The 60,720-nt window shown below is 43.0% G+C and overlaps 3 protein-coding genes across 8 annotated transcripts; 2 read left to right on the top strand and 1 right to left on the bottom strand.

Annotated features, from left to right (window-relative positions):
* The first annotated feature begins 13,537 nt into the window (after positions 1-13,537).
* Positions 13,538-22,663, top strand: si:ch73-248e21.7 (mucin-5AC). 4 transcript variants are annotated; one of them, XR_010461313.1, is made up of 3 exons: positions 13,538-13,704; positions 13,981-19,928; positions 20,553-22,663. XR_010461313.1 is itself a non-coding variant. In XM_029635297.2 (2 exons), exon 2 carries the CDS (start codon positions 21,121-21,123, stop codon positions 22,438-22,440), a length of 1,320 nt encoding a protein of 439 aa, XP_029491157.2. In that variant the 5' UTR covers positions 13,578-13,704; positions 20,553-21,120; the 3' UTR covers positions 22,441-22,663. The 4 variants fall into 4 exon arrangements, 2 of the variants coding, with proteins under 2 accessions (XP_029491157.2, XP_029491156.2); XR_010461312.1 differs by having other exon boundaries at positions 13,539-13,704; positions 14,038-19,928; XM_029635297.2 differs by lacking the exon at positions 13,981-19,928 and having other exon boundaries at positions 13,578-13,704.
* Positions 22,664-23,595: 932 nt separating this feature from the next.
* tspan4b (tetraspanin 4b) lies at positions 23,596-34,419 on the top strand. Its single transcript, XM_029635328.2, has 8 exons — positions 23,596-24,121; positions 25,114-25,183; positions 26,318-26,509; positions 26,662-26,736; positions 27,053-27,148; positions 30,111-30,224; positions 30,607-30,690; positions 33,654-34,419. Exons 2-8 carry the CDS (start codon positions 25,115-25,117, stop codon positions 33,720-33,722), a joined length of 699 nt encoding a protein of 232 aa, XP_029491188.1. The 5' UTR covers positions 23,596-24,121; position 25,114; the 3' UTR covers positions 33,723-34,419.
* Positions 34,420-34,775: 356 nt separating this feature from the next.
* bcl2l12 (BCL2 like 12) lies at positions 34,776-59,016 on the bottom strand. Of its 3 annotated transcripts, none has more exons than XM_029635308.2 (8): positions 58,476-59,016; positions 42,758-43,031; positions 42,300-42,558; positions 40,372-40,585; positions 36,485-36,619; positions 36,340-36,413; positions 35,848-36,114; positions 34,776-35,089 (listed from the first exon to the last, which is right to left on the bottom strand). In XM_029635308.2, exons 2-8 carry the CDS (start codon positions 43,027-43,029, stop codon positions 35,048-35,050), a joined length of 1,263 nt encoding a protein of 420 aa, XP_029491168.2. In that variant the 5' UTR covers positions 43,030-43,031; positions 58,476-59,016; the 3' UTR covers positions 34,776-35,047. The 3 variants fall into 3 exon arrangements, with proteins under 3 accessions (XP_029491168.2, XP_029491169.2, XP_029491170.2); XM_029635309.2 differs by having other exon boundaries at positions 42,758-42,986; positions 58,476-59,015; XM_029635310.2 differs by having other exon boundaries at positions 42,758-42,941; positions 58,476-59,015.
* Between the last annotated feature and the right edge of the window lie 1,704 nt (positions 59,017-60,720).

Raw genomic sequence — 60,720 nt, 5'->3', positions numbered from 1 at the left:
TAAATAGTTTCTGTGTATGCATTGATATGTAGGCTGTGTGTGCCTTTTTTTTAAAGTATGTAGTTCTGTCCTTGAGCTTTTCTTGTCTATTAATATTTTGTATTATGTCATTCTGTTTTATGTTTTATGTGAACCCCAGGAAGAGTAGCTGCTGCTTTTGCAACAGCTAATTGGGATCCTAATAAAATACCAAACCCAGATTTGTCTGTCGGACAGCCAGATGGTAAAGCGTGATTCATCACCCCAGAGAACGTGTTTCCATTGCTCCATAGTCCAATGGCAGTGAGTTTACACCACTTCATCGAAGCTTGGCATTGCGCATGGTGATATTAGGCTTGTGTGCGGAAAATCTTCCATGGAAACCCATTTCATGAAGCTCCAGATGAACAGTTGTTGTGCTGATGTTGCTTCCAGAGGCAGTTTGGAACTCTGTAGCGAGTGTTGCACCCGAGGACAGATGATATTTACGCACTACCCACTTCAGCACTCGGTGGTCCCATTCCCGGGAGCTTGTGTGGCCTATCACTTTGTGGCTGAGCTGTTGTTGCTCCTTGACATTTCCACTTCACAATAACAGCACTTACACTTGACAGGGGCAGCTCTAGCAGGGCAGAAATTTGGCAACAGCACACCAGACAACCAAATGAAAAATCGAAGTTAATTAGGCCAGTCTGCATGTGTGTTTGTATTTAATATCTTATTCTAGAACACAAATGGAACATTTTAATTGGAACAAGAATCAACCACCTTTATGCATAGAATTTGATTTCCATGTACTGTACCTTACTGAACTTTCGAGCAGGTGACTTGATGGTTTGGTGTACTATGTTTAGGGATAAAAAAAAAAGACCTCCTATGCCACTGACTCTAGAACACAGCAGTGTGTGTGTGTGTGTGTGTGTGTGTGCATTAGGGATGTGTCACGGTCGTCCTCCTCTTCATCTGAAGAGGACAGGCGAGAAGGATCGGTGGACCAAAATGCAGCGTGGTATGTGTTCATGATGAGTATTTAATAAAAGAAAGCACTGAACATTGAATACAAACTGTACAAAAACAATAAACAAATAACGACCGTGAAGCTATAAATGAGACCTGTGCTGACACAAGCAACTAACATAGACAATCACCCACAAACAAACAGTGAAACCCAGGCTACCTAAGTATGATTCTCAATCAGAGACAACTAATGACACCTGCCTCTGATTGAGAACCATACTAGGCTGAAACATACAAATCCCCAAATCATAGAAAAACAAACATAGACTGCCCACCCCAACTCACGCCCTGACCATACTAAATAAATACAAAAACAAAGGAAATAAAGGTCAGAACGTGACAGGATGCAACAGTACAGTGGGCCCACTGATCGGTATGCATCACGGTTTGTTGCCCATGGTAACAGTACGGTAGGTATCTTTATATTTAATAAAAAAATAAAAAACACATCACCCTTTAAACAATGAACTCTTTATTTTTCCTATAGACATACAACTTTCCATTCAGAAAATGGCAGCATGACTGGCTAGGGGAGTCAAGAGGAGAAAAACATTCAAATTAAAAGTGCTTCTTAGCTTTGAGAACCTGTAGGTGCTTTGCCTTCTCTATTTTAAATTAACAGGGTACATACTTGTATTGCCTATACAATCTTTGGCTATGAATACTCCCACTGCTTTTGTTATTTCTTTATGTTTTGTTGTTGGAAGGCAGCAGCGAGAGATTGTTCCAGATCAACTGTAATGTCAATACCATTGTAAAGCACAATTTCTCCCCTTTCCAACAGAATCAATTACATGACCTAAACGCTGCCCGTTTCTGCATAATTCAAGCAGGCAATGAGCCCCGTCGGGTCTTTTTAAAAATGGCGGGTGGGGAAGCTAAACTAATGCGTGATAGTGAGAAGGAGAGATGTTGTGTGGGGAAATGGCTTTTTTTTCACTCGATCTGTCCAACTTATCACCTTATCACCTCTAAAATGTAAATAAAACACTATAAAGAGTTTATATAATGTGTCATTACATACCTATTTGAAGGTTTGTGTCAAATTTGAATCGGGTTTTTAGGGCGGTGCTAAAGTGATCTTAGAAGTAAACAGCGGCTTTGAGAATGATGATCGCATGCAATGATGAAGAAAAAAATGACTAGGTATCCCCCCCTTACCCCCGTCACTGTCCATTTCTTGTTTTTAAACGATGAGAGAAGTGCTACATACACCTGGTGGAGAGAGATTGTAAGACAGAAATAGTTGCTTTATGCCTGCTGTACGCTACTCAAGTAGCCGACAGTGTCAAAGCAATGCTTGCAGACTGTACTTTGTTTGTTTACGGTCTTCTTACCCTCGTCATCGTATTGAACGCTGAATCCAAAATGTTCCCACACAGCGGATTTGAAAGACGGCGGTGCCTCTTCAAATTTGCTCCGCTCTGTCTCGCTAGCGCTCAACATTGTCACGTTGTAGTTGAGAGAATTTTGGTTTTAGTTTCCCATCTCTTCCTGGCGCCCATTTAGGGAGGTTTCCTACTGAGATGTCACTGCAAATTGTCCATTGGTTGTTTAAGGGGCAGGGGGTTGTGGTCACTACGGTTGCCACATTGAGAAATTGCTGTGGAGTAAAGTTTGTCAGCCCTCAGGAGCCCCATAACGGCCTGGTGCCCCAAGCAGTTGCCTGCCAAGCTACACGTCTGCAACGCAATAAGCAAATGATAGGAAAATGACAGGCATATCGTAATTCCGCGGTTCACGTGTGCATATTGAACCGTAGGGGGCGGACCGAACTGTTTGACAACATACTGTGTACCATTGCATCCCTAGTGTGCATGCGTGTGTGTGTGTGTGTGTGTGTGTGTGTGTGTGTGTGTGTACTCAGCCATGTCTGCCTCCAGGTCAGGTAGACTAGACGTATTCACAGGTGTTCCTGCTGTAGGGGTTGCAGTAGCCGATCTCAAAGTCAAAGGTCTTGAGGATCAGGTCTCTGAAGTCGTGCCTCTCTATCAGACGAAACAGTTCACTACCCTGCTGCCCACCGTAAACTCTAGTCTGAGAGACAGATGTTAATATACACAGAGCTTAGACACACAGTACAGTCGTTCACAGTCACATGCATGCATGTACATGCATACAATTTCAGCTACATCATCAGTACTTACATTAACACAATGTTCACTCCTACATTAACACAAAAACTCATAACAAAACACATACACATGCTCACATAGACGTATCCTCATCTCACATTGATTAACTGCTACTTGAATGAGTCATTATTCACTCATTTTACAGATATAAAGTCCATATCAAAGGGATAGACTTACGTTGCTCTTAGGGTCAGAAAATACGCGGTGAAACAATACTCCATCCTTTGATCAAATTCCATCAAGTCCTACATTTCCATCAGAGAGAGAAAAAGATAGGGAGAGAAAGAGATGTGGATAGGAAGAGATGGTTTAAACTTGAATGTAGCAAGAACCATTGAATAACCAAAAATACTGTACATTACATTATTTAAGTAATGAAAAACTATTTCAGTAATACTTCCAAGAATTGGAAATTGTTTTCATTGTTCAAATTCCCGACGTTCCCTTCACTACCATCCTATCTTCTCTATCGTTCCAATTCATTTTTTCGCACAGTGCGAGAAAAACAAGGAACACTTCACATATTAATTGGTGGTTGCACACTAGTCATAATTTTCCTGCATATGTAGCCGATGTGAAATTGCTAGCTAGTTAGCGGTGGTGCGCGCTAGTGGCGTTTCAATCGTTGACGTCAATTGCTCTGAGACCTTGAAGTAGTGGTTCCCCTTGCTCTGCGGCTTTTGTGGAGGGCGGCAGATTTAGGGTCATAAAATATTGTGTTGATAAAGGGTGGGTGGCGGGAGGATTTGAATAAAGAGAGAACAATACCTTAAATGTATCTACAGGCTACAGGTTTTTCTTTCATTATTTTAGGCTCTCTCGCATTAGTGCGGTAAGCCTAAGCTTTAGGGCCTGACATAGGTTTACAAGTGCCAAATAGCCTACCCAATCGCCAAAAGCTTTTTGGGAATGGTTAGAAAAAGTTAATCTAGAAGAAAAAGAAACGCACACCTATTATGGCGATGTGCTGGCTACCGGAGTAGAACACTTGAAAATAAAAGGTAGCAGCACACTCTAGGAGCTCGGATGCAAAAACATTATTACCAACGTTTCGACAGCCAAGCTGTTTCCATTTTTTAAAAACCTTAGTTTAACTAGGCAAGTCAGTTAAGAACAAATTCTTATTTTCAATGACGGCCTAGGAGCAGAACGACAGATTTGTATCTTGTCAGCTCGGGGATTTGAACTTGCAACCTTCCGGTTAACTAGTCCAGCGCTCTTACCACTAGGATACCCTGCCGCCCCCATCATCAGGGTATAATCACAAACACTGCGGTATGACTCGTTTTATATAGTGCCAAAAGACACAGGTGTCTGTAATCATGGCCAAGAGTGGCCTAATATCATTGGTTAATTATCAAATATTAAAATGGCATACAAAGAACAGCATACAAACAAGAAATGGATAGCATACGATCATAAATTCATTTTCGACTACACAAGCTTACAAACAATTACAATGGCAAAGTCACAATAATCACAAGAATGGCTTCAGATCCAAGTCTACGTATAGTCACAACGCATCTACATATAGATTGATTTGATTTGATCTACATATAGTCACACTTAGTGATTATGTGCGTCAAGTCATTATTCCACGGGGACTCAGGGGGCAAAAAGAACCATCATTGGGACAGAGTACAGATGATTTCTGTGAACGCTGGTGTGCCATCCTGAACAAATGCTCTACTGATTTAATGACATTAATTGTTGACCAGTTGAAGAGGGATTTTATTGAAATGGATAACACGATTAAAGACAAACGCACAGCTCTATAAATAGTTGTTAATGATGATGGCATATTCAATGAACTGATGAAAACTAACCGAGCGCTCCAGGACAATTTGTCTACAGAAATAAAGGAACTTAAAATCAAGAAATTCAACCAAGACAAAAAAGACAAGGCCGAGGATAAAGTATACTTCTGGAGAAACCCTGACAAGGGAGGTCCTGCTCCTCCTCTCCATGGCAGACGCAGGAGGGATGCCGCTTACTTCGATCCACCCCCGTCTGATCAACGCTCTACAAACCAGCGCCTCATCGGCTTCCAGTTGTAGTTTTTTATTCAACGAGAGACTGGAAGGGCGGAGGTGGCCGCAGGCACGCGCATCGACGAGATGCCGCAACGGACCGGGTAAGAAGAAACGATTATCAGAGGCAGAGGAGACCGTTCACACGGTCCCAGAACCCACGGGACTGAGTGTCTTTAATTTATCAAGCAAGATATTGATCCCTGCCCATGTCTCTTTGCTTAATAAAGGGTTATATGTTTTGTGCCTACAACCCAGTGCAAAGATTTTGATGTTAAGGTAGACATGTTTAAGTTTTTTAGAAACATCCGGTTAAGGGAATATTTTAGCTCCCCTAATTCTGACACTTCCATTGAACCAGTAGGTTGCTCTCCTGCACATACTCCGACTCCTTTTAGAAGCAAGAGTTATTTTATTCATCCAGCCAATCACTCTATCGAGACATATTGCAGACTTGTGGAAAAAGATGTTGGACATCTCCTTAAGAATAAACAGGGGCCCATAATTTACCTAAGGATGAAAAACAAGCTTTGCTTGATTTACAACCCGATATGTCAGTCCTTATTCGTCCTGCTGATAAGGGTGGGTCGGTTGTACAACCCGATATGTCAGTCCTTATTCGTCCTGCTGATAAGGGTGGGTCGGTTGTACAACCCGATATGTCCGTCCTTATTCGTCCTGCTGATAAGGGTGGGTCGGTTGTACTCATGGATAGGACAGTTTATGTAAATGAGTGTCATAGACAGCTGCTTGACAACACCTTTTACAAGAAACTCAGAAGTTACCCTACTTCCCAATTTCAGAATACCATCTTTACTGTCCTATATGGGTATTTAAGTTCTGATCAGATAACCAAAAAAGAACATGACTTTTTGGCTATACAACACCCTAAAATTGCCACTTTCTACACTTTGCCGAAATTACACAAGAATGTTACAAAACCTCCAGGGCGCCCTATTGTAGCGGGCATTGATGCAGTAACGGCCCCTCTATCTACTTTTGTTGACTTTTTTATTCGACCACTCGCAGAACAGCTCCCCTCCGTTGTAAAGGACACCAGCAGTATCATCTCTATCATTGAATCTCTTGATCCTCTCCCTGAGAATACCTTGTTAGTTACTTTTGATGTTGAGTCGTTATACACAAATATTCCACACGAGGGCGCTAATAAAGCTATGGAACATTTTCTTCTGCAACGTGACCCTAATGAACTACCTTCCAGTGCATGCATTATAACATTCATTGGCTGACATAGTACTCACACATGTTTCATGTTTCTAAATGATTTCGTTATTCAGACGAAGGGTACTGCTATGGGATCCCCCATGGCTCCTAACTATGCTAATTTGTATGTGGGTTACATGGAGAAACAGTATTTTCAATCCTCTGAAAAATGTTTTCAGCTTTCATCTTGAGAGAATGCGAATGTGCGAGAATGCGAATGTAGATACCATCTGTAGAGGTGTTATCTTTATCAGCATGATAAAAGCGGATAGTTTTTCAACCAAATAAAATATGTATCCAAGCAGCTTTCTATTTCCTTTACAACCGGTAATTTTGACATTTTGCACTGAAAAAATATTTCCCGTTTTTTTGTTGCTGTGTTATTGCATTTTCTCCCTGGTAAAATACACATCTTTGCTCTGCAAAAAGAAGCATAGAAACTTTACCGATTTCAACTAGATTGAAGCATTCATTCGATCCATTTATGACATTATTCTGGTGAGCAATGGATTATTTACTCTTCTGGCGCAACATATGACAGAAGAGAAGCTGCATGTATCTAATTATAGACAAGTTGACTAACAAATAGCCTACCAAAATCTCAGAAATTATAAGCAGAAACAAATCTAAAGCAGGCAAAATCAATCCTACACGCCCTGTCCAAAAATCCTTCCACCATCTTTGACGAGCCTACAGTGCATGTTCTATATTAATGGGGTAGGGGCTGTTGCGGAAGTCAGAATGTTACTTTATCACAAATAGGCTAGTCGTGTTGCGGATGGGTTATTAGCAATTGCGGGCGGGTGATGAAAACCCCCAGCTAACTCGCGCATCACTAATGTCGTGCCTCTACAGCCACCTACTGGTATTCACAGAACATTACAGTTGCTTCCCTCATTTTGGACATCAAGAAACACTGTTCCACAGGTTGGTGTGCAGTGTTTGTAAATTGCTGTAAATAATACACTCAGGGAGTTATTTTTCCAATTATTAAAAAGGGCTCCACTTTCTAAATCTCAGATTTTGTGATATTGTAGATGTTGTCTTCTGGAGAACACAGGCATTCTGACAAATGGTACAATTACATCAAAACAATGAAATCACACATCAACCAATGTGTCAAATTAAGCTGGTGAATGTGTGTGTGTGAAATCAAATTATATTTGTAAACAACAAGTGTAGACTAACAATGCTTACTTATACACACGTACTGTGCAGCACAGTACAGACTTACGAAAAGCACATGATTTCATAAGTGAAATTCCCATGTTTTGCACATGTAACATTTTATTTCCCATTAAAATGCACATGTGAAACCACGTGGTTTTGGAACAGCTGATAATATGCAGATTTTCACATGTATTCTCATTTTCACATGTATTCTCATTTTCACATGTATTCTCATTTTCACATGTATTCACATTTTCACATGTATTCACATTTTCACATGTATTCTCATTTTCACATGTATTCACATTTTCACATGTATTCTCATTTTCACATGTATTCACATTTTCACATGTATTCTCATTTTCACATGTATTCTCATTTTCACATGTATTCTCATTTTCACATGTATTCACATTTTTACATGAGGCACTGCCAACAAAAAGTTGTTAGGATGTCTCCAGAACATCAGAAAATAGCCGCAGTGTTCTCCACTCAAATATTTGACACAGTTTGGCATTGTGTATGTTTTTTTTATACAGTAAATACTATTCAACATGTTATTGCCTGAGATTTGAACTCACAACCTCTTGGTTCACGGCATGCCAATCTTCCTGATGCACCACCCTGTCTGTGTCAATTTTTTAATATCACCTGTATTCCTACACTAAACTTAAAAGTACATCTCAGCTTTTGTATAATACACTCAATATATATATACTTTTTTTATTTGTATTTATCATAGTGATTCAGGAGTAACATTTAAACAGAAAACCCTCAAATTGCTGAGAAAATACTGATTCATTTATAACTAAAATAGCAGATGTATTATAGGTAATGAATGTGTAGGGGATATTGTGGAAATTCTACACAGGGACACTAAGTCAATCTTAAATTAATAATTTCTAACACAGGGACACAGTAAATTTTAAATGATTTTTTTTTTATCAGCACGCTGGGGAGGTTCCAACCAATTCAATACACCAAGTACACATGTTGATCAGAAGCTCTACCCGGGGCAGTCCCGTTAGTTCTCTTCTATACAGACAAGTTATATTTGCATGATTTAGCTTATTCATCATTCATAATAAATGTTTGCTTCCTTCATGTGACAAACAAATGCCTCGAGAGGCTTCTTCTCTCTAAGCTGAGACCCTGTGATATCCCTTTCTCAAAGCAAGGTTCTTGACGTAACCGCCAAATTGCAGATACTGGTCTTCTGAGAAGGCTACAGACTTTGTGGCGCAGCATGAAGATCAGCGTAATGCAAAACGTGAGTTCAAATTCCCGGTTCGTTTGTACTGAAAAGTCAGTACTAAGTGATCAGGTGAAAGGTAATCATACTGACTAAAGATGAGTAAAACACGTTTTTACACATTTTAGGTGAACAGCACACCGCTTACCTTAAAAACCCCATACAATTTAATGAATTCACTTACAAAAAGCCATATGTGAAATAGCTATTTTCACATGTTGAGCTGAAATGTTCACTTTAAAACAAATGAGACACGTGAGGTCAGTTGTTCACGTTTTCACATACCTTCAGAAAGTATTCACACCCCTTGACTTTTTCCACATTTTGTTGTGTTACAGTGGGAAATATACATTTAATTGTCTTTTTTTTTGTTAATGATCTACACAAAATACTCTGTACTGTCAAATAATTTTTTTGTAAAAAATAAAACACTAATATATATTGATTAGATAAGTATTTAACCAACTGAGTCAGTCAATACATATTAGAATTACCTTTGGCAGCGATTACAGCTGTGAGTCTTTCTGGGTAAGTCTCTAAGAGCTTTTCACACATTGATTGTGCAACATTTACCCATTATTCTTTTCAAAATTCTTCACGCTCTTTCAAATTGGTTGTTGATCATTTCCAGGTCTTGCCATAGATTTGAAAATTTGAAAATCTAAGTCAAAACTGTAACAAGGCCACTCAGGAACATTCACTGTCTTCTTGGTAAGCAACTCCAGCCTTGTGTTTTAGGTTATTGTCCTAATGAAAGGTGAATCAATCTCCCAGTATCTGGTGCAGAGCAGACTGAACCAGGTTATCCTCTAGGATTTTGCATGTCCTTAAGGGAAGTGTACATTATTTATAATAAGTGTTACCTGGAAAAAATCAGATCTCTGAAATGAGAACGGTTGGCACTCCCTTCAAGCAAAATATATTTTAACTAAACCCTCCCTGAAAAACAAGTGACCCTCCCCTATACCCCAAATAATTAAAACATACAGCGCATTCAGGAAAGTATTCGGACCCCTTCACTTTTTGTTACGTTACAACCTTAGTCTAACATTTTTTATTTTATTTAAACAGGTAGGCCAGTGGAGAACAAGTTCTCATTTACAACTACAACATGGCCAAGATAAAGCAAAGCAGTGCGACAAAAACAACAACACAGAGTTAAACATAAACAAACATGCAGTCAATAACACAAAGGAAAAGGAAAAAAATAGAAAAATATATGTAGTGTGTAAATGTAGAAGACTAGGGAGGTAGGCAATAAATAGGGTAGTACAGTCGTGGCCAAAAGTTTTTGAGAATGACACAAATATTAATTTTCACAAAGTTTACTGCTTCAGTGTCTTTAGATATTTTTGTCAGATGTTACTATGGAATACTGAAGTATAATTATAAGCATTTCATAAGTGTCACAGGTTTTTATTGACAATTACATGAAGTTGATGCAAAGAGTCAATATTTGCAGTGTTGACCCTTCTTTTTCAAGACCTCTGCAATCCGCCCTGGCATGCTGTCAATTAAATTCTGGGCCACATCCTGACGGTGGCCTGTGCAACCCAACCCCCGCCACGAGAGGTGTCCACTGGACCCGAGTCGGACCCGGAGGAGGGAGACGACCACGCTCCGGCAAGCAAGCCACCGTGCGAGGAAGACCTCAGGCTCCCCTTTATGGAGGTGGAGGCCCTAGACGGACCTCCCGACACTGGAATCCTCACGGGTCAGTTCGGGACGGCCCAGTTAGAAGACCCCAATCTCCAGAACGCTAGGGGCCAGGTGATTGCAGTGGATGGCGTACTGTTACCTGGGGTAAGTGATTGCAGTGGATGGCGTACTGTTACCTGGGGTAAGTGATTGCAGTGGATGGCGTACTGTTACCTGGGGTAAGTGATTGCAGTGGATGGCGTACTGTTACCTGGGGTAAGTGATTGCAGTGGATGGCGTACTGTTACCAGGGGCCAGGTGATTGCAGTGGATGGCGTACTGTTACCTGGGGTAAGTGATTGCAGTGGATGGCGTACCGTTACCTGGGGTAAGTGATTGCAGTGGATGGCGTACCGTTACCTGGGGTAAGTGATTGCAGTGGATGGCGTACCGTTACCTGGGGTAAGTGATTGCAGTGGATGGCGTACCGTTACCTGGGGTAAGTGATTGCAGTGGATGGCGTACCGTTACCTGGGGTAAGTGATTGCAGTGGATGGCGTACCGTTACCTGGGGTAAGTGATTGCAGTGGATGGCGCACCGTTACCTGGGGTAAGTGATTGCAGTGGATGGCGTGGATACCGTTACCTGGGGTAAGTGATTGCAGTGGATGGCGTACCGTTACCTGGGGTAAGTGATTGCAGTGGATGGCGTACCGTTACCTGGGGTAAGTGATTGCAGTGGATGGCGTACCGTTACCTGGGGTAAGTGATTGCAGTGGATGGCAAACCGTTACCTGGGGTAAGTGATTGCAGTGGATGGCAAACCGTTACCTGGGGTAAGTGATTGCAGTGGATGGCGTACCGTTACCTGGGGTAAGTGATTGCAGTGGATGGCGTACCGTTACCTGGGGTAAGTGATTGCAGTGGATGGCGTACCGTTACCTGGGGTAAGTGATTGCAGTGGATGGCGTACCGTTACCTGGGGTAAGTGATTGCAGTGGATGGCGTACCGTTACCTGGGGTAAGTGATTGCAGTGGATGGCGTACCGTTACCTGGGGTAAGTGATTGCAGTGGATGGCGCACCGTTACCTGGGGTAAGTGATTGCAGTGGATGGCGTACCGTTACCTGGGGTAAGTGATTGCAGTGGATGGCGACCGTTACCTGGGGTAAGTGATTGCAGTGGATGGCGTACCGTTACCTGGGGTAAGTGATTGCAGTGGATGGCGTACCGTTACCTGGGGTAAGTGATTGCAGTGGATGGCGTACCGTTACCTGGGGTAAGTGATTGCAGTGGATGGCGTGCTGTTACCTGGGGTAAGTGATTGGCGCTACCCCCACTTCGCCATCAAGCATAATTTATTGTATCAGGTAGCAAAGCATAATGGGGAGGCAAAAGACTTGTTCCTCATACCCAGCCAGTATGTCAGGACTGTGTTGCAGCTTGGCCACACCCACCTGCTTGGGGCACACCTGGGGATGGAGAAAACCAGGGAGCAGATCGAGAACTGGTTCCACTGGCCCGGAGTCAAGCGCGCCGTGTAGGACTACTGCCGTAGTTGCCCGGAGTGCTAGATCACAGCTCCAGGGTTCTCCGAAGTGCCAGGGCACACGGATCTCGTGGAACATCATATCCACACCCGTCCAGGAGAAAAAGTGTGTAAACGGCCATACCGGATACCATAAGCCCGGAGGGTGGTGGTCCAGCGGGAAGTGGCGACAATGTTAGAAATGGGGGTACTGGAGGAGTCACACAGTGAGTGGTCTATCAACATAGTACTGGTTCCAAAACCGGACGGAACCGTCCGCTTCTGTAATGACTTCCGGGGCCTGAACGAGGTCAGTAAGTTCGATGCCTACCCCATGCCCCAGGTGGACGAACTGATCGACCGCTTGGGGATGGCGAGAGACGTCAGCACCTTGGACCTGATGAAGGGGTACTGGCAGGTGCCACTGGCAGCGGCCTCCTGGGAGAAGACTTCCTTCTCCACCCCAGGGAGGGGGGGGGCTATACCACTACCGGGTTCTGCCTTTCGGGCTCCACGGGGCTCCAGCGACCTTTCAGTGACTCATGGACCGCGTCCTGCGGCCGCACAGTGAGTACGCCGCTGCTTATCTGGATGACATAATTGTGCACAGTGACAGTTGGGAGTCACATGTTTGTAGGTTACAGGCCGCGATTCTCTTTCTCTGTCATCCACAGGTCGGGCGCCCCGCACGGTAATGCGGACACCCTATCCCGGAGGGGTGCAAACGTAGCCCTTAGCATGCCTCCCTCCCAGTCAGGGCTAAGGGGGGGGGGGGGGGGGGGTATCCCAGGAGGTCTACCCCGGGGGATGGTAATAGAGGAGAGGTACGTGAGACGACTTTGGCTCCCTCTGCTGGGAATATGGGAGCTGTGCAGCCCGACACGGACAGCTCTAAGTGGAGGTAATTAGAGGAAAGGGCCAACCAGCCGTGGAGGCCAAATAAAAGGAGCATGGTGGCACACCGCGAGAGAGACCGGGGAGAGACCGACACCAGGCCACAGTAGAGAAGAAAGACCGAGCCAAACCTAAGTGATTTTCTTTGTTATGTTTATTTTCTGTGTTAGTAAAGTTGTTTTTGTGGACTAAAGCCTCCCCGTCTGTGTCGATCTCTGCACACTAAACCCAACACCCCACGGTTTACCACAAATGTAATTTACACATCCTGTACACGCATGTTCATAAATTCATCATCTATGGAAAATCATTTTACAGATGACCATGATTGTGTTAAAAAAATTCCCTAATTTGCACTGGATACTTTTTTTGTCAAGCAGGCATGATGAATAATCAGTATGTTTAAATCACTTTGCATTATGAGTAAAGTGTTAGACATCACTGTTGACCTCAATGGCAAAAAATGATAATTACAGACTTGAATGCTGTCTGTCACTTTTCTCGCCAAACGTTCACTTGTCACTTTGAATCTGTAACATGTGAGATGAATTGAGTCAACAGGAAGCGGGGTGTAAACTCATGTTTTTATTCCAAACTGCCGTCTAAGGGGACCGAGCAATGGAGGATGGAGGAGGGGCCATGTCATACCACATCATCATACCACAACTTGCACCTTATAGCTCTGTTGCCACGGTAATCAAAACAGACCATTTCCTCGTGTCAACTTCGAGTGAGGGGCTTGTGGTTAGAGCAGGGTGCGATGATGAGTGGCGCCGCAGAAGAGGAAATCACAGAGAAAGGGGAAGAGGCAGTGAGATGAGAAAGCTGGACAATTAGGTATGTGTACTTTTCTGTTTATTGCATAGATATTTTATTATCCATGTTGAGCAGAGTTATTGTTCTCTAATTGTATGAAATCGCTAGACTTTTTCATCGAGAACTGACAACTTACTGGGTATGAGACTGAATGGCAATGGGAAGCAATGGGAGAGTGCTACAGTACTACAAGCAAAACAAAGTAATCTGATTAGCTGGATGCCTCTCTCTCGTTTTCACTCTCTCACGCTCTCTCTCTCTTTATTTCTCATTTTCTTTCTCTCTACCTCTCTCTAGTACTCTCTCTTTCCCACTATTTATATATTTCTCTGTCCCCCTCTTTCTCGCACACAGACATGATGAGAGGGGCTCTGATTTCCCTTGCCCTGTGCCTTCCTCACCTCTTCGCCACTCTTGTCCTCCATTCCACCATTGCGGCTTCACCGAGTGCCACAGAAACCACAACAACAGTTCTAGACCTTAGTATCAGCACTCCAACATCAGAACCCCTGATGCCTCCACTCTCCACAACTGAAAAGCACCCTGGTAGGACTAGTGGCACGTCTAAAACACCATTGAAGAAAAGCACTCGCTTAGCAGCTGTCAACAACTCAGGCAGAACGACTCAAGGAAGAGGCATTCTCGGAACAGGAACTGCCACTTACGCCACCACAGCCGTACAGAAGAGCAACAGGCACACAACTGCACTAGACTTGAGGAAGGAAACAGAGAGCCACAATCACCATGAGACTCTTCCCTTCAGCAGACACACAGCCTCACCCACAACTGACCACCCCAGCACCACCACTCTCCCCAGGGAGGAAGGGACTGAGTATCATGACAGCAGCAACATTGAAATAGCCAGAGAACTGAACACACCACATTCCATAGAGACTTGGGCTGCTGACACCAGTAATGACTCCAGGCTAGCGAAGCCACACTTAGACAGATCACAAGCAGCAGACCAGCACACTGTTACACAAGGACTAGAGACTGCTTCAGGAGATTACCACACAACACAGAGAGACTTCTTCACAATCACCCCAACTAGTAGAGCGACAGGTTTGAACAGAGGTAAACAAAGTAAGGCCAACAGCGTCGCAACAACAACGACGGTTTCACCTACGTACACAGTCACACGTCCTGGTTTGTATGAGCACATGACCGTGACTTACAGGGCTACCGGCTACAAAACACAACCTGACGACCCAAGCCAGTTTAAGGACCACACCACAGCCACAGTTTCAATCCCCCATGCTGACAATAGCACAGTTCCATATATCAATGCAAACACATTTACAGATAATAACACAGACAACTACACCGACACACTTTCATACAGTAATACCACAACCTCTAATAATCGTAACACAACAGTACATTTGAATAAGAAAACTCATACTCATTCCCTCGGACACAACCACACAATCTCAGGCTATGACAACAGGCTGAACAACACAACTGAAAACAATGTGCATCATCGTCCTGAGTGCGGAGATGAAAGGTCCCCACCGTTGCCTCCTGGCTCTACTAGACTGGTCTGTTTCATTGTTCTGTGGGCTCTGGGATTGACTGCTTCGGTCTTCCTTGGTCTCACCGTCTTCCTATCGGTGCGTTTGTCAGTCCAGAGGGAGAGGAGAGTGAGGAGAGGAGGAGAGAAGGTGTCAGGGGTGGATCTGGAGAACCTGTGGGTTGACCCGATATCATCGGTGGAGGAGAGGGTGGAATTCTGGTACGCCAACGGCTCCACCATGGGACCCGGCCATAAACGGAGGGAGAGAGGGAGGGAGAGGGGGAAAGAGAGGGGGAGGACGGAGCAGGGGAGGGAGGCAGAGTGTGACAACCTGTGGACTGGAGGACATAACTGATTTCTGGTATGCAAATGGAGGCGCGATACCAGAAGAAACTACAGACCAAACATTGTTGGAGACCTGCGTATGATTCCGTTTTTTTGTACTACAGTGCTACAATTTACCTGGAATTACTTTGGAGAGGAATGTTCATGCTTAGTTCACCAATTCCATGGTAGATTTGAAAACTATAATCCTGACAGAGTTTCCAATATGAATTGATCATCTGTACGTTTATTGGCTGTAACAAATGTATAAGATCTACATAGGTCTACTGAAAGACAGATTAAGCCTGGGTCTGATCAGAGAGAGAGGAATAGAGAGAGAGATTAGAACCACATGTCTAACTGGAAATAACACTTGATAAGAGAGTTCCCATTTTAAGACAATTCAGACACTGTTAGTGACACATCATCGTCATGTGTCAAACAGCAACGAGGAGAAAGGTGCCATTTCTACAAACACACCGAGACAAATACTGTTGACTCCTAATACTGTACATGCACTGTTATCAGGAGCTAGTCAAATAAAACGGATTGGTGAACTGCACTGGGCATAAACAATTTAGCTTAATTTATCTGACTGACACGTTTTCATGCGTACTGTATTCCAGATAATAGCTTAGTTAAGGTCTTATTATAGATAAGCTGTTTAAATACAATTTGATTTGAAAGGTGTATGTCACATTCACATATTTAGCAGATGTTATTGCAGATGTAGTGAAATGCTTGTGTTTCTAGTTCCAATAGTGCAGTAATATATAACAAGTAATATCCACAATCTAAAGTAAAGGAATGGAATTAAGAATATACAAATATTTGGATGAGCAATGTCAGAGCGGCATAGACTAAGATACAGTAGAATATGATAGAATATAGTATTTACATATGAGATGAGTAATACAAAATATGTAAACATTATTAAAGTGGCCAGTGCGGGGGGGGTGGGGGATGCTCCCGTGCTCCCTCTGCTGTTTCCTGAAGTCTGCGATCAGCTCATTGGTTCTGCTGACGTTACGTGAGAGGATATTTTCCTGGCACCACACTCCCAGGGCCTTCACTTCCTCCCTGAGAGGTTGTCTCGTAATTGTTGGTAATCAGACCTACTACTGTTAGGTGATCTGCAAACTTGATGATTGAGTTGGAGGAGTGCGTGGCCACGCAATCATGGGTGAACAGGGAGTACAGGAGGGGGCTGAGCACGCATCCTTGTGGAAACTCAGTGTTGAGGATCAGCGAAGTGGAGGTGTAGTTTCCTACTTTCACCACCTGGGGTCAGCCCGTCAGGAAGTCCAGGACCCATTTGCACAGGGCGGAGTTCAGACCCAGGGCCTCGAGCTTAATGATGAGCTTGGAGGGTACTATGGTGTTGAATGCTGAGCTATGTCAATGAACAGCATTCTTACATAGGTATTCCTCTTGTCCAGATGGGATAGGGCAGTGTGCAGTGCGATGGTGATTGTACAGTCGGTGGACCTATTGGGGCGGTAAGCAAATTGAAGTGGGTCTAGGGTGTCAGGTAAGGTAGAGGTGATATGATCCTTGACTAGTCTCTCAAATCACTTCATGATAACAGAAGTGGGGGGGGGCGATAGTCATGTAGTTCAGTTACCTTTGCTTTCTTGGGTAGACGAACAATAGTGGACATCTTGAAGTATGTGGGGACAACCGACTGGAATAGGGAGAGATTGACTATGTCCTTAAACCCTCCAGCCAGCTGGTCTGCGTATGCTCTGAGGTTAGGGATGCAGTCTGGGCCGGCAGCCTTGTGAGGGTTAACACGCTTAAATGTCTTACTCACATCGGCCACGGAGAAGGAGAGTCCACAGTCCTTGGTAGCGGGCCACGTCGGTGGCACTGTGTTCTCCTCACAGCGGGCGAAGAAGGTGTTTAGCTTGTCTGGAAGCAAGATGTCCGCGACATGGCTAGTTTCCCCTTTATAGTTCGTGATTGTCTGTAGACCCTGCCACATACGTCCCGTGTCTAAGACGTTGAATCTTGAAGCCGTTGACTCCACTTTGTCTCTATACTGATGTTTTGCCTGTATGATTGCCTTACGGAAGGAACTGAATGCCTTCAACTGGAATATGTGTATTCCACATTTAACACAACCCCTCTGAATCTGCCTTAAATCGACATCCACGTCTTCGGCACCCGGTGAAGGAATAACTACACTGTTTGTATTCAGCCATATTCCCAATCACCTTGCATGGTTATATGCGATGGTTCGCGCTTTCAGTTTTGGGGTAATGCGGTTTATGGTTATGGTAGGTTTTAATAGTTACAGTGTGTACAACATCTCCTATACACTTCCTGATAATCCCAGTCCCCGTATCAGTGTATTTATTTGTCTATGTTGTTCTCGGAGGCTACCTGGAACATATCCCAGATTCTGATTGGTCAGACCAGCGTTGAATAGTCCTTAGCACGGGTACTTCCTCTTTGAGTTTCTGCCTATAGGAAGGGAGGAGCAAAATGGAGTCATGATCAGATTTGCCAAAGGGAGAACAGGGGAGGGCCTTGTAGGCATCCCAGAAGTTGGAGTTGAGTGTTGAAGGTCGAGTACTACAGGCAATGTTTTGATAGAATTTCGGTAACGTTTTCCTCAAATTTGCTTTGCTAAAATCCCCAGCTACAATAAATGTTGCCTTAGCATATGTGGTTTCCAGTTTGCATAAAGTCCAGTGAAGTTATTTGAGGGCTGTCATGGTGTCGGCTTGAGGGGGAATATACAGGGCTGTGACTATAACCAAAGAGAATTCTGTTGGAAGGTAATTTGATTGTGAGGTATTCTAAGTTGGGTAAAAAAAAGGACTTGAGTTCCTGTATGTTATCACAATCACACCATGAGTAGTTAATCATGAAACATACAACCCTGCCCTTCTTCTTCCCGGAGAGATATTTATTATTGTCTGCGCAATGAACTGAGAACCCAACTAACTGAACAGACTCAGAGAGTATATTCCGAGAGAGCCATGAGTATGTTACAATCCCTGATGTCTCTCTGGAAGGAAATCCTTGCCCTGAGCTCGTCAACTTTATAATCCAGAGACTGAATATTAGCGAGTAATATACTCAGAATCGGTGGGTGCGCCTCCTGAGTCGAACTAAAAGTCAGCTCCGAGTATCTATTTTCCGCCCGGCAGAGTTTTGGAACAGCCTCTTGGATCAGAGGAGGATCCGATTCGGGAAAGTCTTATTCCTGGTCATAATACTGATATTGCTGGGGAGTTATCACCACTCTGATATCAAAAAGTTCATCCCAGCTGTATGTAAAAACACAAAACATTTCTTGGGCTAATAATTTAAGAAATAACACAAAAAATATATATATTATAGTTTCCTAAGAAATTGAAGCACGACAGCCCTATCCGTCTATCCACCGCTTACAATTATCCCTGCATAAACAGAATATTCCTAAATGTACCCATGATACTATGCGGAACTGAGCCTGTACAAATCATGTAAAACAACAGTGAACGGAATAAGATGTTTACATGCCACATTATCCAGTCTACGATCAGCTTATCCCAGGCATCTTAACTGGGATTCTCATAACTGGGATACAAGTTTATTCGGGTTGTTGTAAACAGGAATACTTGAGTATCCCAAATAATAACGGAATATTGGTGTGCATGTGAACATGGCGACTGGAATCGACTATAGGCCTACCTCAAAATTGATAATGGATCGGGCCATTTGATCAATAATGTATAGCTGTAAATACAGTAGAAAATCTACCCCTCTAGAATGTAATACCCGACCAGCTGAAGTTTGACATAGAATGTCCCAAGATGTGAAAATAACATGGACTGACATAATAAAATGGCATTTTCATCATACTCTCTCTACTTTGAATTCTCACGTTTTGACAACTTACGCACTTTGACTGCCAGCTCCCCATACACACACACGCACACACCCACGCACAAACACAAACCCACGCACACCGTCAAGCACACACACATCCAAGTAGGCCTGTGTGTAGGCGTGCAAACACACCCTGGCTCAAACATTTCAACACACACACACAGATTCTTCGTAGGACCAACTTCTCCTTTTTCCTCAAGAAAATAAGCACATGACACCGTAAACCAAATGAAGCTGCTCTTAAGTTACTTGGCACTTATCCACCTATCTCTCTTTAGTAGTTAACAAAACTGTTTTACGGAGAATTTGATACTCTTGACGGGAAGAGATCGAGAGAACCAACTAGAGAGAATAAGGGAGGGGTGAGAGAAAGTAGGGAGGGACGGAGGAAGAGAGTGTGAGAAAGGTGCTTCATACAAGTACTAGTGCAGGGGACGTCATCCACACAGTACACGAGTTAAAGCCTAATGCCTTTATGGTGGATTGATTATTTCAAACCCAACCGTTCTCTCCAAGCCACGTGTAGGTAAGTAAGAGTGAGGGTTTCGTGGCACACATTGATATATGTCTGATCTAAACAGACACGGACCTGGATAATAATCAACAGAATATGACTTTGTGACTTGTGTGAGGAGGCAAGAAAAAGGAGGGAAAGAGATGTTTCAAAAACGCAATCGGAGGAACTTTCATAAGCTTGTGTTACATTTACTGACATGCTGTTGTAGATAGAGAGTCCTCCTAATGTATCTCTTCAGAATTCCTTTTAAATACATTTTTCAATTACTTTAAATATGTTTTTTATTTTTTTTTATATAAATTGGTTTCTAATTCTTCATTTTATCATATTTTTTATTTATTTATCATTTTTAAGACAGGCCTACTTGCTTTTAGTCACTAATTTATAAACCAAATTAAAATGGATGGTGACATCACGGACAAGAATAAACAACAAGAAGTGGTGTTGGTAACTTCCTTAATTTTGTAGGCGTGTACTAAGCAAGCATTTGAAATCTACAGCGGTCCAGACAGTGGATGCGGTGAGGAGGTAAATGTATTTATACAGTACATGTGGGAATGTACACATAAAATAACCTCTCCATTCCTTCTTCCATTTCTTCCTTTACCCTTCAATCTATCCTTTTCTCTATAGGTCTCGTGACTTTTTTGGTTCACCGTTGCTGCAATCTCTCACGCTGCACCTGAAATAGACAGCTGACATACAGAAAAGTAAAGTGAAGTGCAGGGGGAGGAGAAAACGGAAGAGCGAGAGAGGAAGAGAAGGGTTGTGTCTTTCCGGCCTATTTGCACACAAGTACACCCTAGTTAAACCACAAGCCCAGCAACCAGGAGAGACAGCAAGAGAACAGAAGTTTGACTACGTAAATGCACTTCAAATGCTTAACACTCAGTCAAACCTTAGATTATTAACAAGAGCAAGGCCTGAAAGAAAGTGACAATTCGAGAGCAGTGAAGATCAAAGCCTGACACAACCCTAGTCAAACCAAGAGCCTCGGTAGCTGATGACGGATACTGCTTTTCTTTTCTAGAATGGGAATTTTTCTCCTCTAGACTTGTAAAAGAAACCTGCAATACCTTTCAAGCCACAAGGCTGTCACTGACGCACCTCAGAGAGAGGAAGACAAACGTAATCTGAGAGAGGTCAGCAAAACCCTTTAGTGACTGTTGACCTCCGTGAACCCTCTCAGTTCTTGCCCAGTATGGAGTGGGTACGACTGATGCTCGGGGCTATGCTCCTCTCCCTCTCTCTGCCCAGTCTCCCTGCCCAAAATAATGTCCCCATCACCGTACCTGAATATGGCATGGCAGCACCTACTGAGGACGGCACGATGGCAGCCTCTTCACCCGAGGCCACCACCAAGACAACGACTGCTCCTGTGGTCGTCACTACAGCAGAGCCTGTCACTGAAATCACCCTGGTAACTTCTGTTCCAGTACTTATCATAGATAACATCACTATAGTACTAACAGACCCTGAGATCACAACCGTTCAGGAGCCCACCTCTGATGCACCAACTACTACTTCAGAGGCTGAGACGATGACACCATCCCCTGTGACCACTGAAGGACCTGTAGATACGACCACTCCACCTGGCCCTAAATCCACCCTCTCCCAAGACGTCCTGACTACCACCTCTTATCTCCCAACCACATCCCAGGACCACCTGACTTCTGTTATCCCAGTCGGGCCCCTCCACACCACCCCTCATCTGACGAAGGACTCCTTTACTACACCTGAACCTATCCACACTGCCTCAGAGAGTACTGCCAGCCAAACAGAGGGACTTATCCAAGCACCCGCCTCCCCATCGGTCAACAGCACTCCCAGCCATTTCACAACCCCCACTACGACCTCCACCTCCACAGATCATGACTCTACGGTGGGCAGGGTCAAGCAAAGTCCGCTCAGCTTGTTCTGGATCATCATCGCCATTCTCCTGGTCTGTGTTATATTCCCGGGCATGGTCTATTGCATATATCTGGGCGTCAGACGAAAGAGGCAGTGCCGCACCGAGTACTTTGGGTCCGGCGTCCGGAACGGGAAGAGTTCCAAGTGGAAGAAAGGAGCAGAGGAAGATGCCTGGGCGGGGCCAGTGAAGCTAGGGGGCGGGGACAGGGAGGAGGGTGAGGGCGTGGAGGAGGGAGGGAGCCCAGAGGACAACAAGAGAGAGGGGGCTGGAACAGATGTTGTGCTGAGCACATTCATAGCCAACGAGACCGAGGGAGAGAGGGGTGGGCCTGATGGGGCAGTTGGAGTGGCTGGGAGCAAGGAGGCAGAGAAATGGGAGGAGAAGGAGCCTCTGTTGTACATTGATGAGGGAGTGGAGGAGGTGCTGGAGAAAATGGCTCCTCCTTCACTTTCAAAATCTGACTCTGAGAAAAAGACAGGAGGGGGCAACAGAGAGGGGGAAAGTGAAAAGGAGATGGAGAGGGGAGAAGGGAATGGAAAGAAAGAAAATGAGAGTGAAAGAGGTGAGCAGAACGGAGGAGCGGCATTCTGTCTAACCACTGCAGTTTAAAAACAGTTTTCCCATTAAAGGTTTTTCTAGATGATAATTGTAAAGGTTTCTAATATTTTTGTACTACTGAAAAGGCCTTTAACATTGTATTGATCTGTGATTGTGTGCTCTATCAACAAAATGAATGGTTGTGTGTATAGCCATACGTTTTACCAGTTGTATTTTGTATGGTGTTATTTCTTAACCGTTTTCAGTTTAATAAAGTTTTAGAATGTGGAGAGAATGTGCTAGAATGAAGTTGTTGAACTTGACAGAATATGAATACTTTTTGCTTAATCATTTGCTGTCCGCAAATGCACTTTATTTGTGGAACTGCTTGACTCAATAGCACTCAATTCATAGGGAGGAATCTTGACTTCCACTGAAGTTGAATATTCACTTAATCATGCATTGATGTCAATGGGAGACTAAGTGAATATTTGACTTCAGTAGAAGTTAGGATTTGTCTCATAGTTAGACTTTGATTTTATGTGTTGCCGATTATGGCCACTAGGTGGTGTCTTTCCCTATCTTTATGATCAGAGAAGAGTTAAATTATGTAACCCGCAGTAAAGAGCTGGTGTGGTGGTGACGCACAGGCCTTCCGTTCTATTGGTCTGTTTTTGCACAGTTGCATTTGTTGCAAACATCTAGCAGAAAAACAACAGGTACCTCAAGCAGAGATCAAACACAGTTTTTCAGGCAAACAACTAAATCAGGGAAAACCCTCTGCTGTGATCACACATGAAACCTAGATAAAACAACTACCACTTTTACTAAGATTGATCACTGTAAAGGCAATGTCCTTGGTAGGACATGTTACGTAAGCCAAAATGTTCTATTTTATCCTGGTCAAAACTCCACTACACCCCTCAACCTCCCTCAACCATTTGTTCAGGAAGGGGAGGAAGTGTGTGTGTTGGGGGGGGGGGGGGGGGGGGATGCATACAACAGAATCAGAGGAAAAGGAAGAGAAAAAAAATCTGCTACTATGGCAAATGAATGCCTTAAATGTCTCTCTGCTGAATAGGATAATCTGACAGAGAATGTTTGTTTGGAGAGGGAGAATGAGTGAGAGAGAGGAAGGGAGGGCGAGAGAGAGATATTGTGAGTAAGGGGATGGGGGTGAGGAGGAAGAGGCGATGGAGGAGGGTTGGCAAAAATAATGAAGGGAGGAGGGGGAGCGAGAGAGAGAAAGAGAGAGAAGAGAGGCAACAACACAGTCACATCTGGAAGTTATTGAGAAGAGAAAGAGAGAGAACTGCATTGTAGTAGAAAAGAGGGAGAAAGGATAAACAAACTCTAGATGTAGGGATAAGACTTATTAAATGTATCAACTGAGTTTTAAGATTTAAGGGAGGACAGTTTATCTAAAGGTTGACAAGAATTCTACAGTGGACAGAGAGAAAGGAATTGAGGAAAAGAAAGAGCGAGGGCAAGAAACTGGAATTCTATCATAAGAAAAATCCATAGCGAGAGGGGAGGACGACAAAGAGGGGAAACTCAAATGTCGCTTTTTAATCTGGAGGACCGTTTAAAACAGAACAAAGGGGACTGAATCCAAAAATATGTTAATTGAGTTGAAATAAAAAATCAACTCAACAAAGAAGAAGAGGCAAGAGAACAAAAGAGGATTTCTTAGCCTGGAATTTTTCTACTCATTTGTTTGTATATCAAGCCTGTGGAGCCAACCGTCAGACAGGTACAGTAGGCTTAATTAAAACACACACACACACACGTTAAAGGTCTCCGCCATGGCAGGTATGCCTTGACTGTGTATGCATGAATCCTAGTAATGGCATATATTGATTTATGACAATTTGGTTGTCTAAGGCTGTGAATGATTTATATTTCATATAATTTACAGCAGAACTTAAGCCAAAGTAGTTTTCTTCTGTAAGTCTGCCTCCATTTACGTCCATTCTAAGTGGTGAACAAGTAAAAACGCATAAACTACTTTGGCATTGGTTCACACTACCAACATCAATGTCATTTTTGCTTGACCAAGAAGTCTTCCCCATTTTCAAAACCGCCTCTTATTGTACATCTATAAACAAACGAAGCACTCCTCGATTGCATTCTGTTCTAAGTATTTGTTCAAGTCTATTCTACCACACTATTCTGCACTCTAGCATCAGCATGCCTTTAGAATGAGCTTCACTTCCAGTCGTGTTACGAGTCATGTTTATCCTGTCTGTGGCTGGTCATGGTAACCTTCCACGACCGACCGCCCTACATGAGTTCAATTAGCAAGCACGCACACAATTAGCAGTACAGCAGGAGAAGGGAGGTTCCTTCCTGTGCTCTGACAAGCTGACTTCCTGTGTGTGGAACAGGTCACTAGATTCCACCACAGTGACTGTGTGACTTATCAGACCCACAGGCTAGGGAGCAAGTCCACCATACATAGTGAACTGGTTGGCTAAGAACACTACAACACAGGCACAGACATCATCCCCCCACACACACACACACAACTAACCACAGACACACCATATAAATAGCGTAACAACAAAACTAACCACAATACACAAAACCATCTGCCGCCACAATCACACCTCGAATGTGCTGCATGCCCAAGGTATACTTGAGTAGAGTTAAGTAGATTTCTCAAGTCTCGTCTTGAACTTGTTATAGCCCAATTAGCTTGAACTTGATATTAGTATATAGAATACTTTGTTCTCTCTCTGTCAGGATGTCAGCCTCTCGGAGGTGCCTGTGCTGCGTGAAATACCTCATGTTCGTCTTCAACCTCATCTTCTGGGTCAGTACCTTCACATCTCTGTCCTTTGGTATGCCTCAGTTTTTAAAAGGCACAATCTGTTTGATTTTCTGCTGTCCAATAGTCATTTAAATAAATGACATACAGTACGCTATACCCATTGTTTGAAGAATATAGATTACCAAACAAAGCGGGAGGGTCCAGGCTGTTTGATATCACAGATGGAGCTTTTAAGCTCCGGTTCCAGTTCTGATCTGTTTCTGGTCTTTGTCTAGTCCTGTTTGTGTGGTTCTATTACGGTGTTCTTCTAGCTCTCTTCTTGTCCTGTTCTGGCTCAGTTCTGATCCGTTTCTGGTCTTTGTCTAGTCCTGTTTGTGTGGTTCTATTACGGTGTTCTTCTAGCTCTCTTCTTGTCCTGTTCTGGCTCAGTTCTGATCTGTTTCTGGTCTTTGTCTAGTCCTGTTTGTGTGGTTCTATTACGGTGTTCTTCTAGCTCTCTTCTTGTCCTGTTCTGGCTCAGTTCTAGTCTGTTCTGGCCTGTTCCAGTCTACATACTTACATACCATAAGAGATTGTCAATTCTGGTCTTAAACTAGTCTGATTCCAATCTGGCCTTGTTCAAGTTTTGTTGTGGTCCTGTTTCTATTAGGTAATGTACAGTATTGGCTAGCAACACTAGGAATGTGAATACAAACTCTGAACTAGATATCATAAAGTGCGGGCTAAGGAGTGTTTTTTTAAAGAGAAAAATGGTCATGATAAAGCCTCTGGTTGGCTGCACCAAGACATAAAACGACACTCTGGTGAAGTATGTTAGTTGGTAGGAACATATGGAAACACGCTCAACAGTAAGACTCCTGCCAGATCTCTACTTATGTAGGTCAAGCAGACAGCATTGATGATTTTGCTCTGTTTTAGCTATTAAAATGCACAATTTATAACACAGGGTAGCCTTGTCCCATCTGTAAGTGCTTTTACACATGTAAACACATACAGATCTGGGATCAGTCACAAAAGGCAGGGTGAGTCCCAATGCAAAAACGTGCTTCCTTTCCCATGTCCTATCTTCTAACTATGGAGGCAACTACTTCTGACAGTTCACCTAGGAATAAACCACCACTTTACGCTTTGAGATTCACCGTAAGTCACCTTTTGTGTCTCCTGTCTCCTCTGTAGCTGGGAGGGTGTGGCCTGTTTGGAGTGGGAGTGTGGCTATCATTCACCCAGTCCGAGTTCTCCTCCCTCCCGCTGTCTTTTCCCTCACTCTCCGCAGCAAACCTACTTCTGGTCGCTGGAGGCGTCACCATGGTGACAGGCTTCCTGGGTTGCCTTGGTGCCCTGAAGGAGCAGCGCTGCCTGCTGATGACGGTGTGTCCCCATGACATCACAAAACATGGGTCCACCTCAACCATGTTAAACACCTTTACAAGTCAACTTACCACAACACACAAAACCACACACACTCACAGGTCCAACGGATTAAATATCTAACCCATCTCTCTCTTCCTCCCTCCCCACAGTTCTTTGTAATCCTTTTGCTCCTGGTCTTGACAGAGGTGACTCTAACCCTGGTCCTCCATATCTTTCACAAAGAGGTGAGTCCAGTCTACCATCCATCTACAATCCTCCTGGCCACTCATAAAGATCCAGTTTCACCCACTAATGTTGAACAACCCCAAATGAGGGTCCTCAGTAAAGTTTTACCGCTATATTACCACTAAATGAACAACCAGTGTTTAAAAAAAAAATGATATACCGATACAGAAGACAAAGAGGTGGTACAGACTACATTATAGAAGCCTTCTGTACATCTACATCATCCCCTATATCTGTCTCATATTCTGCAAGTATATCAAAGCCCACACTTCATCTCTCTCTCTCTCTCTCTCTCTCTCTCTCTCTCTCACACAGCTGGACACGAAAGCGCAGAATGAGTTAAAGGAGGGGATGAAGGGTTACTTGACAGACGAAGGACTGAAGAAGTCATGGGACAATGTGCAGAAAATGGTAGAGGGGGATGATGGGGGTTGGGGGAAACCCACCAATCTCTAGTCTGTTACCTTATATGGTGCTCGTGTCTGTTCAGTGTGGATTTAGTGATAAATCACTTAAAACTGACTGACGATGATGGTAAGGACTTTCTGATCATACAAAACATGAATAACACCTGCTCGTTCCATGACATAGACTGACCAGGGGAATCAAAGGGGAGGAGACAGATTAAAGGAAGCTTTTTAAGCCTTTGTATGTGTAGCCATTCAGAGGACGAATGAGGCAAGAAAATATTTAAGTGCCTTTGAACGGGGTATGGTAGTAGTTGCCAGGCGCACCGTAGTTGCCAGGCGCACCGGTTTGTGTCAAGAACTGCAATGCTGCTGGGGTTTTCCACACTCAAAAGTTTCCCATACGTATCAAGATTGGTCTTCCAGCCAATTTGACACAACTGTGGGAAGTATTGGAGTCAACATGGGCCAGCATCCCGGTGAAATGCTTTCAAGACCTGGGGGGGGGGGGGCGCAACTCAAAATTAGGAAGGTGTTCAATTTATTTGGGGATGTAGGAGGTGGAGCTGCATTGACAGCTGTCAAATCCACAAGCAGCCTGTGCGGTAGGCTATTGCGTTATACTGCCATGGGATGAGTCGCTTTAGACTGATATAAATCCTTATTTCGTTAAATGATTTTCAATTTGTGTCAATATTTCTCGTTTTGAACTTCTAATATGAGTGGGACGGGTGTGACTTTGTGACGACAACACGAGCAGACGCTCACTGATTTGACAGCACTAATTCAGTTACACACCCGACATCGCCAAAACACCAGGGGTGCGTTCAGTTCACTTGAATGTTTGCTACCTTGTGGAACAGCTTGTACTGAATGTTTCCCCAAAATGTCCTTGAACAGACATTGAGGTACGTTTGCGTTGTTCGGTGGGTGTGCCGGTGTGTGGCTTGAAGCAATGGCTGACGTATTTAAATGGCAGAAGTGCATTTTGAAGTCAGAACCCAACCCCTCCCTGTTTTTCAACTGGTTGTTCAGTACAGCACAGTTTACGTTCAATTTAACATTCTATTATGTTTCATGTAGTGCATGCAGCCCAGCTATGCGGGTGTAGGCGATCCCGGCCTTAGTGATCATTAATGGGCCAATCCGCAGTTTTTGTTTTTCGGAAATCAGCTAACTTCCTGCATTTCAACACATTTTGGCATGGTGCAGAGAGAAACATTTGCAGTTTTATAATGCTATTCTACACATTTTGTCTTGAGGCGAAGATAAAATGTTGCCGTTTTAAAGCAAACTTCCTGCAATTCTACACGTTTGCTGATTTATAGCTCTCCACTGGGCATCTATTCCATGTTGGTTCAACGTCATTTCATTGAAATAACGTGGAAACAAGCTTGATTCAACCAGTGCGTGCCCAGTGGGCCATCTCACGCATTTGTTCATATTTTACCATGAGACAGAAACAATTGTGCAGTTTTACAGCTTAATTTCCTGCAAATCTACACATTTTGCCATCATATACTATCTGGGGCCCGGGGCATGTGCCCTGCATGCCTGTTCTGTAATCCGGCCCTGTCCCCTCTCCCATTTCAGGAAAAAGCTGAATGATGGGCTGGAGAAAGTATTCAGAGCCATGGATGCCGGAGGGGTATCCTACAAAGCAAGTTAGATCTACTCAGAGTTTTCTAAAGCTAAACAGCTTCAGTTAGCTTCACATTCCAGCTCAGGCTTCATCCACACTACAGCAGTGGATATTGCTTGGCCGGCTGTAGCTAACTCTAGCAAGCTTGTCGCACATGGCTAGCCGAACACCAGACTTTTCATTAAGACAATGCTGAAATGTCAATCCATGGGCGAGTCAGTGGCACATTTTCAATTGTGCCGAAACCAAAACGAAAGAAAAGTTATCTTGCAAATTCAGCCGTGTGAAACAGGCTTTTAGAAATGCAGTTATTGTATTACTTATCGTTAATGCAGTCGTTGGTGTGCTTATCAACTCCATTTCCCCCCACTCCTATCAATAATTAAGTCATACAAAAGTGTTACATTGCGTGAAGTTGCCTTCTGTCATTACTAAATGTGCAATTTGATATTTTAACCAAAACATTTTACACACAAAAAACTTAAACTTATAAAATATTTAACCAGTCGACTTCCTCAAATGAAGGGGACGATGCAATCTTTGCCATAGGGAGGGATCTGGTCCACAACTTGCGGCTCAGTCATTTCATTCAGGGTAAATGGAGTTAGCCGTGAGTTCTGAAGAACTCGTTGCCATAGACATTTGCCTGGCTAAAATATGAGCCACGTTCGTATGACCGGTAATACCTAGTTGAACTCAAAGTTGACCTAAGCTGCCCCCTAACTCCTTCAACCTGCTTCGTAGTATACCCCTCGGAACTGACCATCCATGGTTTTACTTTGTTTATAAACATTGGAGTAAAACAAGCTTATATTTTGGGTGGTTCAAAACAGATTGTGCTAAGCTCACGAAGGCATTTATAAGTCATATTCTTCAAGAATCAATGGCTACATATCATTCATATATATATATATATATATATATATATAGAAATATGGATGTAGCAATTGCCCTTACTTAACCAGAGTCAGCATGCAATTTGTAGCTGTTCCAGTAGACTTCGAGCCATTGCGCAAACATTAGTTAGCATTGGCTCGCGAAGATACCTTCCTTCATACTGGACAGAGACATAAAAATAGCATCCACGAGTTCATCTGACTCTGCGTAAGTATAAAAAGGGCCAACATCTGGCACTAACGCTTTAAATCTCCTTGATTGGCTAGAAATGTACATCCATGTACATACAGCATCAGTGAGTCTGAAGGGCTGTGCAGTTGCTGATCCAGGGACACATTTTTAGAGGCACATTTTCAGACAAACTAAGGATCTGACAGAGTCAGAGACCAACAGAGATAATAACAAATATTCAATATTTGTTTCTTAGTTCAAGTGCTGCGGCGTCACCAACAAAACAGATTGGTACTTCGTGGTCAATGGAACGCTCCCCTTTTCCTGCTGCTCCGGTGGGATGGACCAATGTGTTGAAGAATGGATCGAGGTCAGACCACTTCTTAAATGTAGGGGGGACGGGGGGAGAGTCAAGGTTCAACAGGCTGCGCACAAGACATTTCCCAGCTGCCTACATGTCTTGCTAACAGAGTCCAGATCTGCACGTGTGCTCACACTTACAAGACTGTAAAGAATGACATGACTGTGACAATACAATTTATTTTCTCAACTGCATTCTTTCAACACCCAATTCTCATCAACATATTGCTCTGCTTCTCTCCAACATCTGTCCTCCACTCTTCTCCCCCCCTTCCCAACCCCCATCTCCCTCTCTGTCCCCCACCCTCCCCTACTGCTCCTTTGCCCTTTTCTCTTTCCCATTTCCCTCTCCTCCTTTCCCTCTTCCTGCGTTTTCCTCTTCCCTCTCTCAGCCATGTTATCAGAAGGCCAGACAGTGGCTCCTGGACAACATCCCCTCTGTCCTGGTGTTTGGAGTCTGCATTGGTATTGTCCAGGTAATTACAACATATTAATAGATCAATCAATTAATCACAATCAATTAGCCAGGGTTGTAATTCCACCAAGCAGGATCATTGTTAGTCAACTAAATTTGATAAACAGCCAGATAAAACTTCACTTGCATGTTTATAAAGAAAGCTTGAATCTTGCAGTGGTGGAAACCATACTCAAGTGTCATACTTACATTTACATTACATTTAAGTCATTTAGCAGACGCTCTTATCCAGAGCGACTTACAAATTGGTGCATTCACCTTATGACATCCAGTGGAACAGCCACTTTACAATAGTGCATCTAAATCTTTTAAGGGGGGTGAGAAGGATTACTTTATCCTATCCTAGGTATTCCTTAAAGAGGTGGGGTTTCAGGTGTCTCCGGAAGGTGGTGATTGACTCCGCTGTCCTGGCGTCGTGAGGGAGTTTGTTCCACCATTGGGGGGCCAGAGCAGCGAACAGTTTTGACTGGGCTGAGCGGGAACTGTACTTCCTCAGTGGTAGGGAGGCGAGCAGGCCAGAGGTGGATGAACGCAGTGCCCTTGTTTGGGTGTAGGGCCTGATCAGAGCCTGGAGGTACTGAGGTGCCGTTCCCCTCACAGCTCCGTAGGCAAGCACCATGGTCTTGTAGCGGATGCGAGCTTCAACTGGAAGCCAGTGGAGAGAGCGGAGGAGCGGGGTGACGTGAGAGAACTTGGGAAGGTTGAACACCAGACGGGCTGCGGCGTTCTGGATGAGTTGTAGGGGTTTAATGGCACAGACAGGGAGCCCAGCCAACAGCGAGTTGCAGTAATCCAGACGGGAGATGACAAGTGCCTGGATTAGGACCTGCGCCGCTTCCTGTGTGAGGCAGGGTCGTACTCTGCGGATGTTGTAGAGCATGAACCTACAGGAACGGGCCACCGCCTTGATGTTAGTTGAGAACGACAGGGTGTTGTCCAGGATCACGCCAAGGTTCTTAGCGCTCTGGGAGGAGGACACAGTGGAGTTGTCAACCGTGATGGCGAGATCATGGAACGGGCAGTCCTTCCCCGGGAGGAAGAGCAGCTCCGTCTTGCCGAGGTTCAGCTTGAGGTGGTGATCCGTCATCCACACTGATATGTCTGCCAGACATGCAGAGATGCGATTCGCCACCTGGTCATCAGAAGGGGGAAAGGAGAAGATGAATTGTGTGTCGTCTGCATAGCAATGATAGGAGAGACCATGTGAGGTTATGACAGAGCCAAGTGACTTGGTGTATAGCGAGAATAGGAGAGGGCCTAGAACAGAGCCCTGGGGACACCAGTGGTGAGAGCACGTGGTGAGGAGACGGATTCTCGCCACGCCACCTGGTAGGAGCGACCTGTCAGGTAGGACGCAATCCAAGCGTGGGCGCGCCGGAGATGCCCAACTCGGAGAGGGTGGAGAGGAGGATCTGATGGTTCACAGTATCGAAGGCAGCCGATAGGTCTAGAAGGATGAGAGCAGAGGAGAGAGAGTTAGCTTTAGCAGTGCGGAGCGCCTCCGTGATACAGAGAAGAGCAGTCTCAGTTGAATGACTAGTCTTGAAACCTGACTGATTTGGATCAAGAAGGTCATTCTGAGAGAGATAGCGGGAGAGCTGGCCAAGGACGGCACGTTCAAGAGTTTTGGAGAGAAAAGAAAGAAGGGATACTGGTCTGTAGTTGTTGACATCGGAGGGATCGAGTGTAGGTTTTTTCAGAAGGGGTGCAACTCTCGCTCTCTTGAAGACGGGAGGGACGTAGCCAGCGGTCAGGGATGAGTTGATGAGCGAGGTGAGGTAAGGGAGAAGGTCACCGGAGATGGTCTGGAGAAGAGAGGAAGGGATAGGGTCAAGCGGGCAGGTTGTTGGGCGGCCGGCCGTCACAAGACGCGAGATGTCATCTGGAGAGAGAGGGGAGAAAGAGGTCAGAGCACAGGGTAGGGCAGTGTGAGCAGAACCAGCGGTGTCGTTTGACTTAGCAAACGAGGATCGGATGTCGTCGACCTTCTTTTCAAAATGGTTGACGAAGTCATCTGCAGAGAGGGAGGAGGATTCAGGAGGGAGGAGAAGGTGGCAAAGAGCTTCCTAGGGTTAGAGGCAGATGCTTGGAATTTAGAGTGGTAGAAAGTGGCTTTAGCAGCAGAGACAGAAGAGGAAAATGTAGAGAGGAGGGAGTGAAAGGATGCCAGGTCCGCAGGGAGGCGAGTTTTCCTCCATTTCCGCTCGGCTGCCCGGAGCCCTGTTCTGTGAGCTCGCAATGAGTCGTCGAGCCACGGAGCGGGAGGGGAGGACCGAGCTGGCCTGGAGGATAGGGGACATAGAGAACATACTTGAGTAAAAGTAAAGATACCTTAACAAAAAATAACTGGTTTTAATTGTACTTAAGTGCAGTGGGAGAAAAGGTACTAAATTGTCACACTTGAGTAAAAGTACAAAGTAAATGCTATACATTAAATTCCTTATTAAGCAAACTAGACAGCACTATTCTCGTATTATTTTTAATTACGGACAGAAAGAGGCACACTCCAACACTCAGACATAATTTACACAGTAGTTGTGTTTTGGGAGTCCGCCAGATCAGAGACAGTAGGGATGACAAAGCGTTATATTCATAGATGCCATAATTCTGTCCTGCATGAGCATTATAAATGTAACAAGTATTTTTATGCCAGGGAAAATGTATTTAGGAATGTGGTGGAGTGAAAGTAAAAGTTGTCAAAAATGTATAGTAAAGATATCCCAAAAAACAACAAACGTATTTTTTACTTAAAAGTACTTTACACCACTGGAATCTGGGTTATTGAGAATATTGAGTGTTGTAACATATCTAAAATTGATTAACTAAGAAATATGAGCTACAAATATTAAATTAAAAAAATGGAATAATTTAGGAAACTTATCTGGCAAACAATACAATTAATCCAGTTTTGTGAAATATAGGTCACCATTTGTATAACTCAAATACATTCTCTTGTCGTTTCAGATCCTGGCCCTGAATTTCTCCCTGCTGATGTACTGCCAGATCCTCCGTGCTGAGAAGTACCTGGACTGATCCTTCACAGACAAGAGGCTGAATGAGAGACTCCCTAGCTGGCAGAGAGTTCATGTTCCCTTAAGGTTGTCCTTCGGTTATTTGAAAAATAACTTCCCCACAACAATGTGGGAACTAAAAAGTGTTAGCTGGATCCTAAATGTGAGATAACAGCTGCTTGGAATGGTTTTTCAGAACATTAAATCCAGATCATCCTTGTGTTCAATTCTGTTAAGTTTGAAGTAAATCTATTTTAATGAGCACACACATTTGAAGGGTTGTTTTCATCTGGATTGATTGTTCTTAGAACACTGCATTAAAAACCATGGGGCACATTCCAGGTCATCTTCATTGCAGTCATGTTGCTCAGATCTCACAACGCCTGGAGAAGTGTAATGAAATTGTCTTTTAGAGATCTGATCTGCACAACACGACTGCAATACAGCCATGTAGTTATCCTGTATAAGGAATAACATTATTTGTAACTATTGGGGACTACATGCTGCTTTTTACTTTTACTATATTGGCGATACAAATTATATTGTTTAGTTGTAAAGTGCTTGCTCTGATGCCCATGGACAAGCAGTGGGATTTGCCCCAAAGAAACAGTTACAGTATTCTGTTCAACTGCAGCATCTTTTAACCAGAAGTCAAAACTATATGTTTAAAAGTGAGCCTTGTCAAAAGCAAATAAAATGTAAATCCATTGTAATTTGTATATGCTTGTGAAGTGGTATTTGTTTTGTGAACTTGCACATTTTGTAGAATGCACTTAACCAAATGGATGAATCTCTGATTATGAATGTGGTAATAGTTCAAACAACTTGTTTTCCATATTGTGTGTATGTATGAGGTGTTGTCGGTATGAATTAACTTCTCTTATAGTTCTGAGATGAGCCTATGCTTTCAAATACTTATTTCTGTCCAATAGACAACTGAAGAGGTCAGGGTTCGTCATTCTAATGAAATAAATATCTCATATCATTATAAATGGACTATCAAAGTACACTATTTAATTATGATCTCCAGTCGTAACACCAAGTAATGAAACCCAAACCAAAGACCACACATAGGTTTCTGTAAAACACATTTATAGAAAAATGTTGATAAAAAAAGAAAGAATTGTACAAGTACACATGATTCTCAGACAAATACAAGTGACATAATTCACGTTATAAAAGCGAACTCCTTCTCAGTCTCTCAACACAGGAGAAACTGAGGTCTGGAAGGGCCTTGCGTTGTACCCGACCTGATAGGAAACAACTCCAGGCCTTAGTCATAGATTAGAGTTCACCGTTAAAAGGAAGTAGTGAGGATTTCCGAGCTGCCTTGATGGTGGAGGGTTGTCAGTCGCACTCCAAAATCTCTTCCAACTGGACAATACTTTCCTGCATATGGAAAATGGGATATTAGAAATTGAGGGAAAATATGCACCAGATGCCTGCTGTGGTCAGTGATGGCTTCTGCCTCCTGATGGTTGTGTTTGGAAACAACCTTTAAACTTTAGAACAGACAGAGGGCACCAATGTCCACATAAACATTTTTTAAAAGATGGGTTAGCTTACAATGTCACACACGTTGCACACGCTTCAATGGGGCAGAAGTCCATGTGTTGTTGTGATTCTGGATGGCCAGAAGGCTAGCAACAATGACAAGATGCCGCCAGGTGGGGAATCGTACGTGGCTCGTTTCAGCTAGTTTTATCTTGTTCTTGATACCATGTCTTGCTTTGAGGTGTTTTAAGTGATGTCCCTTCTATGCTAAATATGGCCAGAATTTACTAGCTAGCTAACCAACAACACAAAAATAGTGCTTATCTTGCAACTTTATATATGTTTTCAATAAACATTGGAGATGAAATATAGTTTATATGTTGTCAACAAACTAAGTGAACCCCGTCTGATTTGCCCCATAGATGCGCACATGTCGGTTTTGTTGCTCAACAACCAACCAGTCTATACAACCAAACAAGTTACTCTTATCAAATACATGCATATATTCTTCATATATTTAGCTGTTTAGGAGAAATGGAAAACAAACGCTAAGCTAAATCTGCATTCAAATTTAAGGCTAACTTGCATTTTGCAAAAATAATTTAGAGCTAGAGAGTTCTGATAGGGACAGGGCAATTGGAGCAAACACTCACCCATCCTCCATGGCTCTTCACCCAGGGGGCAAAGTTCTCCATATAGCGTTCTGCGTAGCCCTGCATGCGCTGCATCCCTGTCGCTGTGACGACACGCCGCGACACCTCCATGGTGACGGCCACTCGTCTCAGCGTGGGGCTGCTGGCAGGAGGCGGCAGAGGTGAGGGCGTGGCCTGTTCCTGGCTGGCGAAGGTGTCCAGGAGCTTAGCGAAGGACGGGTATGAGAGACGGTTCAGCGTGGAGCGCAGGAAGGGGTCCGACTGGATCTGGGGGGGCACACACAATACAAGGGTAGGTAGTTAGTAAAGGTGTACGTAGTAGAAATGTAGGTTGTTCGTAATGGTGTAGGCAGGTAGTAAAGGTGTATGTAGGTAGTAAAGGTGTATGTAGGTAGTAAAGGTGTACGTAGGTAGTAAAGGTGTACGTAGGTAGTAAAGGTGTACGTAGGTTGTTAGACACTGCAGTGTCAGGTGATCTAGATCTAGTCCTACCTTGTAGTTGATGGCATCCCCTTCCATAGACAGTACCTGGACCAGCTGGCGCACCATTTCTTCTTTGTCAGGTTCTGAGGACAGGAGAGATGGATAAAAATAAAGAATAGCCATACAGCAGCATAGCATGTGTGTTTCCACTCACCAGGGGGAGGTTTGACCGGGGTGGTAGCAGGGCTGGGTCGTGGGCTGGGCCTTTGGGGTCTCTTCATACTGTGGGACCGCTGAGCAATCCTGTCCAGAGTCTCAGCCACCTCCTCATAGAACTCAGGAGGGTGTGCTACAGAGAGGGATGGGAGGAGAGAATAGTAGGAGTGTAATAGAATGGGCCTCCAACTCTGGTCCTGGAGAGCTACTGGATGTTGCAGGCTTTAATTCCAGCTTTTGTTCCAACACTCCTGTTGGAAATAATCAACTAAAACATGCATGGTCTTCAGTCTGGACATTCAACTTAGAATCAGGTGTGTTGCAGTGTTCATTTCATCAACAATAACTATGACGAAAAATAGTCGTCAACAGCCTATTGCCCCAGACAAAAACTAAATTACGATAACGAGACTTGCTAAAAAATTTTTTTAAACTATTACCAATTGCTTTTCCATTTTAGTTGACGAATATATAACAAGACGAGAATGTCTCTTAGTCTCACGTGGACTTTCACTTTGACATGAAGCTCATTTTCATCTGTTTTGTCCAATCATAAGCATGCATAGCTGTGTAGAATACATAATGCAATCCTCTCATTGATCGACAACATGTTTCTGTTACGCGAGCTGATTGAGTTGATCTGGCTGTCCCACACACAGCTCCCAGCAGTGGTGGAAAAAGTACCCAATTGTCATACTGGAGTAAAAGTATAGATACCTTAATAGAACGTTACTCAAGTAAAAGTGGAAGTCACCCAGTAAAATACTACTTGAGTAAAAGTCTAAAAGTATTTGGTTCTAAATATACTTAAGTATCAAAAGTATAAATAATTTCAAAATACTTAAAACGGCACCATTTTCTTGTTTTTAAAATGTACGGATAGCCAGGGGCATACTCCAGCACTCAGACATAATTTACAAAAGATGCATGTGTGTTTATTAAGTCCACCAGATGAGAGGCAGTAAGGGACGAACAGGGATGTTTCTTGATAAGTACATGAATTGGACAATTTTCCTGTCCTGTTAAGCATTCAAAATGTAACAAGTACTTTAGCGTGTCATGGAAAATGTAGGGTGTTAAAAGTATGTTATTTTCTTTAGGAATGTAGTGAAGTTAAAGTGGCCCAAAATATCAATAGTAAAGTAAAGTACAGATACCCCCAAAAACCACTTAGGTGGTACTTTAAAGTATTTTCCACCACTGGTTCCCGGTCACTTCAATCACTCGTCTGCCTTTCTTTTGAGCTGATGCACAGCCAGGAGACTTCAATTGTAACAAACTAACCATTTTGCTCAGATCACATACAGTTCTATTTTGCCATAAGCGTTATTTTCATCTATGGCAATAGCGAGTTGCGGTTCCTTTTTCAGATTGGAAAAACACATGATTTTTGCTGAATATTATGAGTACAGTAATAATTCTGGCATTGTTGTAAAGCTCATATTCTCCCCTTTTCAAGGAAGTCACTTATTTACCCCCCTCCGACGGTTATGATGGGGAGAAAATCAAAAATTATTAGCTAAATTATTTAACCTGTGGGCTTTAAATCCTATAGCAGCCTATGGTTAATTACATGTAAGGCTGGCATTGGTTACAATGTTGCCAGCTAAGGTATACAAGGTGATTGATAGTAGACCTAGTTGGACAAGGCTATCTGAATGTGCACATAAGAGGTAAATATTATTTAAGGTCCCACAGTTGACAATGCATGTCAACTGTGGGACATCATTCTTAAATGGAAGAAGTTTGGAACCACCAAGACTCTTCCTAGAGCAGGCCGCCCGTCCAAACTGAGCAATACGGGGAGAAGAGCCTTAGTCGGGGAGGTGATCAAGAACACAATGGTCACAGAGAGCTCCAGAGAGCTCTCTGAGATGGGAGAACCATCTCTGCAGCACTCCACCTATCAGGCCTTTATGATAGAGTAGCCAGACAGAAGCTACTCCTCAGTTTAAGGCACATGACAGCCCGCTTTGAGTTTGCCAAAAGACACCTAAAGGACTCTCAGACCATGATAAACAAGTTTCCCTGGTCTGATGAAACCAAGATTGAACTTTGGCCTGAATGCAAAGCGTCACATCTGGAAGAAACCTGGAACCATCCCTACGGTGAAACATGGTGGTGGCAGCATCATGCTGTGGGGATGTTTTTCAGTGGCAGGGACTGGGAAACCAGTCAGGATCGAGGGAAAGATGAACGGAGTAAAGTACAAAGACATCCTTGATGAAAACTTGCTCAGGACCTCAGACTAGGGCGAAGGTTCACCTTCCAACAGGACAACGAACCTAAGCACACAGCCAAGACAACGCAGGAGTGGCTTCAGGACAAGATTCTGAATGTCCTTGAGTGTCCCAGCCAGAGCCCGGACTTGAACCCAATCAAACATCTCTGGAAAGACCTGAAAATAGCTGTGCAGTGATGCTCACCATCCAACCTGACAGAGCTTGAGAGGATCTGCAGAGGAATTGGAGAAACTCCCAAATACAGGTATGGCAAGCTTGTAATCGCTGCCAAAAGGTGCTTCAACAATGTACAGAGTAAAGGGTCTGAATACTTATGTTATATTTAATACATTAGGGGGGAAAAAAATTGCTTTGTTATTATGGTATGTAGATTGATGAGGGAAAAAAATATTTAATTCATTTTAGAATAAGGCTGTAATGTAAGAACATTTGGAAGCGGTCTGAATACTTTCCAAATGCACTGTATGGATACATATCTTCAAACTCATATTTTCCAAGACTAGCTGAAACAATATATCCTTTATGAGCCAATGAGCTTGCATTAATGTTTTTTTCCCATCCAACAGTGCCATAATGTGGCCAAACGCAACCATACTTTAAAAAAGGTTAGCTAGTCTCATATCCTTTTGCATGTATGCTAATTTCAGATCAAAACAGATCAAGAGATATAGAAATGTGCCTGTTATAGCACCACCGTGTGGTTGGATATGAAGGTGCTTGGATATGTTGAGCCTTGACAGAGTTTGCAAAATATGTACCAAGTTGTGTTACGATATGAATATCTGTGACTGATTTATAGACCTTTATGTGTGAGACCATGCCCACATGTTTATTGGTCAATAGGTACTAGTTGTTTTAGGTTGTAGTCTGAACTATTTTTACGCTGAGAGACATTGGCCCATATATGCCACATGTCAAACTTCATGCAGATCGGCCAGAGAAGTACGGCGAAAAATTGATCATGGCGGACCTCATGTGTACCGAATTTCAGGACTCTAGCTCAAACGGGGTGAGGGGCATGAGCTTTCAAATGTAGCATTTTCAATTGTTTGTTATAGTGCCACTATTCGGCCAATTGGCATTGCATGAGAGGGTGTGGCCAATGGCCTTTAGCATCATGCAAATTTTCATCCTCCTAGGCCTTATTATCATACAGGAATGTGCATGTTCATTTTCCTTGACAGAAGATGTATAATAATAACAATAATAATAATAATAATGAATGCCAGCAAAAACAATAGGGTTTCACCCAGCGTCACTGCTTGAACCCCTAATATGAATAATAATAAGTATAGCTGCAAATAGCAAGGGGTTCAAGTTGTGGGCCCACTGTGCCCCTTGGATGAGCTACCGCTGTACTAATTTTCAAGCTTGTCCAATATTAAAACTCAACATCGAACAGATCATGCAGTGAATGCTTTGATGTATTTTGGATTATTTTTTAATTATGTACTTTAAAACGTCTACTTCACCAGAAACGCTAGACCGATTGGTACCAAATTTGGTATATAGCATCTATGTACTCATTTCTTCAACCAGGACTCCAGCTCAAACAATATGGCCACTATGAGCCAATGGTGTTCGCTGCTGAACCCCTAATAAATATGATAGTTTGCCGACTGTTCTGTTCCACAATACTTACTGGGAGAGATGACTGGCGCCACGGGTACTGGCCCTACGCTGATGGTCAGTGTGGATGGCCTCTGAAGACGCGTCTCATCCTTGTCTTTATCCTTTTCTGGCTTCTTTTTTATGCTGAAGAAAGAGGAGATCTGGCTCTTCAACTTCTTTGCCTTTTTCTGCTGTTTCGGATCGTTCCCTTCTTCATCTGACATAGAGGGGAACCTAACATCTTCCTGAGGTAATAGTAACAATGATGGATGTCATATACTGTATAAAATCAGATAATCACAGCTTTGTACATATCATAACCACATTCCACAACTTATTACATTCCATAGTTTCAGAGCAGCAGTTTTGCTCTATGACAGATGTGGTCTTGTATAGAATTTAAAAACAGCAGCTAAAATCGGTCACAGGTCTTCGGTCTGACCGAAACCCAACAAAACTCTTAAAATGGGGGAGTGGGATACCAGCTAATTACAGTACCAGTCAAAAGTTTGGGCATCTACTCATTCAAGAGTTTCTAGGGTTCTACATTGTAGAATAATAGTGAAGACATCAAAACTAAGAAATAACACATGGAATCGTGCCGTAACCAAAAATAGTGTTAAACAAATCAAAATATATATTTAGATTCTTCAAATAGCCACCCTTTGCCTCAATGACAGCTTTGCACACTCTTGGCATTCTCTCAACCAGCTTCACCTGGAATGCTTTTCCAATAGTCTTAAAGGAGTTCCCACATACACTGAGCACTTGTTGGCTGCTTTTCCTTCACTCTGCGGTCCAACTCATCCCAAACCATCTCAATTGGGTTGAAGTCGGGTAATTGTGGAGGCTAGGTCATCTGATGCAGCACTCCATCATGGATGGCGTATCGCTGAAGAATGCTGTGATAGCCATGCTGGTTAAGTGTGCCTTGAAATCTAAATAAAATCACTGACAGTGTCACCCCACACCATCATACCTCCTCCATGCTTCACGGTGGGAACCACACATGCAGAGATCATCTGTTCGCCTACTCTGCGTCTCACAAAGAGACAGGGGATGGAACCAAAAATAGCTAAATCAGACCTACGGACAGATTTCCACTGGTCTGATGTCCACTGGCCCAATCAATTCTCTTATTCTAAGTGTAGTCGTTTCTTTGCAGCAATTCGACCATGAATGGCTGATTCACTCAGTCTCTTCTGAACAGTTGATATTGAGATGTGTCTGTTACTTGAACTCTGTGAAGCATTTATTTTTCGATGCAATTTCTGAGGCTGGTAACTCTAATGGACTTATCAGCAGCAGAGGTAACTCTGGGTTTCCTTTCCCGTGGCGGTCCACATGAGAGCCAGTTTCACATAGCGCTTGATGGTTTTTGCGACTGCACTTGAAGTATAATGTTTTTGAAATTTTCCGTATTGACTGACCTTCATGTCTTAAAGTAATGATGGACTGTCGTTTCTCTTTGCTTATTTGAGCTGTTCTTGCCATAATATGGATTTGGTCTTTTACCAAATAAGGGCTATCTTCTGTATCACACCCCTACCTTGTCACAACACCACTGATTGGCTCAAACGTATTAAGGAAAGAAATTCCACAAATAACTTTTAACAAGGCACACCTGTTAATTGAAATGCATTTCAGGTGACTACCTCATGAAGCTGGTTGAGAGAATGCCAAGAGTGTGCAAAGCTGTCATCAAGGCAAAGGGTGGCTACTTTGAAGAATCTCAAATATGAAATATATTTTGATTTGTCTAACACGTTTTTGGTTACTGCATGATTTCATGTGTGTTATTTCATAGTTTTGATGTATTCACTAGAAAATAGTAAAAATAATGAAAAACCATTGAATGAGTAGGTGTGTCTAAAACTTTGAATGGTACTGTATGTGACAAGTAATTTCTTAGTACATTTTAAATAATGCGTTGTGATTAACAACGTGGATCCATCTCACCTCGAGTTGGTCTCTGAAGAAGCCTGGCAGGCCTGGGTTGGTTCGGTTTGGTCTTCCGTCCTTCTCCAAGGAGCCACCATTTTGTGTCTGTTCTGCACCGCTGTCTTTAGCTGAGCGACGGAGGGGCAGGGTGGAGGGCCGTGGCTGCAGTCGTCTCTTAATGAGGTCCTTCAAGCCGTGTTTCTTCTCCTCCACTGAGCTGATTGCTTCATCCAGAGAGTCCCAGCCATTGTCCGGCCGCTTCCTAGACTCCTTTGCACTGGAAAGAAGAGACAGGGGAGATGGATAAAGAGGTAGGATGATTGGATTGATTGCAAAAAGGTTAAAGAATATTGGGTGGCATTTTTAAAACATACAACTGGGATGGGGGTGAATGGCAGGGATGTGAGGTGATGGGGATGACAGGTAATAACCTAGATGAGGGGGGGGGGGGGGGGGCTACGTGAGAGAGTTGTTACCTGTACTTGTTGTGGTCTTTGTAGCTTCCCCCCACCGTCCCAAGCCGCTCGGTTGAAGGATTAGAGAGTGCGCTGCGGAGGAAAGCTTTCAGCACCAGACGAGTGTCTGCCTTGATCTCAACCAGAGAGATGGACGAGACAGAGGGGTTGGGAGATGTAGGGTTGAGCGCATCAGTTGACATCACTGAGGGGTTGGGAGAGGTAGGGTTGAGTGCATCAGCTGACATCACTGAGGGGTTGGGAGAGGTAGGGTTGAGCGCATCAGCTGACATCACTGAGAGAGAGAAATGTTATTGGCCGACAGCTGACCTTTTTTGTGTCTTAGTATGCAGTATAGAAACTCCTACAAGTGCATGTTTAAAGTCAACTCCAAAGGCAGCCCCAACCTAAAGACACCAACCCTTTCATTAGTCAAGGGATTTGATTTGAACTTCCATCACTTTTATTGACTGACAGGCAGACTGACTGTATGTAGCCTAGATGCTTCCACAGATGGGTTAGCTGACAATGTCACAAAAATTATTTGCATGCTTCATTGGGGCCGAAGTCAGTGAGTTGTGATTCTGGATGGCCAAATAGCTACCAAAAACGACAAGAAACTGCTTTGTGGGGAATCGTAAGTGACAAATTTCAGCTAGTTTCATCTTGTTCTTGATACCATGTCTTTGTTTTGAATGATTTCATGACAATGTTAATATGGCAAAACATTTGCTAGCTAACTAACCAACATCTGTAACAATGTATTTGAGACAAAAAGTGCTCATAGTGCAAATGTATATGTTTTCAATAAACGTTGGAGAAGAAATATAGTTTACAGTCTGTTTTTCCCCATAGTTGCGCAAGTGTCGGTTGTGTTGCTAATGGAACAGTCTTTGTTTCTACCTGAATAAGTCAGTGACAAAGACCATGGCTGATGCCATGGCACTCATAGGGAAGTGAAAGCAATGCCGTACACAAACACACGGCTGGAGAATCCAGTCTATCCACATTTCAATCATTCTACACACAAGAGTTTGAACACCAGTGTCGGTAACATTTACACATACATACACGTTTTAGTCATTAAATCTATGCAACCTACTCAATCAGGGAAGTCAGAGTTCCTGAATTCCTAATCAGACCGTGTAGTTGTGGCAGATAATATTGACATTTTTGGTGACATTAATATTCACGTGGAAAAGTCCACAGACCAACTCCAAAAGGCTGTCGGAGCCATCGGCTCAGTGGGTTTTGTCCAATATGTCTCCGGACCTACTCATTGCCACAGTCATACCCTGGATCTAGTTTTGTCCCGTGGATAAATATTGTGGATCTAAAATGTTTTTCCTCAAAATCCTGGACTAAATCGGACCACCATTTAATTACATTTGCAATCGCAACAAATAAACTCCTCAGACCCCAACCAAGGACCATCAAAAGACATGCTATAAATTCTCAGACAACCCAAAGATTGCTAGATGACCTTCCAGACTCACTCTACCTACCCAAGGACATCGGAGTAAAAAAAAAAAAATGTTTTAATTGGTTAACCACCTAACTGTGAATCTAAATTGAACCTTTAATACCAGAGCCCCGAAGCAAGCTTCCAGAAAATAGGAACGGAAATGGCGCTCCGTCAAACTGGAAGTCTTCCGACTAGCTTGGAAAGACAGTACCATGCAATATCGAAGAGCCCTCACTGCTGCTCGATCATCCTATTTTTTCAACTTAATTGAGGAGAATCCAAAATGTATTTTTGATATGGTCGCAAAGCTAACTAAAGAGCAGCATTCCCCAAGAGAAGATGGCTATCACGTCATCAGTGATGAATTCATTAACTTCAATGAAAAGATCATGATCATTAGAAAGCAAATTACAGAATACTCTTTGAATTGATATTTTTCCATAACTCAGTTGTCCTGAGTGCACAGAACTGCCAGGACCTAGAATAAATGGAGACACAGGATTAAAAAACTTGAGTATGTCTTGACACATTCATGGCAATAATCATGGCCTCTGAACCTTCCAGCTGCATACTGGACACTATTCCAACTAAACTACTGAAAGAGCTACTTCCTGTGCTTGGCCCTCCTATGTTGAACATGATAAATGGCTCCCTACCCACAGGATGTGTATCACATCACTAAAAGTGCTAGTAATAAAGCATGTCTTGAAAAAGCCAAACCTTGACCCAGAAAAGTTTTTTTTTTAAGTAAAATTAATTATATATATATTACTTATTTTTTTTAAATGATCATTTTAAAATCAGCCTTTTTTGAAAAAGCTGTTGCCCAGCAACTCACTGCCATCCTGAAGGCAAATTATGTAAACGAAAACGCTTCAGTCTGGTTTTACAGCCTATCATACCACGGAGAATGCACTCGTGAAGGTGGTAAATTACTTTTAATGGCACCAGACCAAGGCTGCATCTGTCCTCGCGCTCCTAGACCTTAGTGCTGCTTTTGACACCATCGATCACCACATTCTTTTGGAGAGATTGGAAACCCTAATTGGTCTACACGAACAAGTTCTTGCCTGGTTTAGATCTTATCTGTCGGAAAGATATCCGTTTGTCTCTGTGTATGGTTTATCCTCTGACAAATCAATTATAAGTTTCAGTGTTCCTCAAGGTTCAATTTTAGGACCACTATTGTTTACACTATATATTCTACTTCTTGGTGATGTCATTCAGAAACACAATGTCAACTTTCACTGCTATGGGGACGACACACAGTTGTACATTTCGATGAAACATGGTGAAGCCCCAACATTGCCCTCCCTGGAAGCCTGTGTTTCAGACATAAGGAAGTGGATGGAAGCACATGTTTTACTTTTAAACTCTGACAAAACAAAGATGATAGTTCTAGGTCCCAATAAATAAAGTGAATTGCTGTTGGATCTGACAATTAATATTGATGGTTGTAGTCGTCTCAAACAAAACTGAAGGACCTCTGCGTTACTCTAGACCCCGAGTTCTCTTTTGATGAACATAAAGAATATATCAAGGACAGCTTTTTTCCATCTCGTAATATTGGAGAGAAAAAAAGGAAAGAAAAAAAGTGTCTAAAAATTATGCAGAAAAGCTAATCCATGATTTTGTCACTTCTAGATTAGACTACTGTAATGCTATACTCTCCGGCTACATGGGAAAGGGCACTAAACAAACTTCAGTTAGTGCTAAACACTGCTGGTCAAGAAGGCGGTTTCAGCCGGCTGGATTTAGGACCACGCAGACACCACAGAGCTTGCGGACAGGCTGTGTGAAGGCAAAGCTTCTGACCAGCACGGTGCTGCTTGTCTCTAGCTGCTGTCTCTGTGTGTTGCAGTTTTTCTCAGAGTTGTAAAAGCAGAGCAGAAACAGGCTACTCTTTATTTGACTGATGTAGTTGGCAAGGCAACTGCTGTTTGACTTAACAGAAGAAAAAAAACTCGCTAGCCATTTCACTTCGGTTATACCAGCCTCATCTCGGGAGTTGATAGGCTTGAAGTCATAAACAGCACAATGCTTGACGCACAACGAAGAGCTGCTGGCAAAACGCACGAAAGTGCTGTTTGAATGAATGTTTACGCGCCTGCTTCTGCCTACCACCGCTCAGTCAGATACTTGTATGCTCAGATTATATGCAATGCAGGACACGCTAGATAATATCTAGTAATATCAACAACCATGTGTAGTTAACTAGTGATTATGATTGATTGTTTTTTATAAAGATAAGTTTAATGCTAGTTAGCAACTTACCTTGGCTTACTGCATTCGCGTAACAGGCAGTCTCCTTGAGGAGTGCAACGAGAGAGAGGCAGGTCGTTATTGCGTTGGACTAGTTATCTATAAAGGTTGCAAGATTGGATCCCTCGAGCTGACAAGGTGAAGATTTGTCGTTCTGCCCCTGAACGAGGCAGTTAACCCACCGTTCCTAGGCCGTCATTGAAAATAAGAATGTGTTCTTAACTGAATTGCCTAGTTAAATAAAAGGTATTAAAAAATAATAATAGGCGCCCAAAAACACCGATTGTTATGAAAACTTGAAAATTGGCCCTAATTAAAAATCGTCCATTCCGATTAATCGATCAACCTCGAGAATGGACACAGATTAGAAGTCGACCGATTATGATTTTTCAAGCCGATACCAATTATTGGAGGACACAAAAAAAGCCTATACCAATTAAAATCGGACGATTTTTCAAATGTTTTTGTAATAATGACAATTACAACAATACTGAATGAACACTTATTTTAACTTAATATAAAACATCAATAAAAATCTATTTAGCCTCCAATAAATAATGAAACATGTTCAATTTGGTTTAAATAATGCAAAAACAAAGTGTTGGAGAAGAAAGTTAAAGTGCAATATGTGCCATGTAAAAAAGCTCACGTTTAAGTTCCTTGCTCAGAATATGAGAACATATGAAAGCTGGTGGTTCCTTTTAACATGGGACTTCAATATTCCAAGGTAAGAGGTTTTAGGTTGTAGTTAATATAGTATTTATAGGATTATTTCCCTCTATACCATTTGTATTCCATATACCTTTGACTATTGGATGTTCTTATAGGCACTTTAGTATTGCCAGTGTAACAGTATAGCTTCCATCCCTCTCCTCGCCGCTACCTGGGCTCGAACGAGGAACACATCGACAACAGCCACCCTCGAAGCAGCGTTACCCATGCAGAACCACTCCAAGTCTCAGAGCGAGTGACGTTTGAAGCGCTATTAGCACGTACCCCGTTAACCATTTCACATCGGTTACACCAGCCTAATCTCAGGAGTTGATAAGCTTGAAGTCATAAACAGCGCAATGCTTGAAGCACAGTGAAGAGCTGCTGGCAAAACGCACGAAAGTTCTGTTTGAATGAATGCTTACGAGCCTGCTGCTGCCTACCATTGCTCAGTCAGACTGCTCTATCAAATCATAGACTTAATTATAACATAACACACAGAAATATGAGCCTTCCGTCATTAATATGGTCGAATCCAGAAACTATCATTTCGAAAACAAAACGTTTATTATTATCGCATATACCCTGACTCTGTGTGCAATGAACACAAGAGAAGTGACAATTTCACCTGGTTAATATCGCCTGCTAACCTGGATTTCTTTTAGCTAAATATGCAAGTTTAAAAATATATACTTCTGTGTATTGATTTTAAGAAAGGCATTGATGTTTATGGTTAGGTAAGCGTTGGAGCAACGACAAGTCTTTTTCCCGCGAATGCGCACCGCATCGATTTATATGCAACCCAGGATACGCTAGATAAACTAGCCCAAATTAAACTGCCTTCTACTCGGGCCCAGAAGATATGATATGCACATAATTAGTAGATTTGGATAGAAAACACTAAAGTTTACAAAAAAACTGTTAAAATAATGTCTGAGTAGAACAGAACTGATTTGGCTGGCGAAAACCTGCCGTGTCACAGAGCTTTTTCATGCGCGCGACCAGAGATAGTGCCTTTCTTGTTTACCTTTTATATTGACGACGTTATTGTCCGGTTGAAATATTATAGATAATTTAGGCTAAAAACAACCTGAGGCTTGAATATAAACATCGTTTGACATGTTTCTATGAATTTTACAGATACAATTTGAATTTGTCTGCCTGTTGTGACTGTGTTTGAGCCTGTGGATTACTGAAAACGTGCGAACAAAAACGGAGGTTTTCGGACAAAGAGAGACTATCGAACAAAATAAACATTTATTGAATATCATCTGAGTGCAAACATATGAAGATCAAAGGTAAGGGATACATTTTCTCTCTATTTCTGACTTGGGTAACTCTTCTACTTGGCTGTTTACCGTTTGTAATGATTTGTCTGCTGGGCTATGTTCTCAAATAACTGTAAAGGTTTGCTTTCGCCGTAATTTTTTTTTTTTTAAATCTGACACCGTGGTTAGATTCACAAGAAGTTAGGTTTAAAAATGATATTTTCTGAATTTTTATAATGAGTATTTCTGTATTTTGCGCTCTGCAATCTCACTGGATGTTGGCCAGGTGGGACGCTAGCGTCCCTAGAGAGGTGACTAGAGAGGTGACCTACCCTAGAGAGGTGACTTGCCTAGTTAAATAGAGGTGTAAAAAAATCTGCTTAAATCGGTCGACCTCTAATACAGATATGTTTGAATGCCCAGTCATGTTCATATAATCAGACAAATTACTGCAATTTAAGACCATTTATAGAACATCCTATATGCCTGTGAAACTGAATATCATACACTCAGAAATATAATTCCTCTGCTGGAAAAACAAAAGGGGACATGCAGTGCTTTCGGAAAGTATTCAGACCCCTAGACTTTTTCCACATTTTCTTACATTACAGCCTTATACTATACACAAAAGGGGACATGCAGTGCTTTCGGAAAGTATTCAGACCCCTAGACTTTTTCCACATTTTCTTACATTACAGCCTTATACTAAAATAGATTAAAATGATTCTACACACAATACCCCATAACGACAAAGCAAAATGAGTTTAGAAATGTGACAATTTAGATAAAAAAATAATAAATTGACATTACATTTGTGACCGACCGCCTTAAAAGCAGAGACACAGAGCAACAACATTGTATATCATACACTGTATTTGAGGAACAATGGGAAAGTAATTCTGCTTTGAAAGTTGATAAACTTGTAACCTCACTTTTGAGAAAATGGCCTCTGAATGTTTTGGTACTTCCTGTTTTGGTACTTCCTTTGTCTAAACCAGTGGTTCTTAACCTTGTTGGAGGTACTGAACCCCACCAGTTTCATATGCGCATTCACCGAACCCTTCTTAACTGGAAAAATAAAATATTATTTTTTCAAATTCAAAACATAGGTATATATTTTACTGGTGCACAAAATGAACCGTGCATCAACATCACTGTGTTCAAAGAACAAAATCATCAAAACATGAACATTTCACACAAAAACATATAATAATGAATATTTACTGCAAATCAGTGTGACTTCTGCTGTTGCCTTTCAGAGACCAGTTCAGAAATGCACAGCTTCACCTTGGCAAGTGCCACTCTCATGTCATTTTCGCAACAAAGTCTGTTCCTTTTCTTTGTTTTAATGTCCAGCATCCTCAAAAAGGACTCTCTTGTAGGGAAGTATCCGTCGAGAGACTTTGCAAGCTCATCTAAGTGCGTGGCAATTGCTTGTTTCAGTTCCACGGGTACAGAAATGTCTCCGATTCCAGATACATCTACGATCTTACTTACACAGTTGTCCAGCAGGGGAAAGTTTGCGAAGTTATTGTTCTCTGTTCGTCGTTTCCATAACGGTAGCTTTTTTTTTAAAAAGCCAGGTTTTCCTCCGCTTCGATCATGTTGACACCACCGCCCTGCATCTTTTGATTGAGATGATTGAGAGCTGCGAAGATATCAGCCATGTACGCTAAAATGAGAATGAACTCAGAATTGTTGAAGCAAACTGCATGACAATGTTGGTGCTCTTGCAAAAACAGGGCTAATTCCACACGCACGGCAAAAACACGATTCAGCACCTGTCCCCGGGATAACCACCGAACGTTAGAATGGTACAGAAGTACATCGAATTCAGAGCCCATTTCTTTACACAGCTCACTGAAGATGCGGTGCCTCAGAGCACCAGTTCGCACATAGTTCACGCATCCCACTACAATTTAATACTTCTGCCAGTTTTGGAGGCAAGGTTTTTGTTGCCAACGCATGCCTGTTTAGAATACAATGCGTAACAATGATGTGTGGTGCATCGGCTTTCACTAGCGCACCAAAACCAGACTTTCTTCCCAGCATGACTGGAGCTCCGTCCGAACAAACTGCAGAAACCATATCCCACGAAAGATTTGTCTTTGAAGAAGTCATCCACAAGTTTCTTCACATCGGCTGCCTTAGTTGTTGTTGTAAGAGGCTTACAAAATAAAAAATATTTTATCACGCCGTCTTTCACATAGCGCACGAATACAGCAAGCTGGCTTAGATTGGAAACGTCTGTGGTCTCATCGAGTTGAAGGCTGAATTTTGCCGGGCTTGAAATCAGATCTGCAACTACTTGAGCCAAGATGTCTTTGCTCATGTCCTCTATTCTATCGCTGATGGTGTCATTTGAAAGAGGAATTTGGGATAACTTAACTTCAGCCTCTTTTCCCAGCATGATATTCGCCATCTTCAACAACGCTGGTTTTATGAGTGCTTCACCAATGATTTGTGTGGTTTCCCCTGTTTTGCGATCAGGTAAGCAACTTCGTAAGATGCTGTGAGGATCGGTTTGTTGATGGGTACAAAGCCGAGAACAGGCAGAGTAGCCTTTTCATCGAATCTGGCTCTCTTCACCTTGAATTCAGCGAGCGTTGTGTTCTTGTATTTTCCATCTCCATGCAGCTTAAGGAAGTGTTCTCTTAGTTTTGCCGGTGCTAGACTAGAATTGCTCAACTTGGCAATGCAAATCATACAGTTAGGACGCTGACTCCCATCACGTTCCGTTATACATGTGAATCCATATTGTACATATTCCTCCGACCACTTTCTTTTTTTGCTCGACATAGTAAGCATGAAGGGATTAAAATATTAAGAAAGAAATAACAAGACGTACCATCACGACAGTCACAAGTCGACGACTGAGCGCACCAAATTCCCTGCAGCACAGATAGGCCAAGCGATGTAGCGTGATCACCTGCAGCCAATGATGGCCAAGCGGGGCGTGTCATCACGAATCATATGAGTCGGATGTGTGTCTTGACCTCCGCCGAACCCCTGAGACTGACTCACCGAACCCCTGGGGTTCGATCGAACCCAGGTTAAGAACCACTGGTCTAAACCCATTCAGCATCGTTCACATCCTCTTAAGCCTTAGCCCCACCCTTCTCTTTAAGGGTTGATCCGAGCATTCTGTCCTAACAACAACAGCCAAGCACCCAAGCTAACTGGCTAAAGTTGGCTAGCTACTTCCAGGCACAAATGAGAGAACAGCTCATTGACCATTTTACTCGCCCGATCAGAGCTGGTTAGGCTGTTTTTATGTTATCCAGAGCGTTGGTGACTGCAACTGTGCAGCGTTTACTGACACCGACCATATTCAACTGTTGTTATGCATTCATAAATCCGTCAGTTATTCTGCTCTGTAAATCGGAGTAGATAAATTTACCATCCATGTCTATCAACAGTCGTAGTGGCATTCAATTAAAATGGCTACTTGCACAGTGTAGCCTTTTGTTAAGATGTGTAGCTAGCTAGCTAGCTGAATAATGAACCAGAATCCCAACTCATGATGTTACTGACCTGCATGAATCTGCAGGTAGCCAACCAACCAGCTTCATGTTAGCTAGCTAACATAAGGCTATAACTAGCAAAGCAAATGACTCAGATACGAATAATAAGATATAATAAAGTATAATAAGATCATACACATAGTTAGCTAGCGAGCTAACAGTACACTTTAACTAGAAATTAAAATGACTAACAATAAGAAACTTGGAAAATCTGAAAGTCCTAGCTAGCTACATGATCTTATCCGTATAAATCATGGATGGACGCCTCTCCCTGTCATGGATGCCATGGTTGCCCTTAGTTTGAAGATGTAATCCGGAGACATTGTAGGATTTTTAATTAATTAATTTGCCAATTATGGTGGAAAAAAAGTATTTGGTCTCCCCGACAAACAAGCAAGATTTCTGGCTCTCACAGACCTGTAACTTCTTTAAGAGGCTCCTCTGTCCTCCACTCGTTACCTGTATTAATGGCACCGGTTTGAACTTGTTATCAGTATAAAAGACACCTTTCCACAACCTCAAACAGTCACACTCCAAACTCCACTATGGCCAAGACCAAAGAGCTGTCAAAGGAAACCAGAAACAAAATTATAGACCTGCACCAGGCTGGGAAGACTGAATCTGCAATAGGTAAGCAGCTTGGTTTGAAGAAATCAACTGTGGGAGCAATTATTAGGAAATGGAAGACATACAAGACCACTGATAATCTCCCTCGATCTGGGGCTCCACGCAAGATCTCATCCCGTGGGGTCAAAATGATCACAAGAACGGTGAGCAAAAATCCCAGAACCACACGGGGGGACTTAGTGAATGACCTGCAGAGAGCTGGGACCGAAGAAACAAAGCCTCAGCATCAGTAACACACTACGCCGCCAAGGACTCAAATCCTGCAGTGCCAGACGGGTCCCCCTGCTTAAGCCAGTACATGTCCAGGCCCGTCTGAAGTTTGCTAGAGAGCATTTGGATGATCCAGAAGAAGATTGGGAGACTTATTTACTTATTTTCCACCATAATTGGCAAATAAATTCATTAAAAATCCTACAATGTGATTATCTGGATGTTTTCTCCTCATTTTGTCTGTCATAGTTGAAGTGTACCTATGATGAAAATTACAGGCCTCTCTCATCCTTTTAAGTGGGAGAACTTGCACAATTGGTGGCTGACTAAATACTTTTTTGCCCCACTGTATATACACTGCTCAAAAAAATAAAGGGAACACTAAAATAACACATCCTAGATCTGGATGAATGAAATATTCTTATTAAATACTTTTTTCTTTACATAGTTGAATGTGCTGACAACAAAATCACACAAATTATCAATGGAAATCAAATTTATCAACCCATGGAGGTCTGGATTTGGAGTCACACTCAAAATTAAAGTGGAAAACCACACTACAGGCTGATCCAACTTTGATGTAGAACGCCGCAGCCCGTCTGGTGTTCAACCTTCCCAAGTTCTCTCACGTCACCCCGCTCCTCCGCTCTCTCCACTGGCTTCCAGTTGAAGCTCGCATCCGCTACAAGACCATGGTGCTTGCCTACGGAGCTGTGAGGGGAACGGCACCTCAGTACCTCCAGGCTCTGATCAGGCCCTACACCCAAACAAGGGCACTGCGTTCATCCACCTCTGGCCTGCTCGCCTCCCTACCACTGAGGAAGTACAGTTCCCGCGCAGCCCAGTCAAAACTGTTCGCTGCTCTGGCCCCCAATGGTGGAACAAACTCCCTCACGACGCCAGGACAGCGGAGTCAATCACCACCTTCCGGAGACACCTGAAACCCCACCTCTTTCAGGAATACCTAGGATAGGATAAAGTAATCCTTCTCACCCCCCACCCCCCCTTAAAAGATTTAGATGCACTATTGTAAAGTGGCTGTTCCACTGGATGTCTTAAGGTGAACGCACCAATTTGTAAGTCGCTCTGGATAAGAGCGTCTGCTAAATGACTTAAATGTAAATGTAATGCCCTTAAAAAAAGTCAAAATGAGGCTCAGTAGTGTGTGTGGCCTCCACGTGCCTGTGTGACCTCCCTACAACGCCTGGGCATGCTCCTGGTGAGGTGGCGGATGGTCTCCTGAGGGATCTCCTCCCAGACCTGGACTAAAGCATCCGCCAACTCCTGGACAGTCTGTGGTGCAACGTGGCGTTGGTGGATGGAGCGAGACATGATGTCCCAGATGTGCTCAATTGGATTCAGGTCTGGGGAACGGGCGGGCCAGTCCATAGCATCAATGCCTTCCTCTTGCAGGAACTGCTGACACACTCCAGCCACATGAGGTCTAGCATTGTCTTGCATAAGGAGGAACCCAGGGCCAACCGCACCAGCATATGGTCTCACAAGGGGTCTGAGGATCTCATCTCAGTACCTAATGAGTCAGGCTACCTCTGGCGAGCACATGGAGGGCTGTGCGGCCCCCCTAAGAAATGCCACCCCACACCATGACTGACCCACCGCCAAACCGGTCATGTTGGAGGATGTTGCAGGCAGCAGAACGTTCTCCACGGCTTCTCCAGACTGTCACATGTGCTCAGTGTGAACCTGCTTTCATCTGTGAAGAGCACAGGGCGCCAGTGGCGAATTTGCCAATCTTAGTGTTCTCTGGCAAATGAAAAACGTCCTGCACGGTGTTGGGCTGTAAGCACAACCCCCCCCTGTGGATGTCGGGCCCTCATACCACCCTCATGGAGTCTGTTTCTGACCGTTTGAGCAGACACATGCACATCTGTGGCCTGCTGGAGGTCATTTTGCAGGGCTCTGGCAGTGCTCCTCCTTGCACAAAGGCGGAGGTAGCGGTCCTGCTGCTGGGTTGTTGCCCTCCTACGGCCTCCATGTCTCCTGATGTACTGGCCTGTCTCCTGGTAGCACCTCCATGCTCTGGACACTACGCTGACAGACACAGCAAACCTTCTTGCCACAGCTCGCATTGATGTTCCATCCTGGATGAACTGCGCTACCTGAGCCACTTGTGTGGGTTGAGACTCAGTCTCATGCTACCACTAGAAGAAGGCACCGCCAGCATTCAAAAGTGACCAAAACATCAGCCAGGAAGCATAGGAACTGAGAAGTGGTCTGTGGTCCCCACCTGCAGAACCACTCCTTTATTGGGGGTGTCTTGATAATTGCCTATAATTTCCACCTGTTGTCTATTCCATTTGCACAACAGCATGTGCAATTTATTGTCAATCAATGTTGCTTCCTAAGTGGACAGTTTGATTTCACAGAAGTGTGATTGACTTGGAGTTACATTGTGTTGTTTCAGTGTTCCCTTTATTTTTTGAGCAGTATGTGTATATATATATATATATATATATATATTCCATGTCAGATTATATTTTCCATTTTTTTACTCAAATGGAATGGAGTAGAACAGCAAACACACATGGCCACTGCGCCTGCTACTCCTCTTCATTTCCATATGAAATAGCCATTGGATGCTGGGGGCGAGTGCAGGCCCACAACAATGGCCGGAGTTGAATGGAACAGCACTTCACCTTAGTGACTGTTCCCTCTGCTCTATACAATACATATCTGTTTATTTTATGTGATGATAAAAGGCTCATACAATACAAAATATTTTTTTTAATGTTTTCTTTCACAGTGATAGCGACTCCGACTGGGAGCCCCCGGTGCCAAGCTGTCCGCTCTACCTCAGCCCCCAGATGATACTACAACAATAAAAAACAGAAAACGTATGCTCTTTCTTTCGCTTTTCTTCCACCAGATCTGTGTTATATTCGCCTACATTCAATTAACATTTCCACAAACTTCAGAATGTTTCCATTCAAATGATACCAAGAATATGCATATCCTTGCCTCTGGGGCTGAGCTACAGGCAGTTAGATTAGGGTATAACTTCAGGAGGAAATTGAGAACAAAGGAATGCAACCATAACAGGTTAAGGCACATGAAAGTTCACATGTTCCAGAAGGCATTTCTGCCCCCAAAAAATGCATTTTTATTTATTTTAATTTTATTTTAAAGTTTACGTTCAAATGCCTCTCCTGTGAAGTAGTGACCCGCGACATATGCCTAGTTTCCTGAAACGAGTCAAATGTACAAAAGTATTCAGACCATTTACTCAGAACTTTGTTGAAGCACATTGGGCAGCGATTACAGCCTTTTAGTCTTCTTGGGTATGACGCTACAAGCTTGGCACACTGTATTTGGGGAGTTTCTCAGATTCTTCTCTGCAGATCCTCTCAAGCTGTCAGGTTGGATGGGGAGCATTGCTGCACAGCTATTTTCAGGTCTCTTCAGAGATGTTCAAATCGGGTTCAAGTCCGGGCTCTGGCTGGGCCACTCAAGGATATTCAAGAGACTTGTCCCGAAGCCACTCCTGCGTTGTCTGGGCTGTGTGCTTAAGGTCATAACATTCGCCCCATTCTGAGGTCCTGGGCCCTCTGGAGTAGGTTTCAACAAGGATCTCTGTACTTTGCTCTGTTCACCTTTCCCTCAATCCTGATTAATCTCCCAGTCCCTGTCGCTGAAAAACATCCCCACAGCATGATGCTGCCACCACCATGCTTCAATGTAGGGATGGGATGGTGCCAGGTTTCCTCCAGATGTGACACTTGGCATTCAGGCCAAAGAGTTCAATCTTGGTCTCATCAGACCAGGGAAACTTGTTTCAACCTTAGTCTCTCCCGAGCCCGTACGGGAGTTGTAGCGATGAGACAAGATAGTAGTTACTACAACAATTGGATACCTCGAAATTGGGGAGAAAAAAGGGGTAAAAATTCAAATAAAATAAAAAAAAGAATGAGAATTGTGGCTCAGAGGCACGTCTCTCCAGAATGCGCTCTCTCACGCAATTTTGTGGGTATTCATTGTTTCATAGCAAACAGTGCACACAATGAAGTTATGTCAATCAATTACCCATTACATGCTGTACATCACCAATAGTAGCTTACATTTACAGTGAATTCCCATTATTTCTAATCTGCAATGTGTGTTTGGTTATGGTCATTTCTGTTAATGCATTAAATATATTATTATTAGTAATTTACTGTTCGTTTTCATTATCGGAGTGGACATGTTTTTGTTTATTTCATTACATTTACGAGCTGTCAAATTATTAATTGTCTTTTGTTTGAAACCCTCCTGTCAATGTTGAGTAAGGACGCGCATCTGATTATGCATATAGACGTAGGACTTGGCTACATGGCCTGCATGCAAATGTAGACCTATACATGTGCCCATTTGGGGATGTCTGATAGTATTTCTGATTGTCTTAATTAACTCACCACCACTAATGAGCTGTGGAGCTTCTCAAAGTAATGTCTCTTCACCTCAAACAGCAAGTAAACAAAGTCTGTTTTTAGAATCAACTTAGAAAGACAATAGTTCCTCAAAGTATTTAACCACTCGGCATGGAAGGGAAAAATGTAATGCTCTGATCCAGTGGCAACGTCATAAAATTCCTGATTACTTCTTATTCTTTGCACAAATAGTATACAGGTGTGTCCGTCCTGAGCTCACTGGCATGTGAAACTGAGGGCCCAGAATATTTTATACAATGTTTCAAGTTCGCTAGCGAATTTTGGGGCGACCCAGTTGATACAACGTTTCAAGATAATTGCAGACAGGCCATGCGTAGCCAATGTGATTTATAGGATATTTATTTTTATCAGGATATTTTCTACCTATGTTGGCTTTATGTAGGTTATTATTACATATTTGGCTATGTAGATTAACCACAGCCAATGATTTTGAGATACAAAGACTATTATAAATTAAACTGTTCCACAAATTGTGCATATGAAAATCATAACTGGCACGCAGATTGGTATAAACGGCAAGATAAATTGGCACTTCAAATGGAAAAGGTTTCCGACCACTGATATAGCCTATTACCGGCAACTTCAGGAGTGAAGGCCGGCAGCAGCGGGTGAAGGACGGTCAGGAATAGTTTTTTTTTTTTCCTCTGGCTCCCTCGAGTCATGTGTGGGTCTTCATTATTTAATCAGATAAGTTCAGTACGGACAGTTGATTTTGTTAAAACACACAGGGTGTGTCTATAAATGGAAAAATACACGTTTTAAAATGAAAGACCACTACTCTTGGTGGACCAATTTTTTTGTTTTGTTTTCGGGACAGCCTTTAGTAGAAACGCAGGAAATTAATTAGCTTAAGATGCACAAACAAATTCTGAGGGAGGACCCCCACTTCTAACACCAAAGTTGCGCCCCTGCTAATGGCTGTAGTAAATAAGGATATTACTTCGTCCAAGAACTTCGTGCCAGCATCTTATCAGACTGTCGAAACTGACACCACGCCCTCTCTTTCTTTAGTCATGGCATGCTAGTATCAGTTCAGGTGGTATCTGTGGCATGAATGTTCACAAGGCTACACTTGACTTACTTCAGATTTTCAAAAATGGAAATGTGCTACTCTACATTGGTCATCGGCACACCACTAACACCCACTGATGTTTGAATGGCTGTAACACCGGACCGAAAGTCGATTTTCCCTCAAAATATGCGGCCACTTAAATATTAACACGTTACCTGTGGTGGTTCGGTCCTCACTGCTCCACGCGACGCCGAATCGGAGTCCTCATAAGCAAAACTTTCCAGTGGAGTAATATTAACTTTTCTAAAATATAACTTAAAAAAATATATATATAGTGCTAAGCGTTCGTCTCCACTTCTTCAACTTCAAGCTAGCAACATCAGGCTAACGTTACCTAGCGTATCGCTGTAAATTGTATTAATTCGATAGAAGACATTAAGACATATATAGCTAGCTAACGTTACATGTTTTCATTCGCTTCCACTATTGTCAGTCCCCACAGACCGCTCTTCATATGTGTCTACTTCTTATCGAATCTTGATAGCTACTTTTGTGGGTCAATTTCAAGTCAACCGCTCTTGACCAAATGAAACTCGAAGTTCCAACTTTCCGCATATCCAAACTGATACAAATTACGTCAAAGACAGTACAGTATGAAGATAGGCAGAGATTTGCTTCTCCAATAGAAATCGCCGAACCCCACTTGAGCCGCGTTCAACTACAAGTCGGACCTAGGAAACTCGGAAATGTCAAAAATGCTACAACCACAGATAGAACAATGGGACAGATATTTCACCTGACGTATAAATGTGAAGCACCCGCTTGGCGTTTCCACTCACTACCAAATATAGTAGTAATAGGAAGCACATTGGCCGGCAGTGGGAGAATATAGAACTATATGGATTTTGGCCGAGATTCGGCAAATGTTCTCATCAATGAAACATTTGATCTCAATACAGTTTTCTGTCACCAAAACTAGATCCGTGCTGAACAGTTTGGACAACGTTTTGTAAACTTTTCCTCAAAACAATTACAGCTGTTTAGAAGGAGTGCCAAAGCGAATTGTGTTATTGCACACGCTCACTTCAAAGAGGCGTTCCCTGCTAGAACGCGCCAATAGGATCTCGCTAGCTCGCATCCCCTTGCTTGTTCTGCTCACTATGACTAATTTGTTCCCGTTAGAAACAACAGGCTGTGGTCTATCTTAGTTGTACAAATCTTTGATAAAACTGGTTGTAGTTATACATGTGCAGCGTTCAATGAATCAGCATGTTGGAAATGAGATTCCTAGTTCCGACTAGTATTGAACGCGGCATTATAGGAAGTCATAGTAAAGTTGGCTAGCTAAATGGTGCTTTCACGACAAATGTGAAGTCGGGAAAAAAAACGAATTCAGAAAGTCAGAAATCTAGAAAAGCTCAGAGTTCCCAAGTTGGGATTCCGAGTTGGATAAGCATTCAAAACGAATTTTCTCAGTCGGAGGTTGTTTTTTTTCAGAGTTCAAAGTGGTCTTGGATGCACTGAAGATGGAAGTCGGAGATTTCTCAGTTCCCAGTTCCCAGTTGTTCGAGTTCCCAGTTGTTGTGAACGCGGCGTAAACTCATGCATAGACCATAGGCGGAAATCCCAAGGGGGACAGGACACCCCATCATGGGAAAAATATGATTTGTCGCCCCAATATATCACTGTAAACATAACTAATTTAAATAATATTAATAGTACGCAATGGAAGCACTTGTCCTGATTATAGACACTTAAGAACGCGTTTTTGCTTCAAAAGATTGCGATCCCCTTCCCTTTGCTTCACAATGGTTTGATCCACTGCCTCTCACCCCCCAGCAGTGGCACATGATGCAGGTACTGTGCGTGTGTGGGAATCTGACTTTGGGTCTGTCGTTGGTGGCTGACATCCAGTAAGTAGTTCAAACAAAGGATATGTTCTTTACTTCTACCACTCAACACGAGAAAACACATTTTTTACTTATTGGTGATAGGGGGCCGTATTTTCACGTCCGGATGAAATGCATGCCCAAATTCAACTGCCTGCTACTCATTCCCAGAAGATAAGATGTGCATATTATTAGTAGATTTTGATAGAAAACACTCTGAAGTTTATAAAACTGTTTGAATCATGTCTGTGAGTATAACAGAACATATTTAGCAGGCGAAACCCCGAGGACAAACCATTCAGATTTTTTTTGTTTTTAGGTCACTCTCCTTTCAATGGTTTTCAATGGGAATCCAGATTTCTAAGGGGCCTTCTTGCAGTTCCTATCGCTTCCAATGGATGTCAACAGTCTTTAGAAATTGGTTGAGGTTATTCCTTTGTGTAATGAAGAAGTACAGCCATCTTGAACGAGGGTCACTTGAAGTGTACTGTTAGATAGCTTTCTGCGTGACCAGAAAGCTAGCTTCAGTTAGTTTTCTTCCTGTATTGAACATAGATCATCTCGTCTTCAA

The sequence above is a fragment of the Oncorhynchus nerka genome, linkage group LG26 (genome assembly GCF_034236695.1).
Source record: "Oncorhynchus nerka isolate Pitt River linkage group LG26, Oner_Uvic_2.0, whole genome shotgun sequence".
NCBI classification, from domain to species: domain Eukaryota; kingdom Metazoa; phylum Chordata; class Actinopteri; order Salmoniformes; family Salmonidae; genus Oncorhynchus; species Oncorhynchus nerka.
The sequence above is the reverse complement of the archived record's forward strand: the minus strand, read 5'-3'. Positions and strand labels throughout refer to the sequence as shown.

Excerpts from the sequence above, each read along its gene's own strand:
- si:ch73-248e21.7 (XM_029635297.2), top strand. The coding sequence starts at position 21,121 with ATGGAGTGGGTACGACTGATGCTCGGGGCTATGCTCCTCTCCCTCTCT.
- tspan4b (XM_029635328.2), top strand. The coding sequence starts at position 25,115 with ATGTCAGCCTCTCGGAGGTGCCTGTGCTGCGTGAAATACCTCATGTTC. Across the intron at positions 25,184-26,317 it reads TCTTCAACCTCATCTTCTGG|CTGGGAGGGTGTGGCCTGTT; the intron begins GTCAGTACCTTC and ends TCTCCTCTGTAG. Across the intron at positions 30,691-33,653 it reads TCTGCATTGGTATTGTCCAG|ATCCTGGCCCTGAATTTCTC; the intron begins GTAATTACAACA and ends TTGTCGTTTCAG.
- bcl2l12 (XM_029635308.2), bottom strand. The coding sequence starts at position 43,029 with ATGTCAGCTGATGCGCTCAACCCTACCTCTCCCAACCCCTCAGTGATG. Across the intron at positions 42,559-42,757 it reads AAAGACCACAACAAGTACAG|TGCAAAGGAGTCTAGGAAGC; the intron begins GTAACAACTCTC and ends TCTTCTTTCCAG. Across the intron at positions 36,115-36,339 it reads GGGATGCCATCAACTACAAG|ATCCAGTCGGACCCCTTCCT; the intron begins GTAGGACTAGAT and ends GTGCCCCCCCAG.